At 39.4% G+C, this 72,089-nt stretch overlaps 1 protein-coding gene across 1 annotated transcript; it reads right to left on the bottom strand.

The window, feature by feature from the left end:
* Window positions 1–23,957: 23,957 nt before the first annotated feature.
* TRHR (thyrotropin releasing hormone receptor) lies at window positions 23,958–69,583 on the bottom strand. The gene is made up of 3 exons (XM_042973319.1): window positions 69,340–69,583; window positions 67,943–68,816; window positions 23,958–24,365 (listed from the first exon to the last, which is right to left on the bottom strand). The coding sequence occupies exons 2-3, from the start codon at window positions 68,729–68,731 to the stop codon at window positions 23,958–23,960; spliced, it is 1,197 nt and encodes a 398-aa protein (XP_042829253.1). The 5' UTR covers window positions 68,732–68,816; window positions 69,340–69,583.
* Window positions 69,584–72,089: the final 2,506 nt, after the last annotated feature.

Below are 72,089 nucleotides of genomic sequence, written 5' to 3'. Positions count from 1 at the left end.
GAACAAGCCAGAAGTCACTGAGAGACCAATGAAATTAAATCATGGTATAGCCACCCAGTGGAATAGTATATAGTTAATCAGTGTTTCCAACTTGAATAAAGTATGGATCTTCTCTAAAGAAATTTTTAAAAGTTAATTCCCACAGTAGCATGAGGAATATTTACAAGAATAGACTTTAACTATATAAAAGTAACTTAAGTGAAAAAAAATCAGTTTACAAAATTACATATTTAATACAATGCTTTTTAAGACAACAAACTCAAGCTACATATTTGCTTTCTCTCATTGAATGCACAGTAAAGACTAAAAATCGTATCAAAGTGTTGATAGCGGTTACCTTTAGGGTTTGAATTAAGATAATGATATATAGTACTTTCTTTTTCTCTTGTTTTTTTTTTTTAAATCTCTATGATTATACTTTCTTTTATGTATGTTTCAATAAAATTGTGTTCCTTCCTTAACTTAAAAATAAAAATAATTTTAGAAAAGAAAAAACCAGGGGGTGCCTGGGTGGCTCAGTTGATTGAGCGTCCAGCTTCAACTCAGGTCATGATCTCACAGTTTGTGATTTCAAGCCCCGCATCAGGCTCTGTGCTGACAACTCAGAGCCTGGAGCCTGCTGAGAATTCTGTGTCTCCTTGTCCCCTGCTCCTCCCCTACTCATGCTCTGTCTCTCAAAAATAAATAAATGTTAAAAAAAATTAAAAAGAAGAAAAAACACCATTTTTCTAGGATTTCTTTTAATCTTAAAAAATTTATTCAGGGATGGGAGTTTTGAGATTTCAGAAGCAAAGAGAGCCATACTTAATTCAAATGCATCATTGTAAAATGAATTTTTCATTAATGATCTCTGAAACCAAGTAATCAAATCATGAGATGCATGAGAAAGTCAAACATTCTTTGTTAGATTTTTGAAACATCATTTGTCACTCTGGCTCACTCTGAAATATTCTGTTATCTGCCTCATTCCATGGAGGGCTGTGGACAAAGTTCAGCATTCATTTTGCTACATATGAAAAGTGCTGCAGGAAAGAGTATAATAGTAGGAGCCAAGGGACCTCAGAGCTCACCACAGTTTAGGGCCCAGGAACTAGTCAGAGAGGACTCAATGGCTGTAACACCAGACAAGCCCATCTTTCATTCTGATGTAAAAATTAAAATGTGTGAATTCCTAACTTGGAGAGCAGGAATTAATATCTCCATTTTGCAGATGAAACTGAAATTTAGAGGACTTCAACTAAATGCAAAGTCAGAGTAATTTATCCTGTCTGGTAGCACATTAATTTTTGGTTTCTTATTGGTTATAAGACTTACCCAAACACCAGGAATCGGGGGGGAACGAGTGAGATGTACTGAAGAAGAATTCTGGTCTGAAAAACATTAAGGTCAAATTGAGTAAGTAACAATTCACATAGTAAGAATTAGGTAATAACAAGAATGTAGTCACTTCTTCAGGGCTGGCAGGGTTAGGGCTGGTAGTGATGGGATGAGCAGCTAGCAGCATGCTATCTATGATGGGGGGGAATGAATTAATAGCTCACTGGATGGTATGGTACCTTAATCTCCTTTAAAAAGTGATATTAAATTTTTTTAAATGTTTATTTATTTCTGAGAGAGACAGAGACAGAGTGTGAGCAGGGGAGGGGCAGAGAGAGAAAGGGAAACAGGATCCGGAACAGGCTCCAGGCTCTGAGCTGTCAGCACAGAGCCCGAAGCGGGGCTCGAACTCACAAACCGTGAGATCATGACCTGAGGCGAAGTTGGACGCTTAACCAACTGAGCCACCCAGGTGCCCCTATAAAGTGATATTTTGAATTGCTATGATTCAAAATTTACATACACATTGCAACGAGGAGCTCCTATATTCATAGTTATAGTTATTTATTTATATTTATACATCTAAAAATATATTTTATATGAAATTTATCTAAAAACCAAAGCAAATAAACAAAAACCAGAAACCAGAATCATAAATACAGAGAACAAATTGATGGTTGCTGGAGGTTAGGTGGATGGGAAAAATAGGTGAAGGAAAGGAAAAGGTACAACTTTCTAGTTATAAAGTCACAGGAATGAATACAGAGTCGGGGATTGGTCACTAATATTGTCATAATGTTGTATGATGACAGATGGTGACTACACTTATGGTGGTGAGCATAGCATAATGTATAGAATTGTTGCATCACTATGTTGTACACCTGAAACTACTGTTACATTGTATGTCAACTATACTTTAGTAAAAAATGGCAATAAGGAACTCCTGTATACCATTTATATTTATATTTACATTTATTTATACTTTTTTCCAACTCATTTGAGAGTAAATTGGAAACATCATACACTTTTACCTCTAAATAATTCATTGTACAATTTATAACAATGGAGATGTTATCTTTTTTTTTTTTTTTTTTTAAATTTTTTTTTTCAAATTTTTATTTATTTTTGGGACAGAGAGAGACAGAGCATGAACGGGGGAGGGGCAGAGAGAGAGGGAGACACAGAATCGGAAACAGGCTCCAGGCTCCGAGCCATCAGCCCAGAGCCTGACGCGGGGCTCGAACTCACAGACCGCGAGATCGTGACCTGGCTGAAGTCAGACGCTTAACCGACTGCGCCACCCAGGCGCCCCTGGAGATGTTATCTTAAATCACTATAGTGCATTGGTCAAAATCAGAAAAATTAACCTTGATACAGTACTATTATGGGATTTGAATATTTGAATATGGACCAGAGTCTGTATTCAAATTTTTTCAGTTGACCTCAAAATTTCCTTCACAGGTATTTTCTACCATAGTCCAGGATTCAATCAAGTATTATCTTTACATATTTTAATCTTCCTAGTAGTCAAATAACTATTCAAAAACTAGTTCAGCCCTATATCTGCTGGGTATCAGTGCCAGGCACTGTAACCCATTAACATAGGCTAGTGTCTAAATCTCCCTCAGAGGAGATGGAGGGAGGCTGGGGCTGGTAGAAACAAGTGGGTCTAGGGCAGGGGCTATATCTGCTACAGTATGGTCAGGGTTCACCTCGTGAAGCATTTAAGGTAGAGTAACATCAGTAATCTACAGGTGAAGAAAGAGACCTAGGCTATAACGTGGCAGAATAAAGTCTATAATCTCTTGTTATTTACTGACTCCTTTACAACTTACCTATTCCTTTTCTGGAATAATCTTAACCCGTTTTCTGCATAGTAACATTCTTTGACATTGCCATGCTTATTCATATCTTGTGCTCTTGCCCATAAAATTCCCTTTTTCTCAAAATGCATTTTTTCAGCTCTTTTCTCTATCTTGAAATTTCACCTCTTTTATTAAAAAATTTTTTTTTTAATGTTTATTTATTTTTGAGAGAGACAGAATGTGAGCGGGAGGTGGGGGGGCTGAGCTGTCAGCACAGAGCCCACCTGATGCGGGGCTTGAACCCACCTGCTGTGAGATCATGACCTGAGCTGAAGTCGGGTGCTCAACTGACTGAGCCACCCAGGCACCCCAAGATTTTACCTATTTTAAAGACCTTTCTTAAACATTGCCTTCTTTGTAAGAGCTGTCCTGAGATTACCACTTAACTTAGTCTGTGTGATTCCAAAGCACTTTGAAGATCTGTAGATTAAAAAGCACACTTTGGGATGCCTGATTGGCTCATTTGGTTAAGTGGTTGACTCTGGCTCTTGATTTAGCTCAGGTCTGGATCTCACAGTTCATGAGTTTGTGCCCCCACATTGAACGTGCTTCAGATCCTCTGTCTCCTTCTTTCTGGCCCTCTCTGGCTCTCTCTTGTTCTCTCAAAAATAAATAAACATTAAAAAAAATTGAAAAAAAAAGCACATTTCATTGTAGCTATACATAGGTCAATTCACAATTGAGGATAGGGGTGTCTTTGACCTGGCACAGTGCCTGACACAAAGTAGATACTTAATAAATTATTACTTAATATGAACTTTCATAATTCATACGTTCACTGCCTCCAATTGGAATGGGTTCATGAATTGGAGAATGTGGATTCTAAGCAAACTCTCAGAAGTTAACACTTTCAGGCAGCTGATATCTGAAGGGTTTATAAACTCAAATCATTGCCTTAGATCACAAAGTCTGATTAAAAAAACAACAACAGTGACAACAAGTAGTTTTCGGAGTCCAGCAGCCTAGGCTTTAATCAGATCACATCAATTCTTCCAAACAGTGAAATGGATTTTAGCCTGAACAATCATTCATTCAATTTCTATAGAGTACAGCTTGGATTTGGATATATGCAGGCTATTTGATCATACCAGTTTAATTCTATTTTTAATTCCGGAGAATGCTAGGGGTCCTGGCAGAAACCCAGGGTGGGTACCCTGAGGGGGTTCAGGTTCAGGCATATCCAGCTGTATCTGGATGGCTGACAGGGTGGAGTCACCAGCAATCGATTTCCTGGAGGTGATCTAAAAGCCTCATTGTAAGAAGCTCACAGCCAGTGATAGAAGAGTAAAGGAATGAAGTCTTGTACCATGGCATATTTTGAATTTAGCAAGAATATGACTTCTGGCACAAGACTACTGGCATCAATTAAGTAAAATGTGAACTCAGACCATAACCATTTTTCTTTTTCATACTACTTGAATACCAATGACAGAAATACTTTTAGACTTTCAGAATGTTGCTCTCTGAGGTTGCTCAAAATATAGATGTATGCCTGCAATTTTCTGTATAAGCTACTCCTAGGCAATGTTGGTTCATAGCTCCCCTTTTTCCTACACCCATTTCCTCAGAAAAATAATCTTCCCACACAGCTACTAAGCCAAGGACGGCTGGCTAGCTACTTGACATTCATCGCCCTTCCCTCTTTCCTGCCAAAGTCCTCATTTTGCTCAGGTGTCTATTTCTGCCCCTCACAGTCTATATGATTAAGAGGAAACTGACACAATCCCCAGAACAAAGGTGGATAATAATTAATCTTAAAAAACCAGTACATGGCATTCCCTTGACAACCGTTTCTGATGCAGGAGCGGGCTTTTGACTTTTTTGCTCAGACTAAAGTGAAAGACATATTCCATCATTGGGCACTCATTCTGCTCTCTCGCTCTCTCTTTCTAGATGTGAACAAGAAACCATGTTGCTATAGTTGCTGCTGTCAACCATCTTATGACCAAAACAAGAAGGACTCTGAGGTCAGAGCAAGCCTTCTAGATGGCAGAGCAGAAAGTTAGAAAAATCTGAGTGCCTGAGGTCACAGCTTGAGCTACTGAACTCACATCACCCTGCCGTTGACTATTGTACTTCTTGCTATTTGAAATAAGAAAGTTCCTTATTGTTTATGCCTGAATGAGTCATGTCTTCTGTTACTGCAGTCGAAACCATACCAACTGATGTATTATAGAAACAGCTAATTATGAAGGCGGAGAACACAAAATTTTGTGTTACACTCAAAGTCAACCTGACTCATTTAGTGATTGCATAATTGTTGTCACACCACATAATAATTAGATATAGATTATGAACAATGCACACAAAGAACTGATATTCCAAGGAAGGTGACATGGAGCAATAAAAAGCATACCTTGTTCAGAATCGTGGGTAGAAATCCACTCCTATTTCTAAGAAAAGGAGCTACTCATGAGTTTGTGATCAGCTCCCAACTGAATGGTGGGTAGAAATCCGCTCCTATTTCTAAGAAAAGCAGCTACTCGTGAATTTGTGATCAGCTCCCAATTGGAAGGGCCTGTTGTTTATTGAGTACTTGCTGGAAGCTGGGTGCTGTCCTGCGTGGTTTTACACAGCCGGATTCCAGCAGTCATTAAGAGCAGGAGATGTGGAGTCACGCAAAACTCGCTCCATTGGTGCAGGTGCTGGGCTGCTCACTTTTGAATTGAAAGAGCAGAGGGGCTGCACATCTTCCCTCTGCTTCATCCAAATTCCACACTTGGATTCCCAAGATTACGGACTGTTCTCTTAGCTAAGTCACTGTTTCCCAGTGCACTATGCTCCAAGGCCCGGCTCCAGAGGAATTTCCGATCAGCCAATGCAGTGTCAGAATCAAATCTTCCATCCAAAGTGCTAGGCTCCAGTGTTAAGACTCTGTCAAAAGCTTAGAGAGCTACCCTTTTCATCAAGGTAAATTTATCTCAGCTGCCCCCTTGCTAGTCTTTCCCAATGAAACCTGATCAGTGCACTTCCAGAAAGTTCCATCAGGCCTCCCTGAGTTCTTGTCTAAGGGGGCTGTGCTCGGGCTGTGACCTCTGGATTCCTACATAACTCTTCTGAGATCATGACCCAATCCAGCTATGAAAGGTTTTGTTTTACACTAATCTAAGAATTCTCACTTTCCTATGCTGGAAAAAAACAAGGGGGCTGTTCAAGTAATCCTTCACTGGATAAAAGATTTTAAATATTTACATAAAAATAACATATTCAAATTATAAACATAAATAAGCATGGAAAATCAGATCATTACACAAATGTTGTATCTTTTTATGTCTATTTTTAAAACATGTTTATTTATTTATTTAGAGAGGTAGAGAGAGAGAGCATGCAAGCAGGGGTGGGGCAGAGAGTGAGAGAGAATCCCAAGCAGACTCTCAGCTGTCAGCTCAGAATCCAAGGTGGGGCTCGAACCCACAAACCATGAGAGCTGAAATCGAGTCGAACCCTTAACCTGACTAAGCCACCCAGGCACCCCTACACAAATGCTATATCTTTTTTAATGGTCCTATGAAATTCCATCTATAAGAATACCATAATTTACTTAGTCTTGTAATGTTGAAATTTTAGATTGTTTATAATATTTCTGTTATAAATTTCTTTGCAATGAACATTTATAACATTTAAAAAATTATTTTATTTATTTTACTTTATTGTTTTGTTCCTGTAACATTTAAAAAAGGGTTTTCAAACTGAAAGACTGAACTCAGAGAAATCCAGGCTTATTATAAAATGAGTTTGGGGATTGCTTTAGAACATGTTGCTATGTCTACCAGAGAGATTATGAGCTAGAACCACATAGCTGTTCCTTTTCAGTACAAACACTTCCCAAGCAATGGGTCCTAATTCCTCCTCCTTGACTGTTCCTTTGCCTCTGTCATGTTGGACCCCATTTGACCCCCAAATATATTTCCTCAGTCTTCTGTGTCTCCTCATTGCTTTCCTCAAGATGACCCTTCTTGATGCAAAATGAACAAATCTTTTAGAATCTCTATAAGAAATAAAGAATTTTCCTTGAGCCCAAGTTAGGACAGCTGCCCAGGAAACACAATCTTCACAAAGAACAGAGTACTCTGGAGAATGAACAGTTTTTACTGTTCTATGCTTTTTACATCTTGTGAAAGCTCAAAAGATTAGGAATCACCAGTGTTTACATCAAAGAATGCAGGGGGTAGGAGCATTGATCGAGGTCCTAAGGACAAATGGTTTTCCTTTAGGCTACTCATTCATACAACAGATGTACAATGCATGCTTGGGGGTGAGTCTTTTGGTTTAAACAAAGTTTTTGTATAGTCATGCTGACTTAGAAATCTAAAATGGCTTCCCTCACATATCAGGTATTTAGAGAGTTTTCTTCCATCACCCTTGATCAAGGCCTTGCTGCATTTTCCCAAGCCAGGCACTGGGATGCTCCCATGAGCCGAGGCCGATGCTTCTCTGCTTTCTTCCTCAGTTCTTTTTGGAACTGACTGCTTGCATCAGTCCTGCTCTCAGCTGAAGCACAAAGAGGTGAACACACCACACGAGAGTTTAAAAGCATTCAGGGCTGGGGGCACCCGGGTGGCTCTGCTGGTTAAGCTTCCGACTCTTGATTTTGGCTCAGGTCATGATCTCACGGTTCCTGAGATCGAGCCCCTCAATGGGCTTTGCCCTGACAACATGGGGTCTGCTTGGGATTCTCTCTGCCCCTCCCCTGCTTGCTCTCTCTCTTAAAAAAAAAAGGCAGGGGGTGGGGAAGTGTTCAGGTAGGGAAGAATGAAGAGCAGTGCTGAGGCCAGGTAGCTGAAAACACGGGAAAACCCATTTTTAGAGCACAGATCTGGCACTTTCCTGGGGGCCTTTCAGCCATGACATTCTGCCATGGTGCTTTCTGTCCTCTTTCTGACCCAGGATAATATATCAGCAAGTGTACCTGAGCTGCAAGTTTTACTCATTTTTATTTGCTATCTGCAAGTATCTGGGCTCCTACATTTTACTGAGATGCATTGGCTTCTGACTCTTTTTATCCTAATTCTTCTTGGGTCTCCTGGAGCCTAGGTGCCTCTCTGGCATCAGGCTCTCTTTCCAGTGGAGAGGCCGCGTTGCCCAGTCACTTATGCAGTCATTCATATTCATAGAAAAACGTAAAGACGCTTTTCTTAATTATACTACTTGATGCTGCTGTGTGTCTCCCAATTTTCTGTGTGTGGTTTCATCTGTGTAACAGGCTCTCTGCATGAATTCAGCACCTCTAATTGCTGGGCAAGTTCTCCAGGAGAGGAGGGAATATGCAAGAAGAAAAATGGACTTCCAGGATTCTGTTTAAAGAATGCTTATTTGACTGGTCTTAATTGGGTTCAGGGGGCCTGGCTGAGCTGCTGCTTTGTGATTTGCATGTACGAGCCAAAATTAAGCTTCTGATTTGCATCCTTTGTTTGCTAGCGAAAGTTCTATTATGTATTTACCAGCAACCGAAGATTTAGACCTCACTTGCTCCTGAGACCACTGTAAATGGAGGCAATGAATAATTTGATGGTCTCTGACACATGGAGAGAGAAATGCTATGGCCTTTCACCATAAAATTGAATTTGTGAAGCGATCAGTAAACAGTTACAGATTGTGGAGAAAGTAGAGTGTAGTAGATTCAGTGGCCTCTCTCTAAATGCACTGAGTAAAATCAGTGGATCTAGGTTTGTTGGTTAGAATGCTGTAACCTCAGTCTGGTCAATAGGATTTCAAAAGAACAGCTGGAAATCAGAATAAATACCACTGAATACATTTGCTTTTAGCATCTTAATAGCTAAATTTCTCTGTTTGATTTGAAAATTCCATTTTGATCAGATGTCAGTTGGCTAAACTAAGCAGCTTTTTTTCTTTCTGTTCATTTGTAGACTAATGAGAGCCAAATATATTTCATTTTGGCCCTTCCTCATTCATGCCATCTGAATGCTTGAGGTGACCACTGACTTGAGAGTCTGAGGCCATGAATGATCATGTCTAAAGTTAGTATCAAAACTTCTTGTTTGGGTCGGGCTGAATTCAGATTTGAAGAAAGCTCAGGCTCCCTTGAACTTTTCTTTCCTTTAATGTTTGCTCTCTCAAGTCCCCAAAAGAATCGAACTGGCACATCTACTTAATTTGTTTTCAATAGAACTGTAATTTTCACTGAATTTAAACTGGGATTCAGTCTGTCCCTCTGCTGGGCCAGGGACCTTCATCATTTAAATTCATGAGTTGATTTATGTTAAAGGAGTAAAAGACCAGAGACAGAAATTTTGTGAAACGTGTCTGAAAGCAAAGATTGGAAAGAGGCAAAGGACCGTATGGTGTTCTTCCTCAGCCTTACACCTAGGTTGGATTTGATCTTCTAGCAAAAGAATGTTTGCAGGTGGAAACCAGAGCCGATTTTTATAGAACCCATTGTTATACACAGAACATAAGCAGTGGTATACATAACTGAGTTTATTACAAAAAACGATATAAAGTAGGGGAAAGGAGCATTTTATGTGGAGCAGAAAAAGTCGTGCAGCTCTTTTTGGCAACTCAAGAGCCTTGCATCTTTTGAAGTCAAAAGAGATGGTTCCATGGGTAAAAGTATTTTATCATGGTGAGAACTGGCAGCAGGATAGCGGAGAGATGCTAACTGTTGGTGGTTTGGATTAATGAGGAGGCTGAGGTTGAAGAACAAGATAACACAGGATCTGAACAATGTGATACATCCCCAGATCTGAATATAATAACTGAATGGGACGTTGACACTCTCTGGTCAGGCAGCTCGGTTGACCAGCAGTGAAATTTAGTATTAATGTGGTTTTATTTGTGTCCATGGACTGGTAAAATGCAGGAAAATTCAGAAAAATGCTTCTTCTTTTTTTTTTTTTGTAAAGTTTATTTATTTTGAGAGAGAGAGGGACAGTGTGAGTGGGAGAGGGGCAGAAAGAGAGGCAGAGAGCAGGCTCCACACTGCCAGCATGGAGTCCCACGCGGGGCTCAAATTCCAGAACTGTGAGATTAAGACCTGAGCTGAAATCAAGAGACAATGCTTGAAGTGCCTGGGTGGCTCAGTCAGTTAAGTGTCGGACTTCAACTCAGGCCATGATCTCATGGTTTATAGGTTTGAGCCCCATGTTGGGCTCTGTGCTGACAGCACAGAAACTGGAGCCTGCTTCTGATTCTGTGTGTGTGTCTCAAAAATAAATAAGCATTAAAAAAATTTAAAAAAGAGTCATATGTTTAATCGACTGACCCACCCAGGTACCCCTGAAAAATGCTTCTATTTCAGACAGCACAAACACCTGTTTGGGACCCCAAATTTCAATTCACTTGGAAACAGAGACATGGCACTCTTACATTAGGGGACTTAGAGTTAATGTCAAATTATTGGCAGAGAAGATCACTCTTTTGCTGCAACTCCATTATTTCAATATATTTGCACTTGATATGCTTTTCTAAAATCTGATAAGAAAGACTTTTTTATTTGCTTTGTGTCATTTCAACCTGTCGTTTCAAGACTGAATGCAGTATCCTGTGGTGTCCTCCTAGGACTGACACAAACAAATGCCTTTGGGCAGTCTGGATGGTTTGCGGGATGAGTCGCTACCCTTTGACAGAGAGAGGAGTGAGAAGGGAGGAGGAGGGGATGGGAAGCGGGTTTTGGTGAAACTTCTAGAATGTGTACTTACAATGAGAACAGTAAGAAGAGGTACTAAGAGAAACCCTTCAAACATGTAAAGAATCTGTCACCCTTTAGCAACTTAAATATTTGAGTAATTGCCTATCTAGTACATGTAGTGTATTTTGTATGCCACCAGCCATACTGTTGGCACATTGTAGATGATCGCTACCCATTTGTTGCCTTCAGTGGAATTATGTGGATGCCATTTTTCCTAATGGACTGAATTCCCTTTCCGATTTTATAGATAGATGGCCCTTACCTCAACTTCTTTCTCAGTGGTTGCTTTGTGGAAGCAGCAGTTTTGATGCTGCGTCTCAATCCCGCTAGCTCTTCTAGGTGTTACTCTATATAATGCCAGTCACAAGACATAGCAATATTCATTTTTATAAAAATCCAAACGTATGTAACTGACATAAGAAATGAAAGGGCAGCAATTCACACTGGTTCAAACTAATAATGTACATCACCCTGTTATCAGCAAGCAGAAGGACAGTATGAAGTAGAGCCTGGATGAACAATGTGCGATGTGGGTCAACTTGGCAAATGTCCAATTTGAAAGAAGCTGTAGTGCACCATTTGGCTACCAAAATCAGTGTTTCCCCAGCCTTCATATCTTGGCATTAAAATGAATGTGTTCAGTGTTCCATGCAAAGGCACTGATTCTGGCAGCTGTCTCAAGTCCTTCTGGTAACTCATTACATCCTTCCCAGAGAAAATGATCGTGAATGAAATAAGGGCACTTTTATTAAATACTGAATATTAAACACTAAAAGAACTTTTTCCCCAATAGATCTAACACAGAATATGCTATTTAGAAGAGTTATTTTCATTGACCCTGGGTTTTTTTGTTCCTGTTTTTCTTCCCTTCGTCTGGCTGTTATGGCGGTGTCTCAGGATATTTCTGTATATCTCTGTCCAGTCACAGCTGAGAGCATTAAGAAGCTAAACAAACAAAAAATGAATATTCTAATAGTTATTATTGTCACCCATTTTCATTTTTTCCCCCAAGTTCAAGAGTTAGTCTTTCTCAGAATTTGGAAGTTGCCACAACTGTGTCATCTACCATAATAAGACATGTGATATTCAAGGTTAGTGTGGTATAAAAATTGAAACACCATCTTAATGATCAATGCTGGAGTTTCTCTGAGAGTAAGTTGGTGAAGGCAGTCATTAGAAACACCTTGGAGTTAACTAGAGTCCATTTTATTATACCTGAGAATGACCAAAGTTGTATACTAGATACATAATATATTTTAGATGATGAATAAATGTGTGGATAAAGTGAAGAAACAAAGATGTCTATGGTTATTCTCAGCTTCCCATTATTTTATACTTATGTAAATTCTGTAATCTGGGAGTGTGTGTGTGTTTGGGATTAGGATGGAGCTTTTCTGGTTTACACTGCTATGTAACAAAATATGAAGCTGACTCCAGTGAGAGCATGCAAAAAAATCCCTGTTGCACTTGAATTATAATCTGACAGTTATACACTTTGTTAGTGATTCTGATAAGAGGATTGGCCTAATTTTGCCATTTGATTAATTTCTTAAACAAAACTATAAATGTCAAAATGATTTTGGGACTCATAGGGGAAACCTTCTAGATCAAACTGCTTTCCTCTTGGACTTCCATTATCAACATTTAAAATTTTTGTAATAGACAAATTATTTTGGAATAGTTTAGATTTAAAGACAGGTTCAAAGTGAGTACTGTCACTGTGCTTACTTTCTATTTATTCTAAACCAGAAACAAGTTAAGCAAAATAGTATTTGTCTTAGCTCATTTGCGCTGCTATGATAGAATACCATAGACTGAACAGCTTATAAACCAGAGAAATTTTTCATAGTTCTTGAGTCTGGGAACTCCAAGATCAAGGTACTGATAGATTTGGTATCTCCTGTATAGATGGTAGCCTTGTTATGCCCTAATCAGGAAGAAGGAGCAAGGAAGCTTCTGGGGTCTCTTTATTAGGGCACAAATTTCATTCATGAAGGCTGTGACCTCATGACCTAATTACCTCCTGAAGGCCCCACCCTCAAATACCATCACTTTGGGGGGTAGAATTTCAACATATGAATTTCAGGCAGATACAAATATTCAATCCATAATGTATTATTATTTTCATGCCTGATAGTTTCAGGATGTGTTTGTTTGAAAGAAAACAGCCCAACAAAATTCCACTTTTGAATGAGCACTACCTGATTTAGACTGTTATTTTTGTTTTTGATGTTTTATTGCAAACAAGTGAATTTTCCATTTTTCTACCACACTCTTCTGTCTCCACACCATCTTATGCCTTCTTCATTTGTTGAGGTGTGTTTTGAACACCTCCCTTTCTGTCTTTTCCACCTGATACCTTCTCTGCTCTTTCGTATCTTACTACCATTGAATGTTCAGTTCATGTCCCACCACCTCTCCAAGGCCTCCTCTTGCTGGCTTAACCTGGAGTACTTTCTATCTCTTCTTAACTTTTTTTGGCAACTATTGTCTGTTTGTAAATAATTGGGGAATTCACCATGCATTTCTCTTTTCTTTCTCTTGGCATTTTGAACTGATAGTTAAATCTTGTGCTGTTACCTAAATTTTAAATGTTTGCATTTGGTCTTTTCAGCCAGATCATAAATTATTGAGGACAATTCTTAATTGCCTTTTTTAAAATCCTAGCACATAGGAAAGTGCTTTATACACAACATTTCTCAGTGAATATTTGTAACTTGATATGGCTGGAATTCCTTGTTTTGAGTCTGATTAGTAATTATTATTGTTGAATGTATATCCTTGGTCATGTATCTTATAACTACTTTTATGTATAATTTAATTTAATCCTCACAGTGCATGAATAAATTAGGTGTTTCTATCTCTGTTTTACAGATGCAATGATTTTATGTTGGGTTACATACTTACAAATTACATAAGGGAGAATGAGGGGACAAAAATGAATTGATAGGACCTAATGTGGTTCAATAGTTACAGAGAAACAGCTTTTTTTTGTGAATCATAAACTGTGCTATATTAGAGGTGTAATAACTGATATACACATGCAATGTTAGCTCTTTGAGATTTTAGAAAGCAATCTCTTATTGGAAATACAATAAGATCTATTCTTGGTGTCATTTTTTGATGATGGCAACTGACCTAGTGCTTATTAGACATCCATTTAAAAAATCGTAGCACTGAATGGTACCTAAAGCAAAGCATCAGACAAGGATCTGGGTGGAATCGTTTGGAGGTAAATTCAGGAAGCAGAAGTGAGAAAGTTGGGAAATTGGGACAAGGAAGGCAGAAAAGTTAATGAAGGGTATGTTTCTGAGTTGGTTGCTAATAAGGAGAATGGAGGCTCCACCATGCTGAAGACCTAAAGAGCCATTTTGAAGATGTCTCAGAAATATTCCACCAAAAGAGAGCGTGGAGCATGTATCCATCATTTCTTTTCTCTCACTGTTTCCCTCATTTTTCCCTTATCATTTCTTGTCCCTCACTGAAGAGGCATTAACTCCTTTCTAATCCTTGGCTACCTATGCTCAAGCTGAGTAGTTTCCACAGCTTTGGAGAAGGCTGTGACGAAGAAAAGCAGCCTCTCTGGAAAACAGTGTGGAGGTTCCTCAAAAAATTAAAAATAGACCTACCCTATGACCCAGCAGTAGCACTGCTAGGAATTTACCCAAGGGATACAGGAGTGCTGATGCATAGGGGCACTTGTACCCCAATGTTTATAGCAGCACTCTCAACAATAGCCAAATTATGGAAAGAGCCTAAATGTCCATCAACTGATGAATGGATAAAGAAATTGTGGTTTATATACACAATGGAATACTACACGGCAATGAGAAAGAATGAAATACGGCCTTCTGTAGCAACATGGATGGAACTGGAGAGTGTTATGCTAAGTGAAATAAGTCAGACAGAGAAGGACAGATTCCATACGTTTTCACTCCTATGTGGATCCTGAGAAACTTAACAGACGACCATGGGGGAGAGGAAGAAAACAAAATGATTAGAGATGGAGGGAGCCAAAACATAAGAGACTCCTAAAAACTGAGAACAAACTGAGGGTTTATGGGGGGTGGGAGGGAGGAGTGGGTGCGTGATGGGTATTGAGGGCACCTGTTGGGATGAGTACTGGTTGTTGTATGGAAACCAATTTGACAATAAATTTCATAATAAAAAAAAAGAAAGAAAAGCAGTCACCTTGGTTTGCTAGATATGGGAGAGTAGCCTTGTGTGAGGAGCTGTTCGCCACAGCTGTGCTGAAATAACACGGGCTAAAGAGGAGATGGCACACAAGGCTTCACAAGTGGCTGCTACCCACAAAGCAGATCTATTTGCACAGATTCATCTACGTTATCTCACCTGGTATAACAAATCTAGAAGCAAATTTGGCAGTTTTGTGGAGTTTATGGGGTAGACACATTGAATAATGAGTAGATTTTCATGTCAGAGGAAACAGTATTGAATCATGAACCTGAATGTTTTAAGATTAACATGAATAAGTGGGTGGTGTTTGAGATTTAGGAGGTCTGGGACTTTTCAGGGTGTATATGCAACCTACAAACTTAATAGGTATTATCTGTGGTATAAAATTCTTTCTTTTCGTTAAATTTAGTTCTTTAATAAACACAGTCATATACATCCCTTAATAGATATTGTGGAGCATTCATTTTATGCCAGGCACTGTACTAGCCACTGCACTTTGCTGACCACAGGGAGCAAACACATGTCCTCATTGAGTTTTTACAGCGTTTTCAGGAGTTCTGAGAAAGAGGAATATGCTACTTGGTATAATCCCACTATACTAATTACCTGGAGAGACTAAGAAAAATTTACATAGGATGCAAGTACTAAGCATCATATATAAGAACAAATACTTTGAAAGGTAGGTAGTGTTAGTGGTAGCAACAGTGTTTTATTATTGAATAAAGAGAATCAAAGAATCCTCTTTTGTTCACTGAGTGCCACCGGGCTTCAAGGATATTTTTTATTTACTTTTCCCCGTGTTCTTCAAGTGTGGAAGAGTGAGGTCATTCAAGCGAAGCTTGAGATTGACTTCATCAAGCATTTCCTTTTACATGCCCAAATGAACTTTATCAAATGGAGTCTGTTTACTAGAATGATGGCTCCAGGGACTAACTAAACCCACTTTCACACAGAACTGAACTTTATAGTCTGTGTATTTTTGCCCTATTTCACATATATTGGAGATTACTTGGAATCAAAAGGTAATGGAGCAATCTGCTTTACAATAACATACAAGTATTTGAGTTTACTTTGCTATTGTTTAAAAAGAGACAGAGACATTTGAAAGAATTACTTCAACAGTGTTGCTCAAACTTCAGCTTATTTAACCCTTATGGTTTTTGTCTTAGAACAACATTAAGTGAGTTCATTAATATGAATGACATCATGAATTTGATGAGGTAGTTATATTTATTCATTCCAATACACATTAAACTTATTATTAAAATTGGAAATGTCTGTGTATTACTTATAATCATCTCAAAACAAACACACAAACAAACAAACCTCAGTGCTCATGTTGAGTGCCACTGGATTAAAATGAAGTCTTCTACGCAAGTGGTTTAGGCTTAAGTTACACCCAAAATTAAATAATTAGGAAAAAAAGAAAGCTAAAGAGCCAGATCTTTCAGTTTGATTCTTTATTGTTCACAGTACACATATTGGAACACACACACAGTTTCTCACAGCAGCACACATAATACTGCACTTTCTTATAGAAGAGTCTTTGTCCCTCATGGACACAGCAGTTAATTCCCACGAAGCGAGTCAGCATATAACTTTCTAAAACTGATAGAAGGAAGCCAGTACATTCAGAAGCACACCATAAGCAACATGCGGGTCTTTGATGTTGTCAGAAGTAATCTGAAGCTAAGCAGTACATGCTTTTTGATTTTATATTTAATCCTGAAGCTTAAGTTCGTGAAGGGCCTAGGTTCCTGAGCTAGCTCTGATCTCTATGTTTATCACAATTTGATAAGTCCAGAGTTGTTACGGACCCTTGAATAATATACATAGGTATAAATACTTTTATATATTGTGACAATATGATATAGAAACAATACATATGTATACACATATATTTTTCACTTGGAATATCAAGACTATAAGAACACCTTTAGAATTATAACACCTATGAGACAGTGTAGTATATTTTCTATAGATAGTGAAATTCACAAAGTTTAGAAAACAAACAGTGCTGACCTAGAAGCTTTTATTTCCCTCCATATTCATATTCATAGTATATGGGTGAATATTTTCTCACCAAAAGTAACTTGACTTCATTCATTTTTTCCCCTTACTTGGGGCTTTATTGGTGGTGGCAAATATAAAGGACTAGCTGTTTTCCTTGATTAACCCCTTAGGAAATGGACTTGCTTCAATTTTTTTTAATGTTTATTTATTTTTGAGACAGAGAGAGAGACAGAGCATGAACAGGGGAGGGGCAGAGAGAGAGGGAGACACAGAATCTGAAACAGGCTCCGGGCTCTGAGCGGTCAGCACAGAGCCCGACGCAGGGCTCGAACTCCCGGACTGTGAGATCATGACCTGAGCTGAAGTTGGACGCTTAACCGACCGAGCCACCCAGGCGCCCCTGAAAATGGGCTTGCTTCAGATATCTATCCTTAATGTCCAGAGGTCTTCTCTAAGATCTATTGTGTCTCCCTGCCTTCACTCATCTTATTTCTCCCATGTGAACCGTTTTTCCTTTAATGACCTAAATCAAATGTATCCTTAAAAGAAGTCCTATCTTTTTTCCAAAGTCCTGCTTAATTAATCCAAGTCCCACTGAGGCCCCTTTTCCTCTGAGGCACTCAGTTATTTATAGTCTGAAATCATAAACTTGGCTTCCAATTACATATTCAGTATTTCTTATGTATTTCTTTGTTCATATGTTGTCACTAAATTATAATCTCCTGGGGACAAAGACAATGTGTATGCCTTCTTAATTTTTCATTATTAAATTAGGAGAATTATTAAATTAGGACATGAAAGTGCTACTGAAATTTCAAGCATTATGCATATATAAGGGATTGTTCTGACCACGATCCAGTACACTTAATACACTTAATGCAGTGCCTTTCACTGAAAGGAAAACTGTTTAAAAACAAACAAAAAAACCCAAATAGAACTAGTTATCTTATTGTGAGGATAGGTTTATAGGCAAATTGGGCATCACCAGATTTTAAAATATATTCCTTAGTTTGGGATTCATTGATTTGTTCATCCATTTAACAGACACTTAGAGACATCATCCACGTCTAAATAACTTGTGGAATACAAAAATGAAATAGGCTTACTCTCAAGAGATTTTCCATGCAGTTGTTTATTAAGAATTGTGCAATAAGTAAGAGCCTTGAAGGCTCTACCTGAGGGACCAGCACTCAGTGGTTTTCAAGATGTGGTCGGGGACTACAGGCATTGAAATCACCTAATAAGTGAGAATCTATTGGGGCAGGGCCAAATAAAGTGCATTTTAAGATAAGTTTCCAGGTACTTCTTAAATGTACCAAAGTGGGAATGGTTTATTATTCCTGGCTATGGAGTGAACACTTGGCTTCTCACTGGAGCATTTAATGTCATTCCAGAAATATAGAGAATGTTCTTGTTGACTTCTGAATTCAGACCTCTAGTTAGGTGGATTCTTATTCTGTTGCCATGTTGTATCTGTTTTTCTATTTTGTTTTAAAAAATTTTTTTTAACGTTTATTTATTTTTGAGACAGAGAGAGACAGAGCATGAACGGGGGAGGGTCAGAGAGAGGGAGACACAGAATCTGAAACAGGCTCCAGGCTCTGAGCTGTCAGCACAGAGCCCAACGCGGGGCTCGAACTCACGGACCACGAGATCATGACCTGAGCTGAAGTCGGCCGCCCAACCGACTGAGCCACCCAGGCACCCCTGTTTTTCTATTGTGGAAAGTCTCCATTTTTATCAGTATCAGTCCATAACATTCTTGAGAAAGTTCATACTCTCTCTTTGTTGCAAGTCAAAGAAAAGTCATATGAACAAAAGTTAGGTCCATTATTCTGAGAGGAACAAAATAATCACTTATGAATGTTGCTTCAGGGATCAAATAAGTTGCAGCTCTAGCCAGCTCCACTGCTTAGCCCATCCTTCTATTATAATTTTCAAAGTACTTTCATTTCCATTATTCTAGTTGAGAGTCTGTGGTATGGACTTGACCCAGATGTTCCTCCATGAGGTCATACAGGCAACCATTATGTGAATTTGCTCTTTATTGGCCACAAAACTGTCTTTTGTTTTCTTGCTGGATCCAGATTTGACAGTTACAACAATGTGTTGTCCCAGCTGTACCATTTCACTGAGCCCCTTTATTTTTCCGGACCTGATTTCTAGAACATAAATCATTCACTCCAGATTGGATTTTCCATGAATGTATTTGGTGTAGAAGAATGTAAATAGGCCTAACAACACTGTAGACAAATATTTACAGCTACTCTTTTCAAAAGAGATTATTTGAATATTAGAATTAGAACCATGAAGATTTATATTACATCAGATAGCTAACCATCTCAGAAACAAAACTATTCCCCAATGTGCAACTTTGTAAATGAGATCTTCTGCTGAGTGATTTGAGATTATTCTTATAGACCAAACATATAAACAAAAAATTACTAGGGCCTTATCTGACCTTTTTCCCCCTGTGTAATCAATGAAATTAACATTTAAACTAATTGATACTTCTAAATATAATTCATAAAACGGAATCACAATACATAAAGTATCCTAACAACTGCTTCTTAAAAAAAACATTTCTGACATCTCCAATTCATATTCTAAATATTGCCAACAGTTATATCTTGAGATATCACATTGGTTTTGTATTTCCTCACTGGATTGTGAGATCCTTAAGAATAGGAAGAGCCGTTTGTTCCCTTAAACGAATTCCTGCAGTAGCTTTCATTTATGAAGCCACTATTGGCTTCTCACTGCAGCTCTGAAATGTCAAACCTCGGCTTGGTTCTGTGAGGAAAAAGCCACATCAAGCATCTCAACACCACACCTGAGCCCCACTGTGAAAATGGGGACATAACTAGAAATGTCAGAAGCATCAGTTTTTCCATACTTGAAACATGATCTCATGAAAGTGTTCAGAACAACAAGATATTTTCTTACATATAAATATATTTGAAAGAATATTTACACTTTCACTTAATTCATGTCCAGGTTTAGTCTTGGATGATAGTCCGATGAAATAAAGTCCGATGAAATTGCCTGTTCAGAGGAAAGTCATCTTTTAGGAGAAACAAAAACTTGATAGGCAGGAGCGGGGAGGAAGGGAGGAGAGAAAAATGTATTTGTTACTATAGAGCTCTGTAAGACTTTTTCATGAGTATTATTCTAAACACTTACATTCCCTCAGCCAAATCTTGGTTTGGATGACTATTTACTGTGGACAATTAAAGATAAGAAAAAAATAAATTGCAAGAGATTTTCATCCTCTGCTTCCTTCAAGAGAAATGAGTGATTCCAAACATTTGAAAAAAAATTTTCTTTGAACCTAGGGCTGACTAGTTGTTTCTGGATGCTCTCTCTTTCACATTGAATTTCCTTATTCCATGCATGAAGATTCCAACTCCTTTGTGAGTTGTAGTTGAGAGACAAAAATAATGCTGACTACAGTATTTATAGAATTCACAGAATCATTGGTAGACTATTTAAAATCTGCTTTTCCTCCAAAAAGTTAATCCTTTCTCTCTTCTATCAAATTTATAGATTTAACAGTTTATAGTGATGTAACTCCTTCAATCTTTAAGAGCAGACCAAAAGTGTTTGGATTCAGTTTTACTAAGTCATATTGTCCTTAGTATTCCAACACATTCAGCTGAGAATTATAGAATTCAAGTTTAAGATTCAGTCACACTAAACCTTACGGCCATAGTTTTCCTTTTGCTTTACCAGTTATGTAGCTCAAACCAGCCACTTGTTTTGAAATATTTTCAAGGTGTATTGTTCTGTTCACTTAGCCCATTTAAAGGTGACGATGGTTTGGACTTCTCTCATTTCTCTTCAAAATACCTGTGTTGGAGTTAAGCTCTAGAAATACACTCCCAATACAGATGGAAGAAATCTTAAGAGGTAATTTATGTTTGCTTGTTTTATTTGTAATCTGTGACCTTTACCTAATTACCTCAGGTGCAAGATCTAACCAAAGACACTCAACAATTAATGAAATTGGAAGTAATAAAATAACCCAAGGGATTTTATTAAGGGAGGCCTTTAATAATATTGCTCTCCTGCATGAGCAATTTTTTTCAAGTTCTTTATTTTTCATTTGATGGTGTATTAAGTTTTTATGATTTATGGAAATACTTTATGATTTAGTACGGTGTGATAAAGAATACTTTAGAAAGTCATATCTTTTCTGTGTAAACCCAGTTATCTATTGGAAATTGCATGGGAACATTTAATTTCATAATGACATTTGCTTTAGAGTTGAAACACTATGAACTATGTTCTTTTGAATGTCCCATGTGGTCTAAAACTAACAGGTTATTAAAAGTGGAAATGGAAAGACTGAGCTCATCAATGAAATTTCCAATGGTGGGCAGAGTATATTGTGTTCTGTGTACAACATGTAAAACTAATTGTAATTTTTTTTCAACATCTAATATTACCACTTAGCAAAAAAAAAAAAAATATATATATATATATATAGTTTAGTTATTTAGGCCATCAGTTCACAAGCTGCTATTAGCATGCTGGATTGAAAAAAGAGAAACAAAAAAGAAACACATTTTTCATTTTCAGTATCTACACAATTTAGAGAAGCTGTATCAATCCCTGATCCTTGGTTTTAGCATCAGAGAAATAAATCACAGCTATAGTGAGACTGTGATGAAGATAATGTGGTTTAAGTACCTACCAGCAAGCCTGAGACATGCTCAGTAGATGCTCAATGATATCAGCTCCTTTCCCTAATGAAAAAGCTAATATATTCCAATGCCTTCTGTTAAGCAATTTATGCACACGTGAGTATGAGTCTGTATGCATCTGCACATGTGCCTGTGTGATTTGGGGTTGGGTCACTCTGGTGCTTCTATTCGTATGATTCTAAGCTTAATATTTAGTCCAGGATGAAAAGTCAGTTAAAATAGATTTCTTGGTATCATACAGATAGACTTTTAGTGTATTTCCTATAGACATTTTCTTGCATTTGTTTACTGATACAGGGACAGGATAAGAATGTCTTCCTGGAGGAGATGAGGCCAGTTTTCTCAAAAACATATTCTGCTCTGATGCTCTAGATAGCAGAGTCTCCATGTAGCAGCATTTTAAAACCGAAGTTTCCAACAGAGAAATGATGTATTCTTCATAAAGAAGGTGGGGAGGGGTCATTGTCATTAGCAATTAGGTCTCAAAAAAAAAATCCATGAAATAGGAATATTGGCTGGAGCGAGGAAGATGCCAGTCTATGGGGCACCCAGGACTTTTTGACTGTGTCATTAAAAATGAAATATTACTGAACCATCACCAAGGAGATACACTTGGAGATGCTGATTGACCAAATACCAGTAGGTGAGTCATCTGGAAGGAATTAAAGTAGGATCTTGACACTATGTCTTGGACAGATTCACATTCACACCTCTCTCATAATCACAGGAATAGAATAGCAGGTCTAAGTCATACCTAGAAAAAGATATCAATAATGAGATGAAATAAGTTTTAGCTCTATTGAAACTAAAGCCGATAGACTTTTGCATTGTTTTGACTTAAAATCTGTAAACAAAATATCACTAGCATAAAAACAACAACAACAACAACAACAACAACAACAAAAATCTTCCAAATCTACAAATGACAAGCAGGTGGGAAGGAAAGGTGGTTGCAGACAAATTAAAAGTCCATAGACTACAATGCTCTGTGGGGAGTCTTCATCTGGAAGTGTAATAGTCAGACTCTGGCTGACTTATAACAGCAACAAAGCTCTTGAGCATGCTTCAAACTTTTTAAGCTAGATTGACTAGAAGGATTCGCTTGACATGGCTCAGTAGTTTATACACAAAGAATGCTCAAAAAGGATTTTATTCCTTAAAAATTTTAGAGAAAGAGTAAAACCTTATTTTAAATACTCTCTCTTGTCCTGTCTCTGCATTTCAATATTACTCACACATTAGTTTGTATCTTCATAGTTATTTAATAGATTTCTCCTGTCTCACCCATCATTTAGGAGGTTCAAAGAGTTGGTTCAGAGTCGGATTCATCTAAAAATGAAATCTACATGTCTTCCCAACTTGTAATTCCAGCTATATCGAGGTTTATTTTCCATTAAAGTTGAATGATGACATCTACTTTATAAGACATAAGAATCTTCCAGGGGATGAAAGGTGCAGCATAGGGAAGATAGGCGATGTTACTGTAATAGTGTTGTATGGGGACAGATGGTAGCTACGTTTCTGGTGAGCACAGCATAACACATCCAGCTGTCAAATCACTATGTTTTACACCTGAAACTAATGTAACACTGTGTGCCAGCTGTACTTGAATTAAAAAAAATCATCTCAGAATTTTATAAGCATTATGACATTTGTTTTTGATTTTCATATAGTGAACATATTTGTCTGAAATCTCATTTTTACTCAATAAACAATTTTTTTTTCTATTTTCCCCTGTAGTTTCAGAGATGCATGAAATAGCACTGTACTTTGTTAAAATGAAATGTTAAATGCAAACATTTAAACACTTACGTGTTGCAAATTACCAAATGGACAAGTAATTTGGGGGAGTTTGAGAAGTTACATTTATTATGAATAATGTTAAATCGATGTCTAGATTTTATCTAAACTTCACAGCCCCAGGAAATATAGTGAGTTTCTCAAATTAAATGGAAAGAGCTTCACTTTTAGTTTCTACCATTTGGCTCTTTCACAAATCTGCTTCATTTTTTGTGAAACATTTTTGTGATACTAGAAGGAAAATATGAATCATTCTCATGTGTTAAAGTATCTTGGGCCAGGATTTATTAGAACGTTGGCAAAGACTTTATCTGCTCTGTCTTCACGTACAAGTATTGGCTGTTTCCTCTTGGGCTGATAACGGCACAGATTCTCATTTACTTTGTGGTCCATTTTCTTCTTATTCATGAATCAGCTTTGATTAAAGGTTATTTCAGAAGCCAAGCAGGTATCATCAAAAGACACTTTTGTGGCAGACAAATAAGTGTCAGTGACAGTGATATCATCAAGCTCTGTGCTGAAATGATCTGACTCCTTGATGACACTGTAATTTAGGGCCACACTGTAGTTAGCGGGTTTCTCCACTGGCTTCTGTTTGCAGTTGCAGAGCTTTCTGAAGGCTGCACGGAATTTCTGGGACATGAGATTATAAATCACTGGGTTGATGGCACTGTTGAGATAAATGCAAATTCTGCAAAAGAGCAAGAACCAATTTTCTTGGAAAGGGCTGGAGAGAAACGAGTTGACAACGACAAGAGTCCTGTAGGGCATCCATAAAAGGGCAAACAGAATTACAACCACTGCCAGCATCTTGGTGACCTATGGAGAAATAAAGAGAAATGCACTGCAAACACAAAATGAAAACAGAACAAACAAATGAAAATAAAAACAACTCCCTCCCCCCCACCCCCCTGCAATTAGTTCCCAAGATGTAGTCTGAGACAAGGACTTAAATGCAGGTGGTTTATTTGTGAGATCATCTCAGGAAGCAGGATTAAGGGTAAAAAAAGAATGTGATGGAAGAGGAAAGCTAAGATGGGGTGATGGCTCCCACTGTGCATTTCAGGATTGTCTTTCCAGGGAAAGAGAGGCCCTGGCATCTGTCCACTGGCTGCCATCTCCCTTTTGTTGAGGAGTGCCCTTAGGGGCTTTAACTGGTCCATACATTCAGAATTCTCCTGCTTGGAAACTCCTGGGGGCTTTAGAAAGAAACTTGAGGCAGAGAAGCTAGACAGGGGACAGTGAACACCAGAAACAGGATGCTCCCTGCAAATAGGAACCATCCACTATAACAATGGCTGCAATCAGAGTCCAGCTGAGAGAATGTGACACAGGCCACCATAAATGTCTGTGACAAGTGTTGGGAAACCTAGGGTCTAATCCCATCTTTACTTACCTTATATATGGCCCTGAGAAATGATTTTAACCTAATAGCTTGTCTGCAAAATGGAGCCAGTATTGCTCCCTTAAATCCAAGGAGGAACGTAATAGTTTGAAAAGGAGAAAATGTCTTTTTAGAAAGCCAATGGTTATTGAATGTCTACTATGTGCCAGACACTAGACTAACTGCTTTGCATATGTCACTACATTTAAAAAGCTGAAAACACAGGGTGCCTGGGTGGTGCAGTCAGTTAAGCCTCTGCCTCTTGATTGTGGCTCAGGTCATGAACTCACAATCATGGGATTGAGTCCTGTGTTGGGCTCCCCACTGGGTGTGGAGTCTGCTTAAGATTCTCTCTCCCATGCTTGCTCACGCACATGCTTTCTCTCTCTCAAAAACAAACAAAAAACCCACATTTAAAAAAAGAGCTGAAAACCTTCCAAATATGTATGGCATCTTCCATTTTTCAAGTTAGAAAACTAACGTGTAGGTGCTGGTGAGTACTTTGGCAGAAATGGCAGAGTCTTAGAGTTGGGATCGGAATCTAAGTCAGCCCAGATCCAAAGTTTTGCCCTTCTCAACTGCACAACTTTCCTTCAGCGTAAAGGGAGATGCAAGATGGAGAAAATAAACTTTGAAATTTTACGTGGAGCTGACCCTACTCCTAAGAACAGTAATGCACAGGAGCTAGGACAATAGGTAGGATGGACTTGATATCCAAGATTGCCCAGGGACAAGATTACCAAAGAGCATCGTTTAGAAGATTCTTCTCTCACCTTCATGCTCGGTGAGCAGCTGGGGCTTGACCTGGACCCAGAGTTAGGTCATTTGGCTTTGTCTATATTATGTGGTTTTAAGACCTTAATGAAATCATTCATCTGTACTTCAATTTCTCTATCTGAAAATATGCCTGATCATAGTGTTTCACTTACGTCATAGAGATATTAAGAAAATAAAATTTAAAAATAATGAACATGTTAAGGGCTTTGGAACTCTAAACCACTATGAAAATGCTATCCTTTGATTAGTGACAGTATAAAGAGGACACAATATTTCAATTCTGTGAAGGGCATATTAAAATTGTAGCTGTGGTTATCTTTTCGGTGGGGAAGGTAATTGATTGCTCTTCTTCTAAAGCAACACTTTACACATTTAAAAATAAGTTTTCAGGGGTGCCTGGCTGGCTCAGTTGGTGAAGCATGTGACTGATGATTTTGAGGTTGTAGATTTGAGCCCCATGCTGGGTGTAGAGATTACTGAAAAATAAAAAAAGTCTTTAAATAAATAAATAAATACATACATACATAATTTTCAGTTATTTTTAGTCTCTCACAGAGTTTGAGAATTTTCAGCTTCCTTGGCCCAGACCTTCTAGATGTTCTGAGCTTGAAAACTACCCCAAATGGAAGGAACTGATTCTTCCCTCCTCATCCCTCCAGACTTCCCAGCTGTTTTACTGAAGTTAATACCAGCAGCCTCTATCTTGTTCTGGCATCAAGGGGAATCCTGTTTTCAGAGAGGGCTTTTTAAAGTTCTTTAGTGTAGAAATAAAGATTCCGCATCTAGACATCTACTCTGTCATCAGTATCTACTATAAATTCATCTCCCTACCTTGTAATAGAATCTATACCTGGTAATAGAATCCATCAGGGTCTCCTGAGTTGGAATACCTCCTTTTATCCCTAGCACTTAAAAAAAAATTTTTTTAACATTTATTCATTTTTGAAAGAGAGAGAGAGAGTGTGAATGGGGAAGGGGCAGAGAGGGAGACACAGAATTCAAAGCAGACTCCAGGCTCCAAGCTGTCAGCACGGAGCCCAATGTGAGGCTAGAACTCACAAACCGTAAGATCATGATCTGATCCGAAGTCGGCCCCCCAACCGACTGAGCCACCCAGGCGCCCCTATCCCTAGCACTTTTAACCTTCTGACACTGGGGCTCTGTTTCACTCTTAGCCATATCTCTTTTGCCTCAGCTAGGAATTCCCCTTGCATCCTACATTGTGGAAGTAGATACTTTCTTGCTGTTATTCTTTCCAGATCTATAGCAACTGTCTCTTTCCTTGACTCTCCAAATATCATCTATGGCTACAAATAGCCTTTGTCTGTCTTTCTTTCTTTCTTCCTTTCTTTCTTTCTTTCTTTCTTTCTTTCTTTCTCTTTCTTTCTTTCTTTCTCTTTTGTTCTTTCTTTCTTTCTTTCTTTCTTTCTTTCTTTCTTTCTTTCTCTTTTGTTCTTTCTTTCTTTCTTTCTTTCTTTCTTTCTTTCTTTCTTTCTTAAACCATTACAATCTCTTTTTGAACAACTCCTACTACTTCCTTGCAGTGATACCTATGAGCTATCCACCTCCTCTCAGGTTCCTGTTTCCTCCCTTCTAGGGCCTCTTATCACTTTCTTGAAGCTCTCCCTGCCCTCCAAGAATGGTCCCATGTCCCCTCTTCTGCTTCACTCATTGTACCCTGAGCTTCTCTTCAGACTCAGTGCACAGAGTTAACACTTCATATTTTGCTCGCTGTGGGTAGAGAAGTTGTTCCATGAGATGGTGTAATTTTCACATTGGTTCATATAATACCAAGTAAAATATTCCAGAGATTCTGACTTCTTTCAGAGATAAGAAGGATTTACTCAGTCAAGAGGTTAACTGAAGCCTAATGTTTTTCTAAGAAGATTTTTAAGATTATAAGTAAATACTTTAATTGGTCCTAGGAAATCACTTAATCCAGTGATAAGTATTCTGTGCTTCAGAGGGAGCTACAGTAATTATCATCTTTATCATCATCATCCCTGCCTTTGTCTTCTCTCTAGTACTCCAGGTTCTCTGACATCAGGTCACTGCTTCACACTCATTAACATCTTCCCACTCCTTGCCAAGGACTCAGCATTGGATATTTGAATCTGTGCTTCCTGAACGATGAGATTGGTACCATCACATTTAAGTTCTTTATGATGGCTCATCATAAAGGTACGTAAACATTATCTTATTTAATGCTTATAATAACTCCATGTGTAAGCTAGTGTTAGCTCCATTTTGCATATTGGGAAACTGGGGTTTAAAGAATCTGTGTGATTTGTCTAAGGACACTACATGAGTAGTGAGTGACAAAGTTGTGACTCAACCTAAGTCTACTTAAGCCAAAACCCACGCTCCTTCCTTTATACGTTGCGCTCTCTCTCTCTCTCTCTCTCTCTCTCTCTCTCTGAAAGTCTTTTGCATTTCGAACTATGAGATTTCTACTGGGTTATCCCCATTCTGGTCACTTAAACCTGTAACTTCTTCTAAGTATAAATCCAAATACTTATTGCTGTTAAATTTCCAACTTAAAGGTTGAATTTCATCTGCCTTTGTGTTTTTCTCTATAATTGTCAGGTGAAACATTGAACCCACATTTAATAACTACCTACCTGTTTTCACTTAATGTCACTGAGGGAGCATTGTTTTTGAGAAAAGCAACATGTTTCAAGGTTAATATTTCTGTCATTTGCTTCCACAGTTCCCCAGGAAAACTTTGACATCACTACCAAAACTTTTTATTGCAATGAGCTATATCTGTCCACTTCTCCAATATATGGTAATCTTCTTCAGGGCATGGGTAAGTTTATTAATTTCTTTGTCCTCAGGGATTTAGTACGGTGTGTGACATAAGATAGCCCCCAGTAAATGCTGAATAAATTCAGGCATGGAAAGAATTATTTCAAAATATAGCCATGATGCTTTTCTGGATTGTAATTCTCTAACATATTGTTAGGGGATTTTTGCAAACATTTGACTTTGTAATATTAAAAAATCTGTTTTAAGTGGAGATTGGTTAATTAATAAAATGAGTTCTAAATACATTTCGGTTTTTGTTGAAATAAATATATTTTTAAAAATGTAAGGAAGTGTGGAGTGAAATATGTTTCTAAAATTGATGAAATGGAAAACACATCTCCAGTGGGATAATAGAGAATACATTTAACTCCACTTGTAATTATTTTTAGTTAATTCCCAGAATTTTTTATTGCATTTAATCACTTTCTAAAATATTCATAAGTTTTTAGTGTAACCATAGCTTGGATTTTAACAGCTCTTATTTAGTATAGAAGCAAACACCTAGGAAAAAATGTCCTGGTGTTTGTCTTTCATACCCAATTAATTTCACTGTGGTTGTTGAAGTTTTAGTTTTGTTGCTATTCCTTATCCCAAATAAAGTGACAAATATGCAAATTTGAAAATATCTTTGGGCCATTGTTTTTAAGCATTGACATTTTTGCTAGGGCAATATATGGGATATGTGATAAGGTGAAAGATTGCTTCTTTACAAGCCTCTGTACCAGAATGTGAAGGTCCTTGAGAAACAGTATGACACAATCTTCAGGGAAAAGGATTTCACAACATACTTTTGATTGGGAAGGAATTTATCCATTCATTTGGGAGATTCATTTGTATCCCTACTGGGTGCCAGTCAATGTCCTGGCTCTTGAGGATTTGACGGTGGTCCAGAGAGACCTTGCCAACGGCTTCACATACCTTATAATCTGATGGGCAGATAAAATACATCGTGATGAATCCTAAGACAGAGAAAAGTTTTGGTTCTATGAGAGTACCTGATCTGGAATTGAGGTTGAGTGGTGGTTTGTGACGGTTTTCTGGTCTCAGTGACATCTAAGCCAAAATCTGGAGGTAAAGAGAGGCAGGAAGACATTGAAGACACTGGATGTGTATGGTAACCTGGAGGCATGAGATAGCGGGGCATATCATGGGGGCCCGAAGTGATTTAGTATGCAAGTCCCAATTGCAGATCACGTGACTAAATGGAGCTCTCTCTCTCTCTCTTCCTCTAGGAAGATTTACAAAAAGCCATTATTTTTATTACATTACAAAAGCTATCAGTTTTCTCTGATGAGGTGATGTCACACTGTGGGGTGCCTGGCCTTCCATGGCTAGGCCAGAAGGAGAGATGGAGCTGCCAAAGGAGACACAGTGGTAAGTTCTGAAAATGTCAGCTCCATGAAGCCCCATTAGTCAATGAGGAGGTAGGCAGCCATTTTTGCACAATATACTGAGGGCATGAAAAGGAAGCTGGAAAAGTCAATTGATTAAAACAGTGTTTGGAGAGAGAGGGATTGCATACAGAGATGGTTGAGGGGAAGAGCAGGGTGGGAACAGGAGGAGCTAAGCAAGGGCCTCTGTCTTTGGCCACCATGGTGAAGGGTTATCTTTCTCATGAGGATCAGCTTGAATATTTTAAATCAAGCCCTTCTAGGGGTGCCTGGGTGGCTCAGTCAGTTAAGCATCTGACTTTTGCTCAGGTCATGATCTCACAGCTCTGTGCTGACAGCTCAGAACCTGGAGCCTGCTTCAGATTCTGTGTCTCCCTTTCCCTCTGCCTCTCTCTGGCTCTCTCTCTCCTTCGCTCCCCACCCCCACCTGAAAAATAAACATTAACAAAATTTAAAAAAACAAATCAAGCCCCACTATTTACACTTTACTTTTCACCGTAATTATGTGGAAAGTGGCATACAGTGTTCGTAAAAGAGTTTGGATTCAGTCCTTTTCAACACATCCTTTGTAATCATTATAAAGCCTCTAGATAAAGACTCTAGTAGAGATTTTCTTTCTTTCTTTTTCTTTCTTTCTTTCTTTCTTTCTTTCTTTCTTTCTTTCTTTCTAATGTGAACCACACAAATTTCTATCTTCTGACTGTTAAAGTTGAAATTATGGTTCCTTCAGGAAATACTAGTTCAACTCTGCATATATGTGCTGCATGTGAAAAACCAGGCCTTTTACGTTCTTTATTTCAGCCTGCTAAGGATCCTTGTATTACTAACTACTATCCCATGTACTATGATGTTTACTATAAATTCTAAAACTATTAACTAATGTTTGTATATTGTTTTTTAAAAAGTGTTAGATTTATGTATGGGAAAGTTGCAAAGATAATGCAGAGTTTCCATATACTTTACACCAAAGTCCCCTGTTATTAATACCTATCATTAACACACCTAAAAGTGTGGTGCATCTGTCACAATTAACAAACCAATATTGATAATTTTTCTATGGAATTAGTTAACTTCATACTTTATTAAAATTTTATTGGTTTTTCCTGGTTCACTTTTTCTGTTCCAGGATCTCGTCCAGGATATCATGTATTTATTAATCATCACATCTCGTTAGGTGCCTTTGAGAAGTGACAGTTTCTCGAACTTTCCTTACTTTTGAGAAATACCAGTTAGGTATTATATAGAATATCCCTCAATTTGAGTTTGGCTGATATTTTTCTCACACTTAGAATGAAGGTATGGATTTGGGGGAGGAGGGCCATAGAGGTGAACTCTCATTCTCAACACAATACATCAAGGGTGCATGTTATCAGCTTGACTTATGACTAATGTTAACCTCATATTTTGTTTTATTGAGACATAGATTACATATAATTAAATTCACCCACACTTAAAGTGTATAGTTCAAGTTTTTAGTATACTCACAGAGTTGTGCAACCATTACCACAACCTAATTTTAGAACATCTTCATCATTCTGAAAAGAAACCCCGCATCCATTACAAGTCATTCCCACCTTCCCCAGCCCTAGGTTGCCCTAGGCAGCCACTAATATATTTATGTCCCCATAGATTTGCCTATTCTGAACATCTCATATGAATAGAATTAGTCTTTTGTGGTATGAATGGCTTCTTCCACTTAGCATAATGTTTTAAGGTTCATCCACAGTTGGGGCATGTATTAGTACTTTATTTATTTTTATTGCTGAATAATATTCCACCCTATGTATATGCTACATTTTATTTATCTGGTCATGTGGTGGTTTGCACTTTTTACCTGTAATGAATAATATTGCTATGAACATTTGTGTACAAGTTCTTAATGTGGATATAGGTTTTTATTTTTCTTGGGTATATACTTTGGAATGGAGCTGCTGGGTTGTATATTGCATTTTAAGTTATAAAGCATTCAAGAATATTAAACATTTAATCATTAGAACAATTCTGAGAGATAAATACCTGGTGAAAAATACTAATTGACTTTATAGACATATCAGGACTCAACAAAGATACAGAATAAAGAAAGACAAACCTAAAACAGTTGGGATTAGTCTTAGGCTGCTCTTGAAAATTGGAGAACAACAGCAAGACAGAAAAACATGAGTGAGAGAAAATGGATAGTTTTGGAGAAGTTTATTATTTATTTATACTTATAAAATTTTCACTTATCAGGTTAGCCTGTTTGGAGTGGGTTCAAGAGATGGTGGAAGAAGTGGATAGTGACTATAAAAATATTTTTTGAGAGTTTTGCTGGAAAAGGGACTGGTAATATAGAAGAATTGCCAGAGTGGGATGCAGAGTCAATCGATTTTTTTCAAAAATAGTAGATATTATATCTTTGTTTACTGAAGGAGCAATCCCACAGAGACAGGAAATTTTGTGATCCAGGAGAGAGAAAAAGAAGACAATTGGAAGAACTGTGTTCATGAATAGGGAATAGTACAGGGTGCACAAGTGGTGAGGTTGGCCTCTTCTCAGACATATACATGAAAACACTTTTTTAATATCTTCCCATTTTCTTCTTAGCCACACTCAATCTAAAAGATCAAGATAATGCAGGAGAAAAATGTCACTTTTAAGTCAATACCCTAAATACTGAATAGGGTTCTAATAGAAGCAAATTATTTGCTTCCTTGGAATTAATGAAGTACTTTCATTGTCATCAAGTTATTTTGTATTTTTTCCCTATGAAATCTGTAGGACAGGTGTTACTGTTCCCATTTCATTGAAGAGGGACGGAAATTGAGCTCAGAAAAGTGCAGAAATAAGGTCATACAACTCGTATATACGTATAAACAGCAAGCTAGTTATTGGACTAAGGTCTTTTGAGGCTACAGCTAGTTTTCTTTCTAGATAATTCCAAAAATCAACATGTATAGTGAGTTGAAGACTTCTATTGTTGTAAATAATGTTGATGAAATATTTGGAAAGCATAATATTATTGGCAGGAATCATTGGTAGCCCTAGGATTACGTGTGTTTTTTTGCCCAAAATTGGAGTGCTACATTTAGAAAGTATTGATTAGGGAGAAGACAGTTGTCATAACAAGGCAGATAGGGATCCTTCACACCAATCTACTTCCTAGGGAAAAAAACCAAACAATAAAATTTAAAATGAAAAAGTAATTAAATGGAATAAAAAATAAAGTGAACTGAAAACTTCTATTTCAGGGGTCACAGTGCAATTAGCATGTCATTTGTGAAGATCTGGTTACATGGGATTTGGGGACATTTTGATTCATTATCAGAGATTAGTTTATTAGTCTGCCCAGGAAGTCACAGGGAGTTAATTGATACCTCAGTTCTCTGGAAGATTTTGTTGGAATTCTTGTACTGATTCAGAAAAAATTCTGACTTTTGATTTTATGTTTGATTCAGAAAAATTCTGTGCATGGTCATGGGTCTTGCTATTATCTAGACATTCTTCCTTGGGAGAGAATTGTGGTGGCATAGTCCTGTATGTTAGTGAGTGGCAAAGTGGAGTGAGTACGGAGGAAAGAGTCAGGGTTGGGGTGCAGCGGCTTGGTTCCACAATCCATCTCTGAGGAGATTGGGCACATCGTATGACCTATGTCTGAACCTCATTTTCCAGAGCCGGTAAATATGGAATCTATATTTATCTCAAAAGTCTCTCCAGTTCCAACATTCTAAGAAGATATAACTTATATATTACGGTAACATAATATGCAGACATATTTGTGCTCATTTTCACATAACCGGGGGTTATTTGGGGGCTGTAAGGCCAGGCAAAGGGAAATAGTCCCTGGAGCATATGTATCCATCAAAGTGCTGATAAACTATAGGAATAAATTCAATTCCTAACAACAGTGATTGTCAGTCATCATCTTAATTGCTGCATTCACAGGGAGGATTCTCTGAAGTTTCCTGAAGTGCTGAAGAACTTACTAAAATTCATTTTAACTTTCTATAGCTAATTAAGAACAAGGTGCATCTCTAGACCCAAAACCGTGGTCTCCTAACCTTATATTATTTTCCCTTAAAAATTTTTTTTTAATATTTATTTATTTTTGAGAGACAGAGTATGAGCAGGGGAGAAGCAGAGAGAGAGGGAGACATAGAATGCAAAGCAGGCTCCAGGCTCCAAGCTGTCAGCACAGAGGTGGATGTGGGGCTTGAACTCACGAACTGTGAGATCATGACCTAAGCCGAAGTCAGATGCTCAACTGACTGAGTCACCCAGGCGCCCCTATTATTTTCCCTTTTAAAGTTTATTATAAGTGGGGTACCTGGGTGGCTCAGTCGGTTGAGCGTCCGACTCTGGCTCAGGTCATGATCCTGTGGTTTGTGAGGTCAGGCCCCACATCAGGCTCACTGCTGTCAGTGCAGAGCCTTCTTTGGATCCTACGTTGCCCTTTCTCTCTGTCCCTCCCCTGCTTGTGCTTTCTCTCTCTCAAAAATCAATAAACATTAAAAAAATTTTTTTCCTTAAAGTTTATTATAAGTGAAATACTGTTGAAGAAATTGAGTTATAGAGAAGTATTGGGACATCACTTTAAGAAGAAAGCCAAATAAGTGAATCCTCTTTAAGGAGTACTGTCAATGTATATATGTATGTATGTATTATTATCATTATTATTGTATTTATTTTTAAGGAATACTGTCAATCTAAAGACTGAAGCTTTGAAAGGAATGCTGAGCCAAAAATTATTTAATAACAGGTACCAGGGTCCATTCAAACATTTGGCCGCAATTAAGTGGCAGAATATAAAGATTTCAGGGCAATCTTTTTTTTTTTTTTTCAATATATGAAATTTATTGTCAAATTGGTTTCCATACAACACCCAGTGCTCATCCCAAAAGGTGTCAGGGCAATCTTAAATACTAGAAAAGCTTTCTTAAAACTAAAACTTTAAACTAGACTTAAACTAAATGCTTTCTTAAAACAAAGCCATGTAAAAAGAGAAGACAACCATATCAGTAACTTGTATTTGAAGATATTTACCACTTTTATAATGAATGATCTTCACGAGTGTCATCACAGGTAACTTTAATTTGTGAACCATACGCTCTTTATTTGTTTTGGATCCCACATTCTATAACACCAAAGTTCTGGTTTTGGCTTCATGACCAAAGTAAATCATCAACAAACTTTTATTGGATCTCTAATACATAAAAGGTTGGGAGAAGTCCTTAGTAAATATGCCTGCCACATAATGAGGGCTCAATGTACAGTCGAATCATTACTGAGTAAATACTTATTTTTCTTTAATATTTATTTTTCACATCTGTTAAAATATAATTGAGAAGGCATTTATGGGTTTAGGACTCTTTAAATCAGCAAAGTGCTTTAGTTCCTGTACTTCTGGCTGGAATATTCCCAATTTCAAAAAGCGTACTCCTTCTGGACACATTTTCTTGGTCAATGAATACAAAACCGTTAGCTTTAATATTCTAATGCCATTCTTTGAAGAGTAACAATATGTTCTGTGTTTGGATCCTGTCCATGTTCTCCTGCACTGCTGCATTTTAACAAAGTGTTCTGTTACTGGGAATATTTTGCTCTCAGATGGCCTTCAGCAAAGTGATCAATGACCCCTTGCATTTTGTTACATTAATTGAGCCAGTTGAGGAATATATTCGATGAGACAATTATATAAATCTGAATTTAAGTAAGCGTCTACACTGATTGGGAGCTCTGGGATTTTCCTCACCGAGAGTGTTCTGTCTGCTTTGTTTTGACTTGGAGCCTGGCAATACAGTTTTTAAAAGACAGTTATAATCAATGTGGGGTGCTTCATACTAAGGAGTGAGATCATTGGTGAGGTTTAAAAATTAAATGATGGGGCCACCAAAGGGCTTGGAATCAACTCAAAGTCAGTTAAAGTACAATAAAAGTGAATGAAGTCTGAGTGGTGATTCATGGTGGAGAGACCATGGAATGTCAAATCCTGCCTTGTGGATTACTAACAGATTTCTTGGCAAGAAGCCACCTAGGCAGGATAACGCATGGGTTCTTTATTCCACCTGTGAAGTACTATATCTAAATATTCCATTAAGAAGAGTCACTCTAGCTAGAGGTACAAAGTATTTTCTGGGCTCTATTCTGATTAAGAATGTCCATGGAAAATATTAGCAGAGATTCACAGTAGAGAAAGCTTGGTTGTATTTAATGATGCTTGAGGAAGGCGTAGTGATTAAGGGAGAAGTAGGGATTAAGGAAACAAATAGTGGCACAAGATTTTTGAGTATAAATTTGCAAGTGTGGTGTATCCAGTGAAATTGAAAGAAAACTTTCCTCCACAACTGTATAGGTGCTGAGAAAATGGACTTGTCAAACAGAGCTGTTTTCTGAGTAAGACATTTGTGGAGACAGGAAATTGGGCTCTATACCCCGGGGTGGGGGGCGCTTCATGGGCCAGTGTGGTCATGAGCTGGCACTGCCCTTGGTAAGATACCTGAGCATGGCTGAGGGGTGGAGTTATAGAAGGACATACTTCCATGTAGAACACCATGTGACCGTTCCTCTGTGACATCCACAGTGCTCCAGAAAATTTACAAAGCATCACCAAATACCAAGTGTGAGGGCACTTCTTATGGGAAACAGAGTTCTGCATCCAAGTCTGATGTGGGATGAACCCTCAAAGCCTGTACTTTCTTTCATGAGCAAAGTTAGAGAGAGGTACAGACATGTGAAGAGTGGAAAAAAGCGATGGAGCACTGAGATGTTCTAGTTAGTGGAACTCGAGTTCAGGGCTAAATTATACCAAACCTCTCAGGGCAAGAGAGACACTGAGTAGCTGTAAGCCTCATTTTTTGAGAAATTCTGAGAGTCTCTGTTAGAGGAGCACTGTGCAGTATTTCTTAACATGTTTCAGTATGGAGATAGGAAAACGGGATGAAAGTGCAAGGCATTCTTTACAAAAAAATTTTTTTTAATGTTTATTTTAGAGATAGAGAGAGAGACAGAGCATGAACAGGGGAGGGGCAGAGAGAGGGAGGGAGACAGAGAATCTAAAGCAGGCTCCAGGCTCTGAGCTGTCAGCACAGAGTCCAACGTGGTGCTCGAACTCACAAGCCGTGAGATCATGACCTGAGCTGAAGTCACTGCCACCCAGGCGCCCTGAAAGTGGAGGGTATTCTAATCTAGCAATAGGAATTAGCAGGCGAAAGGGGAGTAAGAGCATCCAAATATATGCAATGCCTACTGTGTGCCAGGCAGTGCGCTTGGCATTTTCTTCCTAAAAGCCCGACTTTGTCTGCACTTTACTGGACAAGACTGATGCTTAGAAAGTCGTATGCTGATGAATGAAAGCCACACTTTAAGGGCATGTGTATTTCACTGCAAGTCTCCCTATTCTCTTTACTATAAGACCTTGAATTTGGGGAAAATTTTTTTAAAGTTTGCAAAACCAAAAAACAAACCTTGGATTGAAAGTTGGGAAGTGGTGAAGGCTGTAAGAGAGTGGAGCAGGGAGAATGAAAAATGAATTCCTAGTTCCACCCAAGGGTTTATGCCTCAGCCCCTAACAGTGATTCCATTCCTTCTGTGCCACTAAGTTCTGAGGGAGCATGTTTTTTGAATGTTTCCGATTTAGGGGCTCTTCTGCTAACAGTGGAAAACAGCCCAGGGCTAGGTAGCGTTTGTAGCTAGCCTTGAGGATTTGCTATAAAACTTCCCACAACACTAGCAACTACTGTGGTGTGGAGATTTCAAGGTTGGTTACAGTCTGATAATTGGGAGTGATGAAAGGCTGGCTCCCCTCCTGTTGCTTGTATGTTTTCTTGTTCATAGGATGCCGATGTTTGGAAACACGCTGGGAAGGGGAAAACTCAGCCAGCAGAATTGGGATTCAAATTATAATAACATCTCAATTTAGAAAATAAAATGTCACTCTAAATTCTTTCAGTATGAGCCATACTGGAACAATGCTACAGTTCATCTGCTGTGGGTTGAGTGTGCTATTTAGCTTCTAAATGTTCTGGAACTTCAGGTAAATTATTGACGAATGGCTAAGCATGCCCTACTGCCTCGCTTGGGTTTTCTTACCTTTGCTCTCTAGAATGTGTTTAGTTCTTCTGGTCATTTTTCTCTTTGGAACCAGACCTTGGAGATTCTGAATGAGGCATCTTGGTTGGCTCTGAGCTGAGAGTCCAGCAGCAGGCTCTAACACTTCTATGAAGGTATCGGTCCTTTCTGAGGGAGCTATTTCCCAATCTCATCTCTCCCCTGTGCTTCCCTGGCCATGCAGCCTGGTGAGGGTTGACACCATAGACAGTGACACACACACACACACACACACACAGTCCCTCAGCTCACCCAGCAGGGGATAGGAAATCAATGAGAATATTTTAAAATGTAAAATGTGAATGATGGAGGGGGAGAGAGGTAATCTCTAAATAGAAGTAAAGCTCTCAGGGCTGCCAAAGTTTTAGTGCATATTTAGTTGTCTTGCTCCTAAAGATCTTGGACATAGTACCTCATCATAGGGTTGAGAGCACCTGGAAGGCAGCCACCTTCTTCTCTACCTGGGTCTCTCCTGGGGGAGACGGCCTGTAGCATGCTTGGGCCTGTCAGGAGTTATGGAGCTAATGTTCCAGCTGTCCCAAAAGAACTCACAGAAACAGCCAAATAGGGAAAATACATTTCTTTTCTTCAGCAAATCATAAATTCAGCACCCTTCCTTGATTTTTAGCTCTCCGATGGGCTAAACATGGGACTCAGAATCAGATGATGTGGTTTGAAATGTCAGCTTTACCAATCGTTGCCACTCAAAACTTGCTGAGCCTTGATGTCTAGTTAATAATATATGAGGATTAATTGCAAGGAGGATGTGAAATCACATTGAAACATATACTAGACCTTTCTAATATGAGGTGCTGTTACATCCCTTATCCTGTCTTGAAATGTGCATCCTTGGTAAGGGGTGCTAACTTTATCCCTCCTTGTTAGCCTAACAGATTGAGTGGAGCTACTTTGCATTTATCTGCTTTTACTGGTTTGATTAAAAACCTACATGAGTCTACAAGGCATATGATGCAAACCACAGCATGCTGGGCCTAAGCTATGATGCCCACGCTTTTATCACAGATTATTAAATCATTAGAGTTTCTTTTCAGTGGTCTTGTCCAGGTTGTGTTAGTATAGTAGTTGATGGAACAGGCTGGATTCTAATTCTAGTTCTGCCTCTCTCTAGCTATATTGGGCAACATATCTCATGCCTGGAAGCCTCAGTATACTCACCTGTGAAATAGGACTAAATGTAAAGAATACATTAAGTAATTTAGGTAAGGCACCTGCAAAGAGTATGGTCTTCAATAAACAACAGATAATTTTAACTATCTCTGGGAAAAGTGGAGGGTTTAACCAAACAGCAGAGAAGACTCTGACAACAACAACAACAACAATTCCTTATTGTATGCAACAGATCTTAAACATAACACCAGGGACTTTATTGAATTATTTAATCTTTGTAGTATTTATCAAGTAGGTATTATTTTCATTTTATAGATGAAGAGAAAGAGATCCAGAGAAAAGAATATCAACTTTCTAGGGAGTGGCAGGTACTAACCTTTCCTTGGGTTGTTTTCTCACATATCTCTCTGTTTAGTTCATGTGTACTAACCATCCCATTCTAAGAGGATGCTATAGCTTCATTTGTTTATTTGTTTATTGTCTCTTTTTCATTCTTAGAATGATAGCTCCTTCAGGATCCCTGCCCCACCTATATACATGGAGCAACATGAAGGTCTGGCATTTAGTAGGTACCATGAATAATCAAGAAATGAATGAATGAATGAATGAATGAATAAACAATTAGCTAATGCTATTCTAACTTTTGCTTCTTCCATGCAGTTCCATCCACATGGTTGTTTGGTACTTCCAGCCCTAATCACAAATGTCATTGTTATTTTAGGTCTGATTTCTTTTCTGACACATAAGATCTTGCTGGCAGGAATCATGTGCACTGCATATTTTTATCTCTAGCCTTTGAATCAAGGTTTGGCATAAAAAAAGTGCTTGGAGTAAAAACGAAAATCAAGAGGAGTAGGGGCCAATATGGTGGAGAAGTAGGGGGATCCAAAGTTCCCTCCTCTCACAAACAAAGCAGTGTTGAAGCTAAAGGATTTTGAACTCCAAGAATCTGGGAGGAAAAGAGACAGTCACTTCCAGGGACCCACGGGGACAACCTGACAGGCCATAGGTGTGTGATTGTGAACTGGGAGAGATAAAATAGATGGATCCCCTTCTGCGGAGAGACGAAGGAAAGAGAAAGAGAGTCTGGGGAAGCATAGAACTGTATCTGGACAGGAGAGAAACCTCCGGTTGGGACTGAGGAAGATCCAATCTCTAACTGAGGGGCTTTCTCAGGACTGAGGCTGGCTGCCCGGATTGTGCCCCTGGCGAGGAAGGGAGCCAGTCCCAGCCTGGGTGGCTATGTCAGGGGTGCAACCCACAGTAGGAGAAAGTGATCCCCTCCCTGGAATGCTGTGGGACAGAACAAAGCCTGCCTGTGTCTGTCAGCCGGGGACCACACATTGGGCCGCGCAGAGCAGTGCTTCCCCAGTACTGGGGCACGTGGAGCAAGAGTTTGAATCCCAGCTGAACACCAGGGCACAGGAGTCCCTGGAGCAGGACAAACTGCCTGGTTTGCACCCACAGCACAGTAAGGATGGCACAGAGTGGTTTGGACACCTGGTCCGTGGAGGAAATACTAGAGGGGTCACCATTTTTCTCCCCACAGCAACCAAGGTGGGGCCTCAGGGATCAGACCTTGGGGCCCACAGTGGAGGCAGGACCCACCCATACGAAACCACACCCCTCGGTGCCTGGTAACTGTGTATCTACTAGAGCGGGACTGACGCTGAGGATCCCAATGGCCCATCCTCCAGACCAATGCTATTGCATTGCCTGATTTCACTCTTGGACAATTTTTATTATGTAGATATATTCTTCCTTCCTTTTCTCCTTCTTATCTTTTCCCTTCTCTAGTCTGGTTACTCTGGTTGTTGGTTTGTTTAAGCAGACATATCTAATGCATTCCCTTGATACATGTTCCACACCTCCTTCTTTATTCTCTGTTCTCTGTCTCTGGATTAAGCCATATAGTTTCTCTGGTCAACTTTATTCTTTCTTTTTCCCCACCCCTGTCATTTCTCTCTTTGTGTGGGGTAAGGCCTCTTCCATCAGCACCTCTCCACCCTATTGTTTACTTGTAGCTGGTGTTTCTGGGTTTTTGTTTTTGGGTTTTTTTTTGTTTGTTTGTGTGTGTGCTTGAGTGTTTTTGTTTTGTTTGTTGTTTGTTTGTTTTCCTTTACAGGGGTACTTCAACAAACAAATCAAAGCACACTTGGTGGAGGGTTCAAAACATCACTACGAGTAGGGAGATAAAGTAACCAAACTCACAACAACAGACAGCAAATAACACTCTCCAAAAAACACCTCCTGAAGGGACAGGCCCTGGACAGTGTATGACCCCTCTTTAATATAGCAGTGCTCACAGGTGCAGGATACATAACAAGTTTTAAAACACATAAGGGACAGAAAACTAGCCAAAATGACAAAACAGAAGAATTCTCCTCGAAAGAAATTCCAGGAAGAAATGACAGTTAAGAATTGCTCAAAACAGATATAAGCAATATAACTGAACAAGGATTTGGAATAACAGTCATGAGATTAATCACTGGACTTGATAAAAGCATAGAAGACAGCAGAGAATCTATTGCTGTAGAGATCAAGGAACTAAAACATAGTCATGATGAATTAAAAATGCTGTAAATGAGGAACAAAATAAACTAGAGGCGGTGACAGCCAAAATTGAAGAGGCAGAGGGGAGAATAGGTGAAATAGAAGATAGAATTATGGACAAAAATGAAGCTGAGAAAAAGAGAGATAAAAAAATTCTGGATCACAAGGGGATAATTAGAGAACTAAGTGACTCAATGAAATGGAATAATATCCATATCATAGGAGTTCCAGAAGAAGAGAGAGGCAAAGGGGCCGAAGGTGTGCTTGAACAAATCATAGCTGAAAACTTCCCCATTCTGGGGAAGGAAACAGCCATTGAAATCCAGGAGGCACATAGAACTCCATTCAGACATAACTTGAATGGATCTTCTGCATGACATATCATAGTGAAACTGGCAAAATACAAAGATAGAGAATTCTGAAAGCAGCCAGGGATAAACAGGCCTTAACCTACAAGGGTGTACACATAAGGGTAGTAGCAGCCCTATCTGCTGAGACTTGGCAGGCCAGAAAGGAGTGGTAGGAAATTTTCAGTGTGATGAATAGGAAAAATATACAGCCGAGAATCCTTTATCCAGCAAGCCTGTCATTCAGAATAGAAGGAGAGATAAAGGTTTTCCCAAACAAACAAAAACTGAAGGAATTCATCACCACTAAACGAGCCCTACAAGAGATCCTAAGGGGGATTCTGTTAGTATTGCAAAGACCACAAAGGCCCAGCAACATCACTACAAGCATGAAAACTACAGATAACATAATAACTCTGAACCCATATCTTTCAATAATAACACTGAATGTAAATGGACCAATGCTTCAATAAAAAGACACAGGATATCAGAATGGATAAAAAAAAATACCCATCTGTTTACTGTCTATAAGAGACCCATTTTAGACCTGAGGACACCTTCAGATTGAAAATGAGGGGATGGAGAACCATCTATCATGCTACTGGAAGTCAAAAGAGAGCTGGAGTAGCCATACTTATATCAGACAAACTAGATTTCAAATTAAAGACTATAACAAGAGATGAAGAAGGGCATTATATAATAATTACAGGGTATATCATCAACAAGAACTAACAATTATAAATGTTTATGCACAGAATCTGGAGGCACCCAAATATATAAAACAATTAAACACAAACCTAAGCAATCTTATTGGTAAGAATATGGTAATTGCAGGGGACTTTAATACTCCACTTACAACAATGGACAGACCATCTGGACATAAAACCAATAAAGAAACAATGGCCCTGAATGATACACTGGACCAGATGGACTTGACAGATATATTCAGAACTTTCATCCCAAAGCAGCAGAATACACATTCTTCTCGAGTGCACACAGAACATTCTCCAAGATAGATCACATACTGGTTCACAAAATGGCCCCCAATAAATACAAAAGAATTGGGATCATACCATGCACACTTTCAGATTACAATGCTATGAAACTTGAGATCAACCAAAGGAAAAAGTTTGGAAAACATCCAAATGCATGGAGGTTAAAGAACATCCTATTAAAGAATGAATTGGTCAACCAGGCAATTAAAGAAGAAATTAAAAAATATGTGGAAACAAATGAAAATGAAAACACAATACAAACCCTTTGGGATGCATCAAATACAGTCCTAAGAGGAAAATACATTGCAATCCAGGCATATCTCAAGAAACAAGAAAAATCCCAAATACAAAATCTAATGGCACACCTAAAGGACTAGAAGCAGAACAACAAAGAAACCCCAAACCCAGCAGCAGAAGAGAAATAATAAAGATGAGAGCAAAAATAAACAATATGGAATAAAAAAAAATAACAGATCAATGAAACTAAGAGTTGCTTTTTTGGAAAAATAAAATTGATAAGCCCTTAGCCAGATTTCTGAAAAAGAAAAGAGAGAGGACTCAAATAGGTAAAATAATGAATGAAAATGGATTTATCACAACCAATACCTCAGAAATACAAGCAATTATCAGGGAATACTATGAAAAATTATATGCCAACAAACAGGACAATCTGGAAGAAATGGGAAAATTCTTAGACACGCAAACACTACCAAAACTCAAACAGGAAGAAATAGAAAACTTGAATGGACCCATAACCAGCGAAGAAATTGAATCAGTTACCAAAAATTTCCCAACAAATGAGTCCAGGACCAGATGGCTTTCCTGGGGAATTCTACCAGACATTTAAAGCCAAGTTAATACCTATCCTTCTCAAGCTGGTCCAAAAAATAGAAAGGGAAGGAAAACTTTCTGACTCATTTTATGAAGCGTGCATTACCTTGATTCCTAAACCAGGCAGAGACCCCACAAAAAAGGAGAACTACAGGCCAGTATCCCTGATGAGCATAAATGCAAAAACTCTAAACAAGATACTAGCAAACCGAATTCAACAGCATATAAAAACAATTATTCACCATGATCAAGTGGGATTCATTTCTCGGCTGTGGGGCTGGTTCAATATTTGCAAAACAACCAATGTGATACATCACATTAATAAAAGAAAGGATAAGAACCATATGATCCTGTCAATCGATGCAGAAAAAGCATTTGACAAAATACAGCATGCTTTCTTAATAAAAACCCTCAAGAAAGTTGGGATAGAAAGAACATACTTAAATGTCAAAGAAGACATTTATGAAAAGCCCACAGCTAATATCATCCTCAATAGGGAAAAACTGAGAGCTTTTTCCCTGAGATCAGGAACATGACAGGGATGTTCACTCGTACCACTGTTGTTTAACATAGTGTTGGAAGTCCTGGCATCAGCAATCAGACAACAAAATGAAATAAAAGGCATCAAAATTGGTAAAGACAAAGTCAAGCTTTCACTTTTCACAGCTAACATGATACTCTACATGGAAAACCTGAAAGACTCCACCAAGACTCTTAGAATTGTTACATGAATTCAGCACAGTTGCAGGGTACAAAATCAATATACAGAAATCGGTTGCATTTTTATATACCAATAATGAAGCAACAGAAAGAGAAATAAATAAACTGATCCCATTCACAATTGTACCAAGAACCCTAAAATACCTAACCAAAGATGTAAAAGACATATATGTTGAAAACTATAGAAAGCTTATGAAGAAAACTGAAGAAGACACAAAGAAATGGAAAGACATTCCATGCTCATGGATTGGAAGAACAAATATTGTTAAAATGTCAATACTACCCAGAGCAATCTACACATTGAATACAATCTCAATCAAAATTGCACTGGCATTCCTCCCAAATCTAAAATTTGTATGGAACCAGAAAGACCCCGAATAGCCAAAGTAACATTCAAGAAGAAAACCAAAGCAGGAGGTATCACAATCCCAGACTTCAGCCTCTACTACAAAGGTGTAATCATCAAGACAGTGCTACTGGCACAAAAACAGACACAGAAACCAAAGGAATCAAATAGAGAACCCAGAATTGGACCCACAAATGTATGGCCAACTAATCTTTGACAAAGCAGGAAACAGCATCCAATGGAAAAAAGACAGTCTCTTTAGCAAATGGTGCTGGGAGAACTGGACAGCAACATGCAGAAGAATGGAACTAGACCACTTTCTTACACTACACAAAAATAAACTGAAAATGGATGAAAGACCTAAATGTGAGGCAGAAAACCATCAAAATCCTAGAGGTGAAAGCAGGCAACAATCTCTTTGATCTCAGCTGCAGCAATTTCTTACTCAACACATCTCCAAATGCAAGGGAATTAAAAGCAAAAATGAACCATTGGGACCTCATCAATATAAAAATCTTCTGCAATGCAAAGGAAACAATCAAAACTAAAAAGGAACTGATGGAATGGGAAAAGATATTTGCAAATGACATATTGGATAAAGGGCTAGTATCAAAAATCTATAATGAACTTTCCAAATTCAACACCTGAAAAACAAATAATCCAGTGAAGAAATGGGCAGAATACATGAATAGACACTTTTCCAAAGAAGACATCCAGATGGCTAACACACACATGAAATGATGCTCAATGTCACTCATCATCAGGGAAATACAAATCAAAGCCACACTGAGATACCACCTCACACCAGTCAGAGTGGCTAAAATGAACAAATCGGGAAACTACAGGTGCTGCTGAGGATGTGGAGAAATGGGAACCCTGTTGCACTGTTGGTGGGAATGCAAACTGGTGCAGCTGCTTTAGAAAACAGTATGGAGGTTCCTCAAAAAATTAAAAATAGAGCTACCCTATGACCCAGTGATAGCACTGCTAGGAATTTACCCAAGGGGTACAGGAGTGCTGATGCATAGGGGCACATGTACCCCAATGTTTATAGCAGCGCTTTCAACAATAGCCAAAGTATAGAAAGAGCCTAAATGTCCACCAACTGATGAATGGATAAAGAAGATGTGGTTTATATATTCAATGGAATACTAATTGGCAATGAGAAAGAATGAAATCCTGCCATTTGCAGCAACGTGGATGGAACTGGAAGGCATTATGCTGAATGAAATAAGACAGTCAGAGAAGGACAGATATCATATATTTTTACTCAGATGTGGATCTTGAGGAACTGAACAGAAGACTATGGGGGAAGGGAAGGGGGGAAAATAGATACAAGCAGAGAGGGAGGGAAGCAAACCATAAGAGACTCTTTAATACAGAGAACAAACTAAGGGTGGATGGGGGAGAGGGAAAATGGGTGATAGGCACCGAGGAGGGCACTTGTTGGGATGAGCACTGGGTGGTGTATGTAAGCCAATTTGACAATAAATTATATTCATAAAAAATGAAAATGAATGTGTAAATATTCAGTCTCAAAAAGGGGCATGATCAAACTGGAATTGGGTGAAGAATATTTTCTGGGGAACAGTCTGCTATTCTGTAAAAATAAACAATTGTTAGAAATAATGTTATGAAGAACTTAGGGAATATGAACAACTGAAGAGATGCTAACTCGATATGATTTATGCTGAGGTCACTGCCCATTACTGATGGTGACTGATACTGCATTAATATATACCAAAGTGGGGTTTTCCTTGAAAAGATACAAATCCACTTTGACAGTCATTCTTGTGCTGTTTTACCTCTCTGCTGTCACATTAAGTCATCTGTGGCTTCTTAGTCACTCATAAAGCTGTAGAAAAGTATTTCTCTGGATGTCACTCTGCATTTTAGATTTGTATTTTTAAATTTTTAAAAAAATTTTAACATTTTTAAATTATTTTTGAGAGACAGAGACAGAGCATGAGTGGGGACGGGCAGAGAGAGAGGAAAACACAGAATCTGGAGCAGGCTCCAGAATCCGAGCTGTCAGCACAGAGCCCAATGTGGGGCTCAAACCCACGAACTGTGAGATCATGACCTGAGCTGCAGTTGGACGCTAAACCAACTGAGCCACCCAGACATCCCAAGATTTGTATTTTTAGAGTCCATTGAAATCAAGGATTCTCCCATATAATGGACAAAGAATTTTCTTTAGGGGATATAGAGTCAAGATGATGGCAGGGGATCCACTAGCTGCTAATTTAGGTTGCCTGTGATGAGCTTGAACTTTCTCTTTTGTGGTAATTCTTATTTTCGTAGTATTTGTTTAATATTTATAATTTATTTCTTGAGCACCTTTCACGTACCTGTATTAAGTATATATTTTCACAAATAAACTTTTATGTATGTATGTATGTATTTATTTATTTTTAAATGTCTATTTATTTTTGAGAGAGACAGCACACATGCAGGGGACGGACAGACAGAGAGAGGGACAGAGGATCCCAAGCAGGCTCTGTGCTGACAGCATCGAGCCTGATGGGAGGCTCAAACTCATGAACCATGAGACCATGACATGAGCCAAAGTCAGACACTTCACCGACTAAGCCACCCAGGTGCCCCACAAATAATCTTTTGAATAGGAATAGTTCAAGGCCAGCAAACCTCTACTGTAAGTAGCCAGACAGTAAGTATTTTAGCCTTTACGGAGCCCACAGTCTCTGTCATAACTATTCAACTCTACTGCTATGATGCAAGAGCAGCCATGAACAACATGTGAATGAACAGACACGGGTGAACTTTATCTAGAAAAACAAGCAGTTTTTCTTGGACCTGGATTTGGCCCACGGCTGTAGTTTGCCAACCAATGGAATAATCAAAAACTTTCAGTCAAACAGATAAATGACATACAACCCATTTCAATCCACTGTTGTGATTTATGGCTATTTTTTTCAAATTACTCATCTAATTATCAATAGCTCCTATGAAAAATATAGGCCAATAATGCTGGCTCTCAACTTTGGACCAAGGTTGTTTTAAAATTTGATTTCTCTTATGACGGAAGCATCATGAACATTACCACTCTAAAAACTGTCACCTACAAAATATCATGCCGATACAGTCCTTTTAATAATCCTGGAGCAGCTTTCCCAGAAGACAGAAGACGTGTGCTCTTAACGGATGATGAGTTCAGGCACCAGTTGGAGACAGTGCACTTCCAGATTGATGGTGGTGGACCCGGCTGGCCCAGAGCAAGCCTGTCCCTTGGATCTCATATCAGATTCTAATTTCCCTGTGCCAAATACTCCTCTTATCGAGCAGCCACTCTGTGCCGGAATCCTGGCTTCAGCATTTACCGGCTGTTGGACGTTGGGCCCCTTTCTATTTCTGAGTTTTAGTTTTCTCTTCAGTAAAAATGGTGAAGGACATTCTACCTATCTCCAAGGGTGGTTGTGTGGATAAATTAGATCATGTTTATCAAGGGCTTCTGTAGTGTTTGGAACATAGTAAAAGCTGTAAAAGCAAAGCTCATTTTGAAACTAACAACAAAAATCATTCATCACTTACTGTGCATCAGACCCTGTTCTAAGTGTTTCATTTACATATCAGCTCATTTAATCTCGACAATAACATCCTGAAGAAGGTGCTGCCATTAACCTCCATTTTACAAATGAGGGAACTCACATACACTCACAAGAGGCAAAGCTGGGATTTGATCCATACGGTTTGCCCCCCTCTGTGCTTCACCACTCTGGCTGCCATTGAAGAGCTGGAAGTCTCTTGTCCTATACGTCCCTAAAAAGGCAACTGCTTCTTACTCCTTAGGTGGAACTGGGTAGACATTGTCATATTTTCTCTGACAAGAAGGAAGAGAACAAGCACTGTATACAGATAAGGTAACACCAGTCACGACCTCTCTCAGTGCCTGACCTACCTAGAGGCCCCTATTCCCACCATTGGAAACTGTTTCTGTTCTGAATTAGAATGAAGAATGGCTTTTCCTCTAGAATAAGTGTTATAAAAGTTCATGAAAGATAATTGAATAGTATCACTGCTATACTTCCTGTGCATAAAAGCTAAATGATATATGTAGGCCAGCCTGGTGTTGTAACATTTCCTTAATGGGAAAAATCCTGTTGTTTCAGGCATTGATTTATAAAGGACATTAGCTAGTGTCGGCATATAGAATCAAAACAACACTCCATTCTGACGATGGGCTATTTATTTTAAATCACTGACTACCCTATTTAAAATCATCTCCCTCTTATTTCATATCACCCTCATATGCTTAATTTTCTCCACTATCTGATATACTATGTGTATATGTTTATATACTGTGTGTATTTATTCTGTTTCTATCCTCCTCCTTAGAATGTAAGCTCCACAGGACAAGGATTCTTGTCTTATTTATTCACTCTTTCAATTCTGAAACAGTGCCAGGAACACTCAAGACTGTGTTCAGCACATTTTGTGGAATAAATGAATCGATGTAATTGTCACATATATAAGAAGTTCCCTTTATCTTAAAAAAATTTTTTTTTAATGTTTATTCATTTTTGAAAGACAGAGACAGAGCACAATCAGGGGTGGGGTGGAGAGAGAGGGGGACACAGAATCCGAAGCAGGGTCCAGGCTCTGAGCTGTCAGCACAGAGCCCGAGGCGGGGCTCAAACTCACAAACCGCGAGATCATGACCTGAGCCGAAGTCGGATGCTCAACTGACTGAGCCACCCAGGTGCCCCAAAAGTTTCCTTTTTATTAGGCAGGTATGGCCTAAGATATGTACCTCATCTCTGAGATACTAGTACGGTGGGTAAGTGTGTGAGAAAGTAGAGTATAATGTTACTGTCAGAGGCTTTAGATTAGATGCTAGGATTAGATCCCTGTTCTTCCATTATTTAAAAATGTTTATTTATTTATTTTGAGAGAAAGAGAGAGAGAGAGAGAGAGAGAGCGAGCGAGCACACACAGGGGGAAGGGACAGAGAGAGAGGGAGAGAGAGAATCCCAAGCAGGTGCCATGCTGACATCACTAACAGTTCATAAGGCTTGAACTCACAAATCATGAGATCATGACCTGAGCAGAAATCAAGAGTTAGATGACAAACTGACAGCCATCCGAGATACCCCTCCATGTTCTTCCATTTCTTGATTGGATGACCTTAAGGTTAACGTTGCTAAATCTTAGACTCCTCACCTTTAAAACTGAGATGATAAATTATACCTATGCTATAGGTACAAATGTGATGATGTGCAAAAATTCCTGGGCAGCATACCTAGCACATGGAATGAGCTCAGGAATACCAGCCATCTGAAGGGTGGATAAGCGACTGCCAACCAGGCATGGGACATGCTATTTTCTAGGTTATATTGGCAGGAAGCAGCCTGGTGCATGATATTAACTGAGGCATCTCAGCTAGAATATTGAAACAGCAACTCAAACTGGGATGGGGAGGTTTTGAGGGTCACTTGAGGGAAATTTTCAAAACCCTCTATGCTCCTGGGGAGTTGGCATCATTGCCTCTCTTTACAGTTTGGGTTGGGATGTGTTTCTGTACTGAAGGGAACATTCCCTGTTCCTCAGGGATTTGGAGTAAAAAAAATCTGAAAATAAATTTACAATATATTACTAAGGTATAATATGATCAAATCTTTCTGATGACTGTAAACATGCAATATGTATGAAATGTTGGCTAGTTAGTACACATGGGGTGAATCACTGCTCACTCAGAAGCTTTTGTGCACAGCGTTTCCCTAGCATGACTATACAACAGCTTACCAAGATGTTTTACTTCCTTCTTTTTTTTTAATTTAATTTTTTTTAAATTTATGTCCAAATTAGTTAGCATATAATGCAACAATGATTTCAGGAGTAGATTCTTTAATTCCCCTTACCCATTTAGCCCATCTGCCCTCCCACAACCCCTCTAGTAACCCTCTGTTTGTTCTCCATATTTAAGAGTCTCTTCTGTTTTGTCCCCCTCCCTGTTTTTATATTAGTTTTGTTTCCCTCTCCCTTATGTTCATCTGTTTTGTCTCTTAAAGTCCTCATATGAGTGAAGTCATATATTTATCTTTCTCTGACTGACTAATTTCACTTAGCCTAATACTGTCCAGTTCTATCCACATAGTTGCAAATGGCAAGATTTCATTCTTTTTGATTGCCAAGTAATACTCCATTGTATATATATACCACATCTTCTTTATCCATTCATCCATCAATGGACATCTGGGCTCTTTCCATGGTTTGGCTAATGTTGATAGTGCTGCTATAAACATTGGGGTGCCTATGTCCCTTCAAAACAGCACACCTGTATCCCGTGGATAAATGCCTAGTAGTGCAATTGCTGGGTCATAGGGTAGTTCTATTTTTAATTTTTTGAGGAACCTCCATACTGTTTTACAGAGTGGCTGCACCAGCTTGCATTCCCAGTTTTACTTCCTTTTTTAAAAACAGTTTTTATGTATTTACTTTGAGAAAGAAAGAGAGAGCACGTGAGCAGGGTAGGGGTACTGAGAGGGAGAGAGAGAATTCCAAGCAGGTTCCTTGCTGTCAATGTAGAGCCTGCTGTGGGGCTCAATCCCACAAACCGTGAGATCATGACCTGAGCTGCAACCAAGAGTAGGACATTTAACCTACTGAACCACCCAGCCGCCCTAAATGTTTTACTTCTGAGTGAAGACATTTCTATTGCTTTTTTAGGAAAAAATGATTTTGTGAATTTTATCATTGTTAATTATCACATTCAAGTCAGCTTTATGATAAATTATTGTTTTTGAACGAATTATTTATATTCCTCAGTGTTACTAAACAATTTGATTCTATCCTTAATATTGAGATCATATTGGGCCAGTTTAGCTGAGGCAGAAAAGTAACATTCTTGAATAAATGGAATTCTAATTATAATAGCTTTACTCTAACTCTTTATGAAAGACAGCAGGACTGTCTTAAAGTGGGCTTACATTTAGGTATCAGTTTGTCAAAATGAGAGTACCTTCCTTTAATGCTACTAAGAACTTTGTTTTTAAAAATTTTTTTTAAAGTTTATTTCTTTGTGAGAGAGAGAGAGGGAGAGTGCAAGCAGGGGAAGGGGCAGAGAGAGAGGCAGTCTAGAACTTCTTAATGACCATTAAAAATTATTTGAGAAGATAATTCATACCGTCACAGTCCAGAATTTTCTGTCTTTTGACTAACTGGGCATAATAGGAACATGGGTTTTCTTTTACTATCTCAGTCTTCATGATTAAAGAAATAAATTCAAGACTGCATTTTCTACTTGTGGTATGCACATAGATAATTGTCTACATCAAAGCATGTTTAGGATGGGTACAATAAGCCTGATGTGATTTAATAACCAATCTTAATTAATTATTCTGAGGAAATGAGTACAATTGGGAAGGAGCCAGCAACAGAAACTATTCATTAGCTTAAAAGCCATAGTCCATAACAGAGTTTTCCACATGTCTGAAGTTGGGGTCTGCATTGGATTTTGAGCGGCTGCCACAGACTCCTTGAGTTGGGAGAGCTCCCCCCAGAAGAAGCAAACATCGTGTGGGATCTAGTGCACTGATAAAGAGAAGGTTATATGGAACCTCTGTGCCTTTTGCCTTTCGTAGCTCAAGAGTCTTGGTGAGGCACAAAAACGCAGTATGCTTGCATAAGAATGAGAAGAGCCAAGCACCCTTGATCCTGCCAATCCCTGTTTATTAAGAGTGTTTGCACTTCATAATGACCTCTTTCTATGAGACAAAGTCAGGACCAAAGTAAAGTCAAGAACTGTCTGCAGAATGGAGTTGTGTTACTTTTGTCAAAAGGCTAATTGCTTTTAAATATGTTCCCAGCATCCTTCAATTATATATTGGAAAGAGCCGGGATGTTTGAGGGGAAGGAAAAAGACTGTGGACACCAGACACATCAACTGAGGGTGCTGATAAAAGAGAGACCTGGCTCAAGATTGTGAGAAAGGAGTTGTTGCCCACGAGCTGGTCCTGTTCACAACATTTTTGAGTAAGGGAATTATTGAGGCACCTGGCTTCTATCGATTTGGAGCAGGACTTCAGATGGAACTTTTTGGCAAATGTAGAGACATCTCTGCCCTTGGTAATGCATCAAATCTTATCTGGTCACACCCTTTATCATAAGATCCTTGCCTCAACAAAAGGGAATGAAGTGCTAAATGTAAATTGTACTGGCTGTGGGTGTGCCATTCTTTGTAACAGAAAAGGAAACAACCTTGAAGGCAATGAACTAGATCATCTAAATGTGGCACCACACACGTAAAGACCTTAAGGATTAGTGCTTTTGGTTGCTGAAACAAAGGGATGGACTTTCCTAATTTGCCTGAGATATTTACTGGGAATGAGTCCAAGAACGGCCCATTGCAAAGTGTTAGATGTCACTAAGAAATTCAGATTGCCTATAACATACTATCACACCAGCTCCTTGTTTCTAAACATGAACTCTGCCTCTCCCACTCCCCACAGTGGACTGCCATGCCTCCACCACTGCCTCTTCATTCTCAGGGCATGATTTTCCATTTGGTTTCACCAAGAAAAGAGAGATCAGCTTTTGAGAATTAACCACCTCCTGTCCCCTAACCTAAAAATAATCTGCCACCATGATCTTCCTTACCTCTCTTCCTGTATCATTCATTCCTTCTTTAATTGACTCATTTATCCATTCATTTGACATTCATTGAGATTTCTATGTGCCAGACACTATGCAAGATGCTGTAAGTGGATGAGTGAATTCGACTCAATCCCTGCTGCCAGGAAAGGAAAGAAGCCCCCTTTCCCTCCCCAGAGTGATTGCTTTGCCTACGCTCTTTCTGGTATTCCTTCGCACTTCCTCGGGGACCATGCCCTCTCAACAGCGAGTCTGGCTTGTATATCTGCAAATAATTCCTCCCACTCTGCTAGCTCTTTCCTATCAGGATTTAAAGGCTTAAGGTTTCTCCTGTATTAAGCAGTAAACAAAATAAAATAAACAAGAATACCCTGTCTTTTTTTCTCCCTGTCATTACCATGTACCCCCCACCCACCCTTCTCTCTTATAATCGAATTTGTTAAAACAGTTGTCTACTCTTACTCTCTGTATTTCCCCTCATCAATTCATTCACAACTTCATGAAATCTAATTCCTCTAACACTTTATGGAAATTGCACTCACAAAGGTGACCAATGCCTGTTTCGGGTGCTTTTTCAGTCCTTACCTTTACCTCTTTCTATTGACCTTTATAGAAAGTCTCCTTCAGCTTTTGTGATTCTACTTTCTCCTGGCTTTCCTCCTCCCTCTCTGGCAATTCCTTCTCTTTATTTTATAGGCTCCTTCATCCCATCTCCCCAGAATTCTAGCCTCTCTAGGGTTTCTTTTCTATTCCACAAAGTTTCCCCTAATAATCATGTCTACCCCAGAGTCCCCAACAAACCATCTGGACACTGATTGCCCCAAATCTGTATCTCCAGGCCAGGTGTTTCTTCTAAGCTCGAAATCTATACTTCAAACTGAGCCCTTGTGTTCTCTAGACACTCGAAATGCAACATGAGCAAAGCTAAACTTAATATGCTCACTGCCCTGAAATGTGTTCCTCCACTAATTGTCCTCATTTGGGCAAATTACACTATCCAATTAATAATAACAGTACCTAGCGTTTATCATTTCCATGTTCCAGGCACCATGCATGGTGCTTTATATGGATTTTTTCACTAAATCCTAATAGTTACCTTGAGAGATAGGTCCATTATTAGTGTCCTTTTTACAGGATGTGCAAAGTGAGCCAAATTAACTGGCTCACATCTCGTAGTCAGTGGCCAACCCTGGCTCTGCTGTAGTGCATGGGACTCCAGAATGCAGACTGTCAACTATCACACTACTTTCTCAATGGCTCAAGGGACTTATCTTTGATTCTCTGTCCCACTTTCTGCACATCTACTCACACAAACTCTATTGATTAGATTCTAAATGTATCTCTTTCTCTCTATTCTTACTGCCATTTACCTTATAATGTGAAGCCTGTGTAGAGTAATTCAGATTATACCATCCATATTGTTGCAGCCCTCTCCTAGCTAGTGCCCTTGACTTTGGTCCAATCCTTTGCCTACAAGAAGACAGCAATCTTCCTCAAGCACAAATCTGATGATAATATGCCTCACCTTGCAATCTTCTGATGACTTTGCATAGCCCTTAGAATATTGTTTAAATCATTCAATATCTTAGATAAAGATTTTGTTTCTTTGTCCCTGCCTGTCTCATTAGACTCATCTTTTGTTGTCCAGTCTTAATGAGCTATATGCATTTCTCTGGGTTGATGACATTCTTTCTGGACTCCCAGCCTTCCCCTGTATAGTTCCCACTGCATGAACCATCTTCCTTCCCTTCTTCACCTACAAAACTTCTATTAATTTACAAGGTGAAGCGTAAGAGTCCTCTTTTCCAGAAAGCCTTTCTGATGCCCATCTGCCCTAAGCCATCTAGGTCAGTAGAACAGAATACCACTGTGCTTTTTCTGATGATAACATTTATTCCTTTGTAGCTTTAATTATTGGTTTACTTTCCTGTTTTTCCTACTAGACTGTGAACTTTTTGTGAGCAGGAACTGTAACTTGTTCATGTTTGTATCCTAGTCCCTAACACAGTGCCTGATATATAGTAGATTTTCAATTAAACCATAGATGAGCAGGTGCAAATCTGTCCTTACTTCAACTCTTTTCCAATTCCATATGAAAACACACTGAAGGGATTGTAATAATTTAACAAGGAAAACATCTCCACTGTGTACTGCAGTTGGTTGATACAAAAGTATTGATTTGATTGCTCTTAATTAATTTAATAGAGAAATAGCTGGAGATCCATCCTAGCACTTTATAGTTTCTGGTTAAATATTTCTCCTGTAAATTCACCCTGAATCTGAGCCCATTACCATCTTTCCTGGTAGAACAGAAAATATTTCAGTGCCCGTTTTTTTCTCCCGCCCTTCCTCATCCACATTTTCTGTATGCATAATCTTCTACATTTGCCAGGTCGAATCAGTCACAAAGCCGAACTCCAATCAGAGCAAGATGGCAGGGCATCAGTCCTGCACAGTACTGGAGGCTCCAGTTACTTGACTTTACAAATGATCCTTAAAAATTCATGGGGTGCTCTGCCTTTACCCTGCTTCTGTTCTCTCTCACTCTCAAGATGGTGCTGCCTTTCTCACTGAGTCACGGCCGCCTTCCCTAAGCTCAGAGCTTCTGCCTGCAGAAAATATGCTGAGTTCTCCCAGAGCCATAAATCCCGATAGAGCTCCAACGCTGAAGTGCAGAATGGAGAGGCACAGGATGCTTCACCTACTTGCAGTCACTACACAATTATGCTCAGGCGAGCTATCCTAGAGGGACAGCCTCAAGTCACTGGAGCTGCTTATGAAAGGTTGCAGGATTTTCTTTTCCAAAATGACTTTTTTTCTATTTTTATTTCACCTAAACAGGGCTGTCAGGGGTTTTGCATTATTCATTCTATTTTGTGCGCACATTTAGTCTTGTCTAATTTTCAGAGAGAATTTAATTTGTAGTTTAAGTTCTTATGCACCTTGCATGCAGCTATGAAGAGCTGTGTTTGACTCTGGTGGCAAGGCCATGACTTCCCAGATTTAGATAAATCCACTTACTCTTATAACGGAAACTTCCCTCTCTCCTTGGCTCATTCTTCTTTCTTTATTTTCCCTCCCAACTGGAGGCAAAGCATCTATTATAATTCTGCCTTTGGCCCTCTGGCCATGTTCCAAGAGGGGAAAATAGGTCTTTTTATACAGCAAAGACTCCAGTCCTCTTCCAGCCTCCTAATTATAAAGATTCCTCCAGAACTCAGTTTTTGTTAGTCTGTCCTTCCCTCTCTTTAGATTCAATCCAAATTACACCTTCTTTCCATTATTCTAATGATCTCTGAAGGCACATATTTGATCCTGACCACTCCATTCACAATGTAAAAACTTCCAAATCCTAAACACAATGGAAAAATGATCCTCCTCTGACTGAAGATTTCGGACAGTGCTTTTGACATCTCTCCCTCAATGTTTCTCTCAATTTCACCATTTGCAGTCTTCAGAAAAGAACTGCCAGAGTCATATTTGACCCTTCCAGCATCCTCATCCTTTACACCCAGTCCTTACCCGTTCAGTCATTTATCAGTATGTCCCGAGGCACCACAACAGGCAGTGTGGACACAAAAACGAACCAGATAATGTTGCCGCCAGTGTGGGACACACGATCTGGTGGCAGAGACATCTGAACAAATTATTACATCAACACAGTGTGCTGCACAGATGTGAGAACAAAATGCTGCTGAGGGGAGGGAGAAACCTCAAACACTTGCTGCCAGTGGGCTCTGGAAAGCCTGCTCCGAGAGGAGATCAGTGAGAGGCGGATTAGAAGTAACAGGTCCAAGAAGGAGCTGCAGAAAGCTTCCAGCTCAGGGTTTGCATGCTGGCTTGGACCCATGACAGAGCGGGTCAGTTTAGGAAACTGCTCCTGGAATGGGGTGCTAGGGATTGAAGGTGGGTTTGGGAGAGTAGACAGCAGATCATAAATGTCCCAGTATACCGTAATAATGATGCTGCAGTTATGCCTGTAAGACACAGGATATTGGTGATTCCAGGCATCATAGGGATGTTATCAAGTGTGCATTTTAGAGGATCTGAGCAGCACTCTGGGGGATGACCCAGAGGAGGGAGATTAAGGGCCGGGAGACTGGTTGAGAAGCCCGGGCAAGAGCCTGGCAAGGCAGGAGCTGGTCTCCCCATCTGCAGCTCAGAGGGCCAATGAAACACAGGTGCGGAGGAAGCAGTGATAGAGAGAAGACAGATGTCAGACAGGGGAGAACTTTCAGTGGAAAACGTTGCAGGTATAATGGTATGAGGAAATCAGGGAGCTTTGAAATAGGCATTTCAAGCACAAAAAGAAGGAACTGCTTATGGTCCTGTACAGGGACAGAGGTCACCAAGGCTGGAATGGAAACTCCAAGGGCGGCTGAGCAGCTTTGTACAGCGTGCACTCTTCCGTGGCATCGCCCAATGGAGAGACCAGGGAGCCGCCAGCTAGGTTCTAGTGGGGATGCTGTGCTGGGTTCCTGGTCTCATCGATCCATTCCCAGCCTGTGTGTCCTCCACAGTTATATCCCATGTCTCACTAACATGGACCTTTGGCTCACATCTAGCTCATCTCATCACTGTTCTTCAGACAGAACACACATTTTTAAATTCTGGGCTTTTTTCTCCTATGGATAATACTGCCACATATTTCCCTTCTCCCTCTTTTATCTGGGAGAACCTCTGTTATCTCCCCTCTGTAACCCTCTTAAATCCTCTGGACCCCTTTCATCCTACCAGCTCCAGGAAACTTACTTAAACCTCCACCAATCCTACCTTTATTTTCTTTTTTCTTGCCCTTATGGTTGATATTGTATCAGCTCTGGAGCAGGAGTGTGGGTTCAAATCCTGGCTTGCCACAGCCAGCTGTGTGACCCAGAGCAGGACACTTAGCAGCCCCTGATGACTTTGGATCCTCTTCTATAATTAGTTACTACTTCCCATGATGGTTGTGAGAATTTAATGAGTTAGTTCAAATAAAAGAGTACAGAATACATAGTAAAAAGTCAGTGACACTTAGCTTCTGTTATGTGTGTGAGTTTTATATTGCACTTATATTTCTCTCTGGGCACGTAGTAGGAACTCAGGAAGTATTTACTAATTTGATCTCATTAATATGCTGTTAGATGATCCTGGAATATCTATCACTTTTATAACCTCTTAAATTTGTCTTCTTTGGGAAAGAATTACCCGTTTATATTTTTGCTATGTCATGAAAAAGGAGGGAGTAACTGACATTCCAAATATAGCATACAATTTAAATATAGTAAATAAGAATTACTGAATACTTCTTATGGACTAGGCATTGCCTCACAAGAATCTTATGAGTGGGTATCATTAGTATCCTATTTTACATATGAACAAACCGAAATATCAAGAAGTAAAATAACTTATCCAAAGTAAAAGAGCTGGGACTTATGTTGTTCTTTCTTTCTTTTTCTTTTTCCTGTTTTAGAGAGAGAGAATGAGCAGGGAAGAGGGATAGAAGCAGAGAAAGAGAGAGAAAATCCCAAGCAGGTGTGGAGCTGGACGCAGGGCTTGACCATGACCCCGGGATCATGATCTGAGCTGAAATCAAGAGTTGGATGCTCAACTGACTAAGCCACCCAGGTGTCCCTATGTGTTTCTGACTCTAGAGCTCACGCTCACCTACCTTCCAATATATGTCCAATATACGGGACCTGTTGATCCAACTGCAGCCCAAGGTTGAAACATGAGATGCACAGAGAGGTGTGGTAGCGTAAAGAGTGGGGATGGCTTTACAGGTGGGAAAAAATTGCATGAGCAAGGTTGCAAAATATAAATGAGACTGGTGTGTGCGGGAGAATCTGGTATGACATGCCTGAATCTATGGGGAAGGAATGAATACAGATAAGTCTGCTCTTTTTTGTCCTGTGCAGGTGACTCTTACTCTGTGGGAGGCTTGCTTTCCAGCCTTAAGCACACTGTTCACCACTCTCTGCTGCCTCTTCTGCACACTGTACAGCCTAACCTTCTATTTTTCCAACTGTCTTTAGTGGCGATCTTTGATATTTCACTAGAAGTTCCTTAAGATAGTGACTATCATTGGTCTTCCAGAGCAATCCCCGGCATGAAATTGGCACTCAATAAATGTTTTTTGAATTGAAGAAATAATGGATAAAACAAAGCCAAAATAATGATGAAAGGGTCAGACTTTAGAGAGTTTTAAGAGCTAGTCAGAGGATATTGGGGATATTCCTTTTGAAAGAAAATGATGTGTGCAAATTGTTTTAGGAAAATTAGTCACATAGGGACGGTCAGATAGATTTATTCTCATTTTTATATCTCTGCTGACATTGTTTTCCTTCCCTGAGGTGCTATCCCCCTGCCTCTCTGCCCATCCTGTCCAGTGCAACTCTTTCATTACAGAGGGTATTTCAAAGGCTCATTGGAAAGCCAACAGGATTTTGTATAAAAAGGTAAATTATTACTTGTGTCTTCCATATTTCTAAATTAGCCTATCCTGTCTGGGAGGGGAAATATTCATAAAAAGCCTTGTCTACTCACATAGTCACCATCATACTGGGTAGTTGCTTGTGTGGCTACTTTAGAATAAAAAAGGGATTCAGTAGGGGTGCGGGGCTGGCTCAGTCAGTGGAGCATGCGACTCTTGGTCTTGGGGTTATGGGTTTGAGCCCCATGTTGAGTGTAGAGATTACTTACAGTGAAATAAAATAATTTTTTAAAAAAAGGGGATGCAATGAAAGGCAAGAAAATTGTAATTAAAAGCAGAGAAGACTGTAGCATAAATCCACAACAATTTTTCATGGAGCAAAATAATATTGGAATTGACCAAGCCCCAAAGTAAATGTGCATGTACTCTTTCACACTTTCATTCATTATATATGTAAAATTACATATGATACACACACACACAAGTGTGCTGAAAAATATTTAACAGCTGGCTTGCCACAAAAAAAGGGGAAACACTGAAGTGTCATACTTGCTGATTTCTGTAGTTAAAAAAAAAACAAAACTACACCCATGGCCAATTTTAAGCAACCAGTGTGGCCAACACAGAGTTGGGAAGACACGCTAACAACCTAGTCTTCCAAAGCCTGTATTTTTTGGCTGTAACACGCAACAACGTATACAGACTTTTGGAAGTCTGCTCTGTGCCAGACACAGTGCTGAGGTCACTGAGGATACAAGACCCTACTCTTAAGGATGTTTGTGGCAGTAGGAAGCTGGACAGACTAACAATAATGATGCTAAGAATTACTAAACCAGCAGTATATGCAAATCATTATGGAAACATAGCTAGAATACCTAACATACATAGTTACAGCTAGGCATTAAGTTATATAAATTTGCCTGAGAAATTCAGGGAAGGCTTGGTGGGGTAGCTGGGGGTACCATTTGATCTGAGACTCAAAAGATCATTGCGAGTTTGCCAGATGAAGGGCATTCTGGCTGAAAGAACAAGTTCAGAGAGCTACAAATAATTCAGTATCACTACAGCATAAAGTATAAGTTAGGAGAGCCACAAGAGAATAAGCTGAAAACATAGGAAGGAGGCAGGATCTTATTTGTTAATGCTAAGATGTTTAAATTGTAGACCTCACGGAACCATATAAATCACTTGGATAACATATCTCTGTGTTAGAGCAATCCCCTAGTGAGCAGTATACAGAATGATTTGGGAGAGATTGGAACTAGAGCCTGAGAGGCTGCTGAGGTGTGTGCTGAATTCGAGCAGGTGGGCAGCGGCGAGGGAGGACAATGGTGGTGTGAACGAGGTATGTACAATATGAGAATTTGGAGCTAGAACCACTCAGACTTGGGTATACAGAGCAGAAGGCACCTTAGAAGGACTCCCGGATTTCTGGGTTGGGACTCTCAAATAAGAAAGAAAGAGGAAGGTAGAGGTTATCAAGAAAAATAATGGGTTTAGTCTCAGACATATTGGATTTGATGCACTTACATGATGTCCAGAAAACAATAAAGTGTTTGCTAGAGCTGCGTGCTGCAGACTCATAACTGAGCACGGATAAAAGCAGGGAGAATTACAAAGGGCAAGGTTGTGGAGGCAAGAAGGGAGTCAGATGCAACAGGGTCAGGCGACCTTCATTGGACAACTGCTTTCTGTTGCCCCACTGCAACGACACCAGCTCTAGACTGTTCTGTCCCTGAACCTGCCCAGCCATCTCCCAGCCTCTGTTCTGTTGGGGTCCGTTCCTTCTTTCTCTCCTGGTCTTCTTGGTGTGGCTTTTAGACCTTCTGTCCATCTTTACAGGCTCAACTCAATGCCACATACTCCAGAAAACCTGCCTCCTTTCTCCCTCATTTCACCTCTCCCCTCCTGATGCTGTGTCTTCTATCCAGAACACGATGGGCTGCTCAGGATAGTGTGTGCACATCGTCAATAGTGAGCTCCTTGAAGGTGAAGAGTTCGTCTCTCTATGTCCCTGTAGCCTCCACACTTAGGACAGTGTTAGGTGCTTTTTGGATTATGAGTGGATGTTTCATTAAAGTGAGGAAGATATCAAATATAAAATGCCCTACTGCACAACTTTGCTTAGTGTTGACCTTGCTCTAGCTTTATATTTCTCACCCGTCCCCCAACCCATAAAGGAAAGGTAAAGGAGCCTAAAGACATGGTGCCAGCCCAGCCTTCCTGTGTCTGGAGCTTGGGATATCTGCTGGCAGCTTGAAGAATTCACAAAAGGCTACGTAAAGAAATACAGTTTGTCATGATCAAGGCTAGCTGATTTTAAGGTGTGCGTGTGTGTGTGTGTGTGTGTGTGTGTGTATGGCCAAATTAAGAATGCTGTAGGGGTACATAGGAGGCATATAGGAAAATTTATTTTTCTCTACTGATGAAATTATGGCTCAAAGCTGCAAATATAAAACTAGGAATAAACAATGTTCATCTAACCAAGGGACACAAAGCACATAACTGCAGGGGATTTTCAATGAGTTGGTTTATGGGGTATGTACAGAGTCTTTCCTTATACAGGATGTGAATGGGAAAATAGAAGGCTATTCTTTGGTAATAAACGTAAGATGGCTCACTTAGATACCTGTGTGCCAAGCGACAACAATCGTATTTTCTTCCATCTTCGAGACCTTTATACTATGAAGGATATAGTCGATCCCAGACAAATGAAGCAAATAAAACACACAGAAATCAAAAAAGGAACTGTGGAAACAGTCACAGTAAAACTTGAGAAACCCCTGATTTAGGCTTAACGCTGAAGAGTTCAGTACCATTAATTTGCCTGATAAGATTAGCCATTGATGAAGCTGCCTAGACAACTTACAGGATTTTATGCTTCCAAACACCAGCACTACTGCCTGATATTATACCATTATGCCTTCTTTCCCTCCCTTAAGACCCTTCCAGTGTCTTACAGGATTTTCCTTGTTCAAGGTGTTTTCTTTAAAAAGTAAGTAGCACATTGGGGGGCCTGACTCTCGGTTTCGGCTCAGGTCATGATTTCACGATTCTGTGAGTTCGAGCTCCCCATGGGGCTCTGTGCTGATGATGTGGAGCCTGCTTGGGATTCTCTCTCTCCCTTTCTGTCTGCCCCTCCCCTGCTCACACTGTCTCTGTCTCTCTCAAAAGTGAATAAACTTAAAAAAAAACCCAAAACACCTTTAAAAAAAAGTAAATAGCACTGGAGGCAGGAGTTGGAGGGAGGAATGAGGAGAAGACAAAAGACACATTTAAGCCCTTTCTTTATCTCAGTTTTCCATTTTCCAGGAGCTCATCTCACTACTGGAGTGTGCCAAGGGGCTGGAGATCAGTGAGAAAGGACAGACAGGAGGGAAGGGTAGTGGAGGGGACAGGTGGAAGGAGCTAAGATGAATTTTGTCCCATGCATCTCATTGGATTTGGACAAGGAGTCTGTGAGTAATTGCTATTCCCCTTTTATTGATTAAAAAAAATCAAGACTAAGAGAAACTGACTCAGTCTTACCCATTTTCTTTTACTCTGCTATTCTCCTTAAGAATATTAATTTCAACATTTTATGTAAAGGCAGAGTATAAAATTTTATGTATATATATGTATTTCTGTATTTATATACAAAAGATCAAGTGAAAACATAAGGAAAAGAATATACGCACGTGCTAATAAACTGTGGTTTGGGGAGGTGGAGTAAGAGATGCCTTTTTCTTAATCCTAGTTTTCCGTGTTTTCCATAATATGCATGATTGCTTTTATATCATCAGCAGCAATAACAGTAGCAACAACAACAAAAGGCATGTATCACTTTAAAAAGGAAAGCTGTGGGGCACCTTGGTGGTTCAATCAGTTAAGCATCCAATTTAGGCTCAGGTCATGATCTCGTGGTTCATGAGTTCGAGCCCCGCTCCGGGCTCTGTGCTGACAGCTCAGAGCCTGGAGCCCGGTTCAGATTCTGTGTCTCCCTCTCTCTCTGCCCCTCCCCTGCTCACGCTCTGTCTTTGTCTCTCAATAAATAAATAAATGTTAAAAAAAATTTTTTAAAAAGGACAGCTTTGTTTCTTGGGCTAGCAATGTTCCTCTGGTAAGGTAGAAGGCTGGTAAGAAATGTATGGAAACAGAGACTGGTATTTTAAAGGCTTCTTTAGTCAAATAAAACCCATAACGGAAAATTTGCCATAAACTCAGAGCTTCTATTTGGACTCTGTTCCACAGTTTTCCCACCAGAGAAAAGAGAAACTAATTAGAGCTACTGAATGCAAAAGAAAACTGGTAGTCTGATCCACACAATGTTCTGAGCACCCCTGCATCCTATGGAAAGTAAATGCTTGTACTGAATGTGTGTATCCGTAGTACAGTCCATTACCAAGATGTTTCTGTGCCTCCAAAGTACCGAGGGATCCAATCAATTCTTTTGAAATATATAGCCAGTAATAGAGATATTTTATCTACACAATGCTCCACATGGGAATTGGCACTGTGTGAAGAGAGCTGAAATGTGACAAATGGGACCATTTAAACCTTATCTCCTCAATATCAAAACACCCAATTATAAAGCAAAAGATTTAGTCAATCAGAAAAATATTTTTTCTACACAGGCCCAAGCCTTGATTTTGAGTAATTTATTTCATTGAATTTACCAAATATTTAGTCGGTTTCCTAAAATATATTTGAATCTCTAAATAATAGGGGGGAGGGGAAGATATGATCTGGATTTTCTGCATGGGGGATAAAAGTTGAAGACAAACGAAAATGCACGTTTGTCCCTTACATATAAATGCTCATTTATTTACTTTTTAAATGGAGATCTCTTAGGCTATGCATATTTGACTTTAATAACTTGGTTTGAAAGACCTGGCCCAGACAGAGTATTTATTAAAATGTAAATTAAACTTGCCGGAAAGAAAAAAAATGCAGAGAAAATATGGAAATAAAAGACCCTGGTCATAGTAGGTGGAGGTTTGAACCTTTCGAAGATTTAAGAAAAGGACAATTTTAGAAGAGAAAAAGGCCAAACGAAAGGTACATTGATTTTGGACAAAACGGGCCCCCCTGCACGGCTCTCACTCCCACTCATCGATCAGGGCAGCTTGCGTCTTCTAGGCTCAGAGCCCTGATGCTGTGTTGTCTCCAGCCAGTGTGTCCTCTATGTTCACGCTTCACCCTTTCTTTCTTTGAAACATCTCTGGTTCACACCTTACTTTAAGTTCTCCTGATAGAGAATCTTACTACCTCATGCCTGAATCACTACCACCCATTTCCAAAGTGGTCTTTCTGCCAATGGTCTCCTGTTTCATCCACACATTGATCACCCCCCTGAATCATGCTGCGGACTGCTGCTCTCTGCTCACCACCCACAACTCCCTTCTCTGCCTGATAGTTGGGATCCTCCACAGCCCCTTCTCTGTCTCTTAACCACATACATACACACACACACACACACACACACGTTAATACAATCTTTCTTTTTACTGCTCCCCCAAATACATCACTCACTTTAATCAACCAAATCACTTAATACCATAAAAATCCCACTCCGTGTGCCCTTCCTTGTCTCCTTTCAAAACCCATAACATTCTCACCCCAGCCAGGTCCTTTCCTGTGTGGAGTGCTGTCCTCTTAACTTTTACTTTGCAAAGGAGCTCCATTCTTTCAGAGCCTTTTCAAATGCCACCTCTTCCAGGAAGCCTTCTCTGATCCCTTTAGCCCCATAATTTCCTTTCTTTTCTCTGAATTGCCATCGCATCTGTAATCAAGACTGAATTTCATGACATATTACTTAAATGCACTTCTATTGATTTATATGCCATCCTGTGTTTCTCAATGAGGGCGTTATTGGCATTTATGACAGGGCACTGCTTCAACGCGCAGGCCTGTCTTGCACATGTCAGGACATTTGATGCCTGTCACTCTTGAATGCTATCAGACAGTGATGTTATTGTGACAAACCCAAATGCTCCGAATACATTCCCAAATGCCTTCGTTATTCAAAAGTTCCTTAGAGAGGGTACTATATCATATACACATCTGTTCAACAACTAAGCTGTTTAAATGGTGACTGTATATAGTATTTTAAAGAACAAATCTTTATTTCTCTTACAGTTGCCCACAGATTACAAAACTAGGAAGGAGGCTAATTGACAGTCAGGTGTTAATCACTGTTCCATTTCATACGATGTTTTGTTGAACCCTCATACCAAGCCTGGATGCTATTTATCTTTATTTTATAAATGAGGAGACTGAGGCTCACAGTGTTCTGCTTATTCAATGTCATCCTGTTTGATTAGGGCCCTGGCATTTAAGCCCAGGATTGTTTGGGACCAAATCTTCAACTTTGTCTCCTACCCCCAACCTGTATAAAGAGACTATCTGCAACAGCTTCGAAATAAGAGTGTGAACATGTAACATAATTAACAATTTAAAATAGGTACTAGTGACTATAATTGAAAAGAAGGACATTAGTGCAAACATTTTTTTTAGAATTTATAACAAGAATATAAATTGGAGTCTAATGAACAAATTTACTCGCTGACTCCCTTTGCTGCAGACATTAAACCATGTTTGATCTCTAATTGAGATGTACATATTCTTTACTTTCTTAATGTATTTGTTAATGTTTGTCTTGGCAGATGGACAACAGATCTCTCTAAATTTTCCTTAATCAAGTTTTGGGTAATGGATGGCCAAACATGCCCTGTATTAGCTAGCATTGCTGGACCCAAAGCAATAGGGATCTAAAAGCTGGCACTTCCTACATCTCTGTCTAGTATCGAGGTATCTACAATAATAAATGTTCTATAAATCAAATCTCACAGTATCATGTAAAATGATACTCCTTTTAAATTACAGTTTCTTATGTATGCCATGCATATCTACAACACCTGTAATTATTAGCAGCTCACTTCAGTGTGTGCCCATATGTCCAATTAAAATTCTTCATATCTCAACGACCTAGAGTTTAGGAAGTAATAGCATGTATAATCTATATGCATACTTTTTAAAGCATGCTTCCTCAGTTTCTATCTATGCACACAGGAAGAACTGCATTTCATACAGGGAAAGAGAGAGAGAGCCAGTACTGTTGATTTCAAGTTTTCTTTTTCAGCCATGAGAATAAATGTTTACCATGTGTTTATTGTGTTTAGCAGAGAAGGGAAAGGAACTGAAGGCTAAGTTCATATGTAAATAGAGCTGAACGTGTATGTGGTATGAAAGTATTTCATTCCTATATTGTCTTATAAGCCTTTTCTACTGTAACAAAGTTGCACTCCATTCACTAGTAAAACCACTATTCAACCGTAACCACATCCACATTTGGTGATCTGAAAGCATAAAGGGATTTTTAGTTATGCTTACCAGGAAAAACAGACATTTAAAAAATAAATCATTCTTTGTGACAAACAAATTGAGCTTGGTGTTAGCCTTTTTATCAGAACATTTCCTGAGCAAAGTGCTTTTTCAGCTTCTGCATGCTGGGATACTTTGCAGGGAGCTGGGGGAGAGGGTGATAGAAACTTTCCCCACTAAAACTAGGAAGTCCAGGAACTGAAGCCCTCTCATTTATATATCTCAGTGAACAACTGTAGAATTATTGCTTTGACTCATCTTTTCTCAAACTACCTTATCAAATCTTTGTCATGTAATAGAACTTTTAAAGATATCCAGAAGCCACAAATGGTGTATTTTGATAACATTTCCCAGAGAGTCACAAACATTTTAAAGGTGGATTTCTAGAGTTTCTGTTTATATTTCTCTCTATCTTAACAGCACCTAAACTGATACCTGCTGCTATGCTATCACATTTTCCCCACCTATTTTTAGGTCTTTACTTGCTTTAGAGATGGATTTAATATGTAAAGCAGAAGCTTCAACTGTGAAACATTTGCATGACTGTATTTTCTTTTTGCCATCAGCTAAGTAAGGCAAAGTGGACCCCATCCTGCAAGGGACTCTATCCCACGTTTCTTCTGTGGACTTGGAGGCTTTGGTTTGCTTACCTGCTTCCTTGAAGATACTGTGCTGTTGAAACATCTATTAGAGGTCTTTGAATTCATATTCTTGTTCTGGTGGGTTGAGTCATTTTTCCATGTCTTAGAGTTTTCTTTAGGATCTGAAGGAATGGGATTTAAGAAGAGGATCCTAGCTATGAATCCATAGAGGACGGTGGCCAGTATCATCGGCACGACATAAAAGACACCAAAGTCCATTAGGTAAATAGGTGAGTAGTAATTCCTGGAGATCTTGTAGCCACAGGACACCACAATAGCATCTTTGTAGGTGCTAATATTGAGATCCAGCAAGAAGAACCAGAGCATACAGTAAATCGATGTGAAAGCCCAGACAAAGATGATGATCTTTTTGGCTCTGGAAAATGTGCAGAGAAACTGGGCTTTGATGGGGTGACAGATTGCTATGTACCTCTCAATGGTAAAGGCTGTGATGGAACAAGAGGAGGCATTAATGCCCAAGTACTGGAGGTAAGTGATGCAGAGGCATCCCACATAGCCGTAGACCCAGGACCCATAGATACTGTCTGTTATGTTGGGGAGGCCAGCAGCCACCAGGACCATGAGATCAGCTACTGCCAGACTCACCAGGTAGCAGTTTGTGGGGGTCCTCATGTGCTTGGTTCTCATGACCACCAGGACCACCATGATGTTGCCCACGATGCCCAAACCACAAATAACGAGCACAAGGAAGATGGTGACCACTTGGTATTCTAGGGCCACCACTGCTCTGGGTTGAAGCTGTGTTTGGTTCAGTTCACTTACTGTCTCGTTTTCCATCTTTAGTGACTTGAAGTTTCTCTGAAACACTTCTCAAAACATCCTCTTCCTGGTGTTCTGCCTTTATCTCAGTGGTTCTCTCCCCCTGTGAAGAGTTATAGTCCAAATTCATCACCGTTTCAAATGGGGCCAGTCACTGACAGCAGCTCTCTCTTCCGCTACTTTCACCTCTCGTGTTTCTACAGTAACAGGGCTCACATGTACTTCTGAAAACTCCTTTTAAGGCAACCCTCGTGTAGGAAGGAGCAACTGTTTTTTGACCAGCTTAATAAGAGGCACCTATTTCCTCTTAATGGAGAAAAAGCTCGTAAGAGAAACAGAGAAAGCTCCCTATTTTGAAAGACTGCCCAGAAGGAAAAACTGAATGATATCTGCTCTCGCTGAAAAAGAAATACAAAGAGACCTCTTAGATGCTTGGGAAAAGTGTAAAGAAGAAAAATGTACCAGGGGGAAAAGGCTCAGTGATGAAGCTTGGTAGGATTTTAGCGTTTGCCTCCTTTGCTCTCTGAGGGTGGGAGGGCTTGGCTACAAAATAGCAAGTCTTTGAGCCTCCATTTCCCCATGCCCCCTGCCCTGCCTTCCCAGTAGAGGCCAATTTCTTCTCTTACCTTTTCCTCTGTGGCGCTGCCTGCTTTCTCCAGGTGGATGAAGCAGTAATAAGTCCAAGTTTCCAATCCTGCAGGAGGTCTCGTCTACTTTGTTGACGGGGATACCATTTAGCAGCGCTCAGTCTTCAGACCTGCAGTTCCTCTAAACCCTTGCAGTTCTTTCCAACTGCTGACAGACCACACAGCCGCAGCAGGAGCAGAGGCAGCAACAATGAGGCTGTCGAATCATAGAGCGTCCCCTAATGAGCACACATGCTCTCTCTCTCCCTCCCTCCCTCCCCCCCCCCCCCCCCCCCCCCCCCCCCCCCCGCTCTCTGACACACACACACACACACACACACACACACACACACGCCGGCCAGCCAGTCCTCACTGATTCAGAGTCTTCTCCCCTTGAAGGATTTCCTTTTAAACATGCTGATGACAGGGTCTTCCGTCTCTCTGGAAGGCTGAAATCACAAGCAAGGGTTCCAGAGGCAGCTGGGACTGTAGTCTCTTCTAGTCTAAGTGCCACAGGAATTCCAGTACCTGAGAAGCCCTGAAATATGTTCACACTCCCTGTGTGTGATGGGACTTCCGGGAGAGCAAATCCTTCTCCGTCCAGACACAGCCCTGGAAGCTTGAAATATCTGTCTGAACTGAAACCAACTTCTTTCTCCACTATGGAAACCCTTAAACTATTTCTCCAGTGAACCAGTGAAATTGGCTCCCTCCTCTCATATTACATGAATGGAAAATGAGTTAAAATTGATTTTAAGCCATGGCAGCTGTGATCTTCTGAGGCTTATAAAAATCAGTTTTTAAAAAATTCTTTGAGCTAAAAATATTGATTTACACCTACATATGATCTGTTAAGTTTGTTTTTCAACTCTGGCTCTGCATAACTTCTTAGAATCTCTCTAACTGCTCTGGGTGCCTTTTCCCTATTCATCCACTTCTGGTATGCCAACCACACGTACTACCCAGCAACGTTTTGTGTTCATTTATTTCCAGGTGGAAAACGCATCCTGTGGAAATCTAGGCCAGGGCAACTCTGGTACCACACCTCTGAAACGAAACTTCATGGTTCCATTTCTTTCTTTCTTTCTTTCTTTCTTTCTTTCTTTCTTTCTTTTTCTTTCTTTTTTTTTTTTTTTAGAAAACTGTACTTCCACTTGATTTTTATTTCTCTAAAATCCTTATGGTTTTTTTTATAGAGGCTCAGAAAACATGTCTCCCTTCCACAGGCACCAACCTAATACACCAAACGTTAATGTTAGTCCACTCTTATTTATTAACTGACAACGAAAAACAGCCCTTAACCAAATTCCCTGTATGGTAAATGGTTTGATTCTCTGTTTTAAGATGTTTAGATGTTCTTCTTTCTAGATATCAATGGAAGTGTAGATTTTGAGTATACAGAACCATGGGGTGATCAAAGCCATGTTCAATGCTAGGTACCAATAAGATGCAGGGGAACTTCTGGATCATATTGAGTAATTTCACTCTCTGGACCACCGAGTGCTCCTTGACTATCTCCTTCTCTTTTCAAATCATCATACTACAAATTAATAACCCATGACCCAGATTCAGCTTTGAGGCATTTATTGTTTGGCTCATACAATGTAGGCTCAAGTGTGATTTAAAATAATTAAATTATTGTCTACTTTTCAAAATTGGGAGATTGTGTACTAAATCTGAATTTCTGCCTCTCATAAAAATTAGAAAGATCTGGCAAATGTGGGCCCACCTTCCTGAATAGAAATAACCACCTGGAGTTGAGTAGTGGTTGTGGGTGGTAATTTGTGGGGGTCCTTGATACAGGATGTGTCCTCTTCTATTATCCTTACTCCATACTTGCTCCTTATTGTCTGTCACACAGTCCAGCTTCACTTAGTAATCACACACACCTGGCCTCTGTAACCATCTGCGTCTTGGTTCCTTATCATAAGCAAGTTCCTTAGAGTATGAGCCAAATACACGTTCCTTCACCATGAGTAGGATTTCTGCTGGCATTATAGTTTCTTCCTCCAACTTGTTTAGCAGACTGGACAGAAGATGCCCTCCATGCCTCTCTTTCTGGACTAGAGGACAGAGATTACTCTGAGCACCCCTTTTCTTGCTTAGCCATTTACATTCTGGAATAAAAAATGCTTTCTAAGGAGAAGGCATTGCCTCCCTACTCTGCCCCAATGTCACCATCTCCAACCCAAAATACCTTTTGAAAAGTCATAGTTCATATGGCACATCTTTCCCCACCCCACCCCCCGCCCCGGATTTTAGTTGGCTTTCAGGGCTCCTGAGAAGACCTTACTTCAAGTCTTACTTTTGGGTCATAAAATGAGGGCAGAGCCCATCTATAATGCTATCTGCTCTGGCAAATCCACCTTGACTCCAAATCTTAGCACATTCTTCAGCGTTTCTGCAGGATGTTGTCAATCTGAGTCTATTCATTTTTTAGCTCATAATTGTCATGCTCCTACTATGTACCAGGCACCCAGTATGTAAAATTTTGTTTTTATCTTCAAATAGGTCATGGTCTGGTGGGAGAGAAGCAGACTTATAAACAGTTACAGGGATTTAGGCACTAAAAGCTTATGTTGAGAAGGTTCAGAAGTGCAGGCGAAGGCATCCATGGTGGGAGGGCGGGGGGACGGTGCAATGAGCTAAGGGACCCAGGAGGGCTTCAGAGGCAAGGTAACATTGGAAAACATTCCTGAAGAGAAGTACAGGTGCTTTTTGACAGGTGAAAGGAGGCAATAGGATAGATA

Source organism: Panthera tigris, chromosome F2 (genome assembly GCF_018350195.1).
Source record: "Panthera tigris isolate Pti1 chromosome F2, P.tigris_Pti1_mat1.1, whole genome shotgun sequence".
Taxonomy (NCBI): Eukaryota; Metazoa; Chordata; class Mammalia; order Carnivora; family Felidae; genus Panthera; species Panthera tigris.
The sequence above is the reverse complement of the archived record's forward strand: the minus strand, read 5'-3'. Positions and strand labels throughout refer to the sequence as shown.

Excerpts from the sequence above, each read along its gene's own strand:
- TRHR (XM_042973319.1), bottom strand. The coding sequence starts at position 68,731 with ATGGAAAACGAGACAGTAAGTGAACTGAACCAAACACAGCTTCAACCC. Across the intron at positions 24,366-67,942 it reads CAGTATCTTCAAGGAAGCAG|GTCACCAAGATGCTGGCAGT; the intron begins GTAAGCAAACCA and ends ATTTCTCCATAG.